At 36.1% G+C, this 69,034-nt stretch overlaps 1 protein-coding gene across 1 annotated transcript; it reads left to right on the top strand.

Moving 5' to 3' along the window:
• Nucleotides 1-22,733: 22,733 nt before the first annotated feature.
• Nucleotides 22,734-25,743, top strand: LOC131144493 (calmodulin-binding receptor kinase CaMRLK). Its single transcript, XM_058093176.1, has 2 exons — nt 22,734-24,584; nt 24,788-25,743. Exons 1-2 carry the CDS (start codon nt 23,210-23,212, stop codon nt 25,417-25,419), a joined length of 2,007 nt encoding a protein of 668 aa, XP_057949159.1. The 5' UTR covers nt 22,734-23,209; the 3' UTR covers nt 25,420-25,743.
• The last annotated feature ends 43,291 nt before the right edge of the window (nt 25,744-69,034 follow it).

The raw sequence follows: 69,034 nt of genomic DNA, 5'->3' as shown, positions 1-69,034 counted from the left end.
TGTCCTCGTCGATGAAATTTAAAATGTTCAAAAATCCATCTCGGTATATTCTTGTCGACGAGGAGTGGCTTCGTTGACGAGACCAACTTATGTGCTCGTCGACGAACTCCCAGTGTTCATCGACGAGACCCTGTGTAAAAAATTTTTGTTTTTATATTCAAAATGCAACATAGTCAAAGAAGTCTGCTGCCTCCTTCTGTTGCTATTTCCATTTCCCTCCCTCTTTATTATTTAAATACCATTATTCTTCGGATCGTTACAGGTAAAGCCAGGAACAACAATCTCAGAAGAAGTAAAGGAACCTATGACAGTGTTTGCAACCATTGAAGAACTAGATTTTCCCTCAGGTGTTCCATGAGATTGAGACTTGTTGTCGGGATAATTGTGCAGCCTATAACAGTGGTCTTTCCAATGACCATCATGGCCACAGTGGTCACATTTTGGACAACCACACCCTCGCCTTTTGCTATCAGAAGGATGAGAAAAATTACAAGGAACTACACCATGCATGGTAGTAGATTCTATTGGAATACTAGAGATATAATGACGGTGTTGCCTCTCTTCTAGATGCAAAATTGAATAGACCTTGGTAACAAGAGGTAAATGATCCATGACCAAATTTAGCTACGAATTGAAGCATATGAGTCATGTAACCCCCATCAAAAACTGAAGAACATGCTCAGTGTCTTACATTCGAGTTAATTCTTTTAAGACACCATAAGTGCACTGTGGTGTGGAGGCAAGCATGGCGAGTTCATCCCAATGACCTTTAAGTATTGTAAAATACACAGAGATGGTCATGGAGCCTTGGTTGATAGTAGCAATGTCACGCTTCAACTTGAAAATTCTAGGATTGTTGCTTTGAGAGAAACGATCCTCAATATCCAACCATACATCATGGGGGCATTCATGATAGATCGGGCTATGAACAATAGATTTATCAATGGAATTGAGGATCCATGATAAGATCATATCACTGCAACATTCCCACAATTGAGTTTTTGCTAAGGAGAACGTTGGTTTGGGGAGGGTACCATTAACGAAACCAAACTTTGTTTTGGAATTCAAGGCCATTTTCATGGCCCTCTTATAGGTAGCATAATTGTTACCATTGAGAAGGGTGGAGACTAGGATGGCATCTCGGTGATCAACATAATAGAGAAAATATGGAGAAAACACATTCAGAATTGATGAGGATGTTGGATTGGAGGAGGAGACCTCTAGAGTTGTGATGTTGGACATGAATACAGAAAAAAAAAAAAAAAAATTCAAACGATGTTTGTAAAAAAGTGTATGCAAAGAACCTACTCTAGTACCATGTCAAAGTTGAAGAAGGATTATTTTCTATATCAAATATTCAATGTTATAGTTTGTATATAATACATGAGAAAGGGAACAAGATCCCAAGAATAATTCCACGATTAATGCCTAAATATCTACTAACCAAGAATAATGTCTAAATATCTGCTGCAATAACTGTACAATAATCTATAGATGGAAGGTGATGATATTTCTCTAATAAATAATAACACTTCATTAGTTATAATTCATAAAAAACAAAGCCGATAAAAGCTATAGCTAGGAAGTTCTTTGCTTATTTGACTTTAATTACAATTTATGTGAAATATCAAAGCTAAATAAATTTTTTGACTCACCAAATATAATTAAGAAAAAGACTAAAAATGAGTCAAAATAAGCACAAAATGTCCATAAAATCAAGCCAAAAGTAAAAATAAGAAAACCCATGAGCTCATGAGTATTAGCACTCAAAAATATTCCTAGGTTCTCCCATCATTTATCATACAATATGATTCTATTACTTACATTGAATATTATATATTCCTAGTCATTATATTTGGTCATTGTTTTGAATAGACTTGCTGGCTAACTCATTACTATTTTCAATTTTTATTTTTAATTTTTACAATTTGGTTTTGTAGCAAACTTGCATAATTAGCTCATCAAATTGGGGAGATATATATATATATATATATATATATATATATATATTTCATATTATAGTATTTTTATGTGTTGATTAATTGAGATAATGCCCATTTTGTGATTTTCCATAAAGGTAGTTTTCATATCATGAAATCAAGGGTGTACTCGAGTCGAGTCGAGTTGACATAGTTAAGTGCTCGAACTAAAAGTTCATAAAACTTAAACTCAACTCGATAAAGCTCGACTAGATTATAAATTAACATTAAATATGTATATAAATACATACATAATGTACATATAATATTAACATATATAAAATATATATTAAAAAGTAAGGTATACTCCCAAGAGGGGGGTGAATTGGGATTTAAAATTTTCTTTCAAACTCTTTTTATAAATTCTTTCTCAACTAATTTTTGAATTTAGCAAACACACATGTATGGTCTGATTTTCAATTTCAAATTCAGTCAAGACACAATTTAAACCAAAAGCCAATAGAACAATTCAATCAATCAAGATAATGTTTCACAATGTGAATTGCTATAACTATTTCAGCAAGTTTCCACGATTCAATCTTTTGATATTGAGTTGTAGCTAATGAATGGCCTGTTTAATAAACATACTCCCTTAGAAGGTTTTCGCAAGATTCAATCAACGTACTTCCCTTTTGAGGTTTCCACAATTCCCAATTACAAAGTTATTTTAGCAATTTAAATAAACATCCACGCAGTTCATATGTGCTAAAATTTAAAGAGAACAGGGAAGAGAGTGATACCGAGATTTTTACGAGATTTGGCTATACCCGCCTACCTCCTCGCCTTAGGTACACTACCCAAGGATTGCACTATACCACTCCTTTAACAAGTGGAGCAAACTGTTTATACTCCTTCAAATAGGATAAAGCCCTCCTCTCCAAGCGATACCCCACGCTCAGTACAACGATTCAACAACTTGAAACGTCAAAAAAATAATAACAAAAATAAGAACAAATTCTTGTGTACAAAGACACTCACAATAGAGCTTATTAGTACAAGTTAGAGCACAATATACTTCAAACTAAATATCAATAAAGAATGAATTTGAAGCTCAAGAAATTTATTATCGGGTTCTTCTTTTGATTGAAAGAAATTTAGTAAGAGTACAAGAATCGAGTGGTGGTATCAGCATAAAATCAGTATTAATTTAGTAAGGATGTGTGAGCAAGAGAGCTTTTGAAGAGTATGAGAATTAGAGACTTTGAATACTTGATTGTAAGTGGTTGTTGTAAAAATCATTAGGTTTAGGGGATATGTATAGAGTTTAAAAAGTGATTTTCATATTCCCCAAGTGACTTGGAGTGTTTCCCAAGTTTTCATAACGTTCAAATTTGAAAAACTTATTTTTGGAAACTTCCTGTTGCTTTTTAAATATTAATTTCTCGAAAGGGTTAGTCGACTGAACTTTAGGGTCAGTCGCCTGAACTTTTAAAAATTCAGCACAATTTCAAAGTCAAAATGGGGTCAATTTCCTAAACTTATAGAGTCACTTGATTGAACCTATTCTGTTTCCCAAAATTATTCAGCATAAAAAGGTCAGTTACCTGACCAATCAAGGTCAGTCATCTGAACAGTTAATACTCATATGCTTGTTTTCTTTTGTTTACAAAAACTTTTGTTAACTTTTATACTTTCCATATTACTTTGAGACTTTGAAAAAAAAATTTCAGGGTTTTTAAACTTTGGTCTCTAAGTCAATAATTAAATCCTAAGAGCTTCAGTACATCCATATTGAAATTTAATTTTGAAGTACTTACATGAGACTTTCTTAAACTTAAAATATTCTAAGCACTCTAAGTCTTCATGCTTCTTGTCTTTCCTTGAGTCCATATTGACTTCAAGCTTCAATATACTTTGAGCTTCATCAAATTTATCTATCTTTGAATTCAAGCTTCAATATCCTTAAAGCTTTCACTTTATATTCCTTAAGTATAAGCTCTTGCTTTCAATAAGTCTTGTGAGCACTTTGATTTTGAATTCATATGCTTGATTTCCTAAAACATCATCACTTAAACAAAAACATGTTAAGTTTCATTTATTTTTTATCATCAAAATAAGATTCATATGCCTTGTTAGGCCAACAATCTCCCCCCTTTTTTATGTTGACAAATAAGAAGCAAAAATGAGTGAACTTTGACAAGGCTCCCCCTTACAATAAGCATACTCTTAACAATATTTGGAAAGTAAATTAATTCTTCATATGATGGCATATCAAATATAATCAAATTCAGTTTCAGATTTCATGCAAGTTCATTTTTCAAAAAGTATCAACAAGATATATTTCATTTGTCGAATTAAAAGTTAATTTTCAAGCATCAATTTCAAGTATCAAAACCAAGTGTCAATTTCAAGTAGTAACAAGATATATTTCATTCGTCCAATTAAAAGTTAATTTTCAAGTATCAATTTCAAGTATCAAAACCAAGTATCAATTTCAAGAATCAAAACTCTTAGTGTTCTCAGCTTTATATTAGTTGTGTCTCAGTTTTGTTGTTGTCTCGGTTTTGCTCAAGAGTTCTCCCCCTTTTGACATCAATCAAAAAGAGATAATGCACACTAAGACAAAGTATAGAATTGAGCACACAATAATACCATTTATCATGGCATAAACAAGTTCAAAACAAAACATAAATATAACATACTGTAGAGAGATAAGCAATAAAATCATCAAGCATGAAAAACAAAATACACAAAGTAGTACACAGAGTAGTTTTAAGTACAAAGTCAAAATGTTTAAATGAAAATAGATCTAAGCATCTCCAACATCATCATCATCAGACTCAGTATCTTCTCCTTCGTGTTCATCTCCTTCCTCACTTTCATTAGACGTCGCTTCCATAGGAGCTTTTCCACGTGAGGAGGAAGTACTAGTCATATGTTGCTCAATCTAGCCAAGTCACTGGTCTATAGAGGCATAGTTTTCTTGAAGATTGTTGTAATTAGCACGCATTTCAGTTCTAAAGTCCATGAGCTACTAGTTATATGTAGTAAACCATAATAGTGCATCTAGCAGAGGTGCTGGTTGTTGTTCCTGAGGTGGAGCTAGTGCAGGAGCTTGCATTGGACGTCTACCACCTCTATGAAACCAACCTTGCTCATATTTTTCATACGCCATTTGTTTCAGTGTTCTGGAGGTGAAAAGATCATAACGAGCACATTTGATAAACAAATCAGTGGATGAGGTTATATCAAGGCGAGCAAAGAGGAGGTTCAGTATTCCACCATAAGGTAGGGTTACTCAGCGAGTTTCCAATCTCGAGAGCATCCACTTAAGTACTAAGCTTGATAGGTCAAGCTTCTTTCCTTTCAACAAACACCACATGACAAAGCAATCCAAGTAGGAAATGTGGTCATGAGAACCAGCTTGAGGCAATATGTTATATGTGATTATCTTCTGGAGAATCTGTGTCTGGAGGTTCAATTGCTTGTATAGTGGTGGATTGCCAAAATAAATATGAGCTTCAATCATAATCAAAGGTAAGAATTCCTTAAGAGTGAATCCTTGCTCCATAATCCAATTTTGCCCAAAATTAGGACACTCGAAATCTCCTTGTTGGACATGGAGAATAGGGGGCAAGGTTTGTGGAGTTAGGTGAACGGATTTTCCCCTAATCTCAAAAGTGATCACAAAATTGTTTTAGGCTAAATTTGAGTAGAAAATTTTCACCAAATTTAGATAAAGTCCTTTGGCTTGATATGTGAAAAAATTATGCCATCTTAGTTTCCTAAAGATTGATAGGATGTTAGGAAAGTTAGATTCCAAGAACGTAGTATCCAAAATTTTACCAAATATCGAATTTGTAGAACGAAGGTGAACCTTATAGTAACGAGCCATCTTTCAATGTTTTTGTCTTCCTTCCCTGAAGAAGATCCTCGATTTGTCGTTTTCTTTGTTCTTGGCATTTTGATTTTAGGATAAACGATGAAAACCCTAAAATTTTGAGATGGGAAGATGAAATCCTTGATTTAATTGGTGATTTTTGGATGTAAAAATGTTTGAGATCAAAGAAAGGTGAGTTTGGGTGAGTTAAGAGACAGGTTTAGTTGACCGAGGAACTGAAAAGTTAGGGTTAACGCACTGCCAGTGTTTAAAAAACCCATCAGTTCAGTCAACTAAAGTTGAGTTCAATCACCGGAACATTTAGCGTATTTTAATTATCCTCAGACAGTAGCATGCCAGTCAACTGAGGTCAGAAGTTCAGTGGCTTGAACTTACCTATTTTTCAATTTTTTTGACAACTCATCCAAATTTTCTTTTCTAAGCAACTTCTATGTAATAAACCAAGTTCTCTTGTAATTGATACAAATCTATCTTCCGATAGAGGTTTGGAAAAAATATCCGCCCATTGGTCACTTGTATTCACAAATTCAAGTATAATATCCTCTTTTTGCACATGATCTCTCAGGAAATGATGTCTAATGTCAATATGCTTGATCCTTGAGTGTGATATAGGATTTTTAGAAATATTTATAGCATTTGTATTATCACACTTTATAGGTATAACTAAGTACTCTAAATTAAATTCTTTCAATTGTTGCTTCATATAGAGTGTTGGAGCACAATAGCTACCTACTGCTACATATTCAACTTCAGCAATAGATAAGGCTATGGAATTTTGTTTCTTGGTGAACCAAGACAAAAGTGATCGTCCTAGAAAATGACAAGTTCCACTTGTGCTTTTTCTATCAATTTTACATCTCGCAAAATCTGCATTTGAATAACTAATCATCTCAAATCCAGTGTCCTTAAGATACCATAGTCCTAAGTCAATAATGCCTATCAAATATCTTAAGATTCTTTTTACCCTAATCTGATGAGATTCCTTAGGAGCTGATTGAAATCGGGCACACATGCATACACTAAACATTATATCTGGTCTACTTGTTGTCAAGTATAGTAGACTACCTATCATACCTCGATAGTATTTCATGTCAATTGGTTTTCCTTTTTCATCCTTATCAAGACTTATGGAAGTACTCATTGGTGTTCCTATGGGCTTTCTACCTTCCATGTCAAATTTCTTAAGCATGTCCCTTACATATTTTGATTGATTTATAAATGTACCATTTTTAACTTGCTTGATTTGTAATCCTAGAAAGTAATTTAACTCTCCCATCATACTCATTTCAAATTCGTTTTGCATACATTTTGCGAATTCCCTACATAAATCATCGTTTGTAGCACCAAATATGATATCATCAACATAAATTTGTATAAGAAGCATATCTTTATTCTTAGATTTTATGAATAAGGTGTTGTCCGCCTTTCCTCTTGAAAAACTATTTTCTAGTCGGAATCTACTTAACCTCTCATACCAAACTCTAGGAGCTTGTTTTAACCCATATAATGCTTTTGTTAATCTAAATACATAATCAGGGTTATTTATATCCTCAAAACCAGGAGGTTGAGCCACATAGACTTCTTCATTTATGAAGCCACTTAAAAATGTACTCTTCACATCCATTTGATAAAGTTTAAATTCTTTATGAGATACATAGGCTAATAACATTCTTATGACTTCCATTCTTCCTATAGGAGCAAAAGTCTCATCGTAGTCTATTCCTTCTTCTTGATTATATCCTTGAGCTACGAGTCTTGCCTTATTTCTTACTACTATACCATTTTCATCCTTTTTATTCCTAAATACCCATCTAGTTCCAATTATTGAATGATCATCGGGTCTAGGAACTAATTTCCATACTCTATTTTTTTAAATTGATTTAATTCTTCTTGCATTACTATTATCCATGAATCATCACTTAACGCTTCTTTAATGTTCTTAGGTTCTTATTGGAATAGAAATGCATAATGATTACAGAGGTTTTTCAATGAGGATCTAGTTGATACTCCTCGTGATGGTTCTCCTATGATTTAATCTTTTGGATGATTTCTTACAAATTTCCATTCTTTAGGTAACTCAAAATTTTCAGTAGAATCATTATTTAGAGTTACTTCATTTTTCTTTTCTTTCACTTCTATGATTTCTAAGTCTTCTAGATTTTGTGTAACATCAGTTTTAACTTCTTCAATATCAATTGCTTGTGTATATGGATTTATTTCATCAAAGGTTACATGAATTGACTCTATAATTGTGAGTGTTCTTTTATTATAGATTATAAATGCTTTGTTATTCAACGCATACCCTAAAAAGATTCCTTCATTTGATTTCATATCAAATTTCCCTAAGTTATCTTTATCATTTAGTACAAAGCACTTGCATCCAAATACATGAAAGTAAGCTATATTAGGCCTTCGTCCTTTCCATAGTTCATAGGGGGTTTTATTTAAGGTTGATCTTATGGAAACTCTATGCATTACATAACAAGCGGTATTAACCGATTTGTGTTCATTTAACATAGTTCTAGCCATTTCTTGAAGGGATCTATTCTTTATTTCAACAACTCTATTTTGTTGTGGAGTTTTAGGTGTTGAAAAATTGTGTTTTATTCCATGTTCTTTGCAAAATTTATCGACATCTTTATTATTGAATTCTCTTCCTTGATCACTCCTAATATTTAAAACATTATATCCTTTTTCATTTTGAAGTCTTTTACACAAGTTTATCAATATACTGCAAGTTTCATCTTTGGAGGCTAAGAATAGTACCCCAAGTAAACCTGGAGTAGTCATCAACGATGACGAAAGCATATTGCTTTCCTCCTAAAATATGTGTTCTAGTAGGGCCAAATAAATCTAAGTGGATAATCTCTAAGGGTCTGCTAGTGGAAATATGTTTCTTCTTCTTGAAGCTGGACTTAGCTTGCTTTCCTAGTTGACAAGCATCACATATTTTATCCTTTACAAACTTAGTGCTTGGTAGTCCTCCAACTAAGTTCTTTTTAACTAATTTTGATAGTAAGTCCATACTAGCGTGTCCTAGTCTTCTATACCATAGCCAACTTGCTTCATTCATGGCTACTAAGCATGTGATATCTTGAGATTTTAGATCTTCAAAATTTATTCAATACACGTTATCAATACTTTTAGCGGTGAATAGAACATTATGTTTTTCTATATTTTCAACAATGTATTTGTCTTGTTTGAAAATTATGTCAAATCCTTTATCACTTAATTGACTTATACTTAAGAGATTATGTTTCAATCCATCTACGAACAAAACATCATCAATGGTCAAAGAAGGTTCTCCACCTATTTTTCCAATTCTAATGATTTTACCTTTAGCATTATCACCGAACGTGACGTATCCACCATCTTTTTGCTTTAGTGTGGTAAATTTGGATTTATCTCTGATCATGTTCCTTGAACACACACTGTCCAAGTATTATTTGTCTTTTGGTGGAGTTGTCCTAAAGCAAACCTACAAGAAGGGTTCAATGTGTTATTTTTAGGTACCCAAACCTTTTTAGGTCTTTTTATTTCAGATTTATTTTCTTTGACTTTCCATACTTTCTTGACTTTAATATTTTTTCTTTTAAATGGGCATTCAAATTTTACATATCCCTTTTTCTTACACAAGAAGCATGTAGTGTGTTCTTGGATTTGTGTGGAAGATGTGCTTGCATAATACTTTGATTCCTTTACAAAGTATCCCACTTAAAGATTTTTTTTCCTTTTGTTCTCAATTCCATTATATCCGATTCCTTCTTTGTATTATGACATTCTTTGGGCTCCAATCAACTTTTTAAAGTTCTCTTTTCCTTTTTGTAAAATTGTAGATGATTTTATCGTTATCCTCAATTTTACTTTTAAGGTCTTTTATTTCTAACTCTTTCTTGCTTTCACCATTTACTTGAAGTTTTACCAACTCTTGAGACATCTTGTTGATTTTCTTCATGAGTTCATCAATGTATGATTCCTTTTATTTTTCAACGGATTTTGAAGTTTCTAGTTGATTTTTGAGAGTTTCATTTTGTTCTTTTAAAGTTATATTTCTTTTTGTCACTTTTATAAACCTATTATGTAATGCAAATAATTCAGCTTGAATTTCTTTATATGATGGCATACTTTCACATGAATCACTACATGATTCGTCACTTGATTCTTTAGATGAGTTAAAATTGTAATTTACCTTAGCATTTTTTCCCATGAAGCAGATGTTCGCTACTTCTTGTTCACTTGATTCGTTCTCCGATTCACTTGAGCTTGTGTTATTCCATGTAGTAGCTTTCATAGTCTTCTTCTTCTTCTTTTTATCTTTCTTGAGATGTGGACAATCAGGTTTAATATGCCCAACCTTTTTGCAATTATAACAAGTAGGAGGTTCATTCTTAGTTTCTTTCTTGCTTGTTTCTCCTTTTTCAGATTTTGAGCTTTTGAATTTCTAGCAAATTTATTATTTCGCTTAAAGAACTTTCCAAGTCTACTAGTTAGTAATACTATTTTATCATCGTCTAATTCATTTTCATCTTCTTCTTCATTAGAGCTTTCTTTTGCAGCTTTAAGGGCTATTAATTTCTTTTGTTTGTTATTTTCAGTATTCCTTTCATTCATAGTCATCTCATAAGTGAGAAGAGATCCAATTAATTCGTCTAAGGAAGTGTTTTCAAGTTTCTTCCTTTTGTCATAGTAGTGGCCTTAGGTTCCCATATTGGAGGAATTCCTCTAAGAATTTTTCGAATCATCTCATAGGTTAAGTAGTTTTTCCCTAAAGCATTGAGGGAGTTTATTATATGGGTGAACCTAGGGTACATATTAGTAATTGTTTCATCTGAGTTCATCCTAAAAATCTCATACTCGCTTGTGAGCATGTCAATTCTACTATCTCTAACATCAATTGTTCCTTCATAAGTTGCCTCAAATTTTTCCCATATTTGACTGATTTACATGCCATGACCCTATTGAATTCATTTACATCAGGAGCACAATATAATGCATTCATAGCACTTGAATTTACTTGCAACATCTTATGGTCATTATCGGTCATCTTTTTTTCCTCTTTAGGTATTTCTTTACCATCTATAATTTTAGTGAGGATAAGGTTACCTTGTGTGACAACTTTCCATGCTTTTCAATCCATAGTTTGTAACTAAATTCTCATTTTTGTTTCCAAAAGGTGTAGTTAATACCATAAAAGATAGGAGGTCTAATTGAGGATTGACCCTTGGCAAAGGGAGATACGCCTAAGTGTGCCATAGAGATCTTTATATAGCTTTTAATTTAAGATTTGCTATAACCCCACTCTGATACCAATTGAAAAGTAAGGTGTAGTCCCAAAAGGGGGTGAATTGGGATTTAAAAATTTCTCTTAAACTCTTTTTATAAATTATTTCTCAACTAATTTTTGAATTCAGCAAACACACATGTTTGGTTTGATTTTCAATTTCAAATTCAGCCGAGACACAATTTAAACCAAAAACCAATGGAACGATTCAATCAATCAAGATAATGCTTCACAATGTGAATTGCTATAACTATTTCAGCAAGTTTCCAAGATTCAATCTTTTGATGTCGAGCTGTAGTTAATGAATGACCTGTTTAATAAACGTACTTCCTTAGAAGGTTTCCGCAAGATTCAATCAGCATACTCCCCTTTTGAGGTTTCCCCAATTCACAATTACAAAGTTATTTCCAACAATTTAAATAAACATCCACGCAGATATGTGCTGAAATTTAAAGAGAATAGGGAAAAGAATGACACCGAGATTTTTACGAGGTTTGGCTATACGCGCCTACTTCCTCGCCTTAGGTACACCACCAAAGGATTGCATTATACCACTCCTTTAACTGGGTGGAGCAAACCATTTACACTCCTTCAAATAGGATAGAGCCCCTGTCTCCAAGCGATACCCTACGTTCAGTACAACAATTTAACAACCTGAACTGTGAAAAAAACAATAACAAAAACAAGAACAAATTCTTGTGTACAAATACACTCTCACAATATAGTACAAGTTAGAGTACTAATATACTTCAAACTAAATATCAATAAAGAATGAGTTTGAAGCTCAAGAAATTTATCACAGAGTTCTTCTTTTGATTGAAGGAAACTCAGTAAAAGCATAAGAACGGAGTCGTGGTATTAGCAGAAAATTAGTATTACTTCAACAAGGATGTGTGAGCAAGAGAGCTTTTGAAGAGTATGAGAAATAGAGACTTTGAATACTTGATTGTAAGTAGTTGTTGTAAAAATCATTAGGTTTAGGAGATATATATAGAGAGAGAGTTTAAAAAGTGATTTTTGTGTTCCCCAGGTGACTTGGAGTGTTTCCTAAGTTTTCATAACATTTAGATTTGAAAAACTTATTTTTGGAAACTTCCTGTTGCTTTTTAAATTTGAATTTCCCAAAGGGCAGGACGATTGAACTTTAGGGTCAATTGCCTGAACTTTTAAAATTCAGCACAATTTCAAAGTCAGAATGGGGTCAGTCACCTGAACTTATACGGTCAATCAACTGAACCTGTTCTATTTCCCAAATTTATTTAGTATAAAAAAGTCAATCTTCGAACCAGTTAAGGTCAGTCACCTGAACAGTTAAAATTCAAATGCTTGTTTTCTTTTGTTTCCAAAAACTCTTGTTAACTTTTGTGCTTTCCATATTACTTTGAAGCTTTGAAAAATATTTTTTCGGGGTTTCCAAACTTTGGTCTCTAAGTCAATAATTAAATCCTAAGAGCTTCAACGCATCCATAATGAAATTTAATTCTGAAGTGCTTACATGAAACTTTCTTAAACTTAAAATATTCTAAGCACTCTAAGTCTTCATGCTTATAACTTAGAGACCAAAGTTTGGAAACCTCGAAAAAATATTTTTAACCGAGATCCACACAAAATCATATTTGTTATTTGTATTAATTCAAAAATACCAATTGTAACTTATAGATTCTAAATATAACGTGAATGAATTATTTGGTACAAGTCTTCATTTTTATTTAATTTAATCACCGCTATCTAAATTCCCAAATCTAAACTAAAATTTTCATGGATCGAAATGTAAGTTTAAAAAAAAAAAAGACAATCTAAAATAGGTTGAGTCTAGGTGTCCAAAATATAAAATATGCATCTTATTAAATACTACAAGTTGTGCAACACAGGGTCAAATTAATTTTTGTGTCTTAAATTAATCATTCTACACTGTATTTTTAGTGAAATTAAATAAAATGACTATGCGAATATAAAGAATAATTAAATAAAAATATACATAGAATTTTTAAAAATAAAAAATAACGAAAGTCATTAAAAATCATTTCGTCTATTTTTCTACACCACAAAAAACAAAGTTATTAGTGTCAATTTTAAACCGTTAATAATAATACAAAACCGTCACTAATAACTTATTAGTGACGGTTTCGTGAGCATTAGGACGGTTCTATATTTGTTGCCAAATTTGCGGTTGTTAATACTTATTAGTGACGAATTTCCTAAACTGTCACTAATAATTAGTATTAGTGACGGTTTCATTCCGTCACTAAAATCCTAAGACCGTCACTATAATTTCTACATTTTCACGGCTCAAAATTGTCACTAAAACCGAATTATTAGTGACGGTTATTAAAACCGCCATTAATGCTCTTAGGTCCATATATTTAGTGACGGTTTAAGAACCGTCACTAATAATAGACTATTGGTGACACTTTCTAAATCGTCACTAATAGTTGTGCAATCAGTTATAGTTTTGAAACCGTCACTAATACTTTGTCATGGTGTTATTAGTGATGATTTACAAATCGTCACTAATACTTTAAAATAAATAAATTTTTTAATTTCATTCATTAATTCCTGTAAAAACCTATAATTGCATTTTGGCATACATAAAATTAAACAAGAATTACTAAAATATTAATAAATTATTCAAAATTAAAATACAAATTGTTCAAAATTCAAGTACAAATTCAAATTAACAATAACATCAAAACCAAGCCTTAAGTCCCACTATGTGGGGGTCGCCTAAAATTCAAATTAAAATATAAAAATTAATTCTGTTCAAATAACAAAAAATACAAGAAAAGTCCAAAGCCGCATCTGAGTGTAGTGTCTGGCATCTACTCTAGTGATCCTAAAACAAAAAAAAAAAAAATGCATGTAAATAGTAATGACGTAGTACAAAGCAACGATTAGGTCCTAGGAAAATAGGATGACTTTGACACGATCCAAAAGTTGGGACTATGACAACTACTAGTGTTGCAAACATTTGCACACTCTAATCTTGTGCACAAACTCATCAAACATTAAACTCTTTCCTAAATATAATGGAGAAGATTAAAACCATCCTACATACTTGTGGTTCATATTCGAAACACCAAGATTAAAAACCACCCAACATATTGTGGTTGAGATTCAAAACAACTTGGTGTTTCGAATATGAACCACAAGTATGTATGATGGTTTTAATCTTCTCCATTGTATTTAGGAAAGAGTTTAATGTTGGATGAGTTTGTGCGCAAGGTTGGAGTGTGCAAATATTTGCAACACTAGTAGTTGTTGTAGTCTTAACTTTTGGACCATGTCAAAGTCATCCTATTTCCCTAGCTAGGACCCTACTGCTAGTTTGTATTGCGTCATTACCATTTACATGCATTATAATGAGAGGAGCCACCCACATCATCTCAATGTGTTCCACGCATCAGTTGTTCCATCTCTGCTCTCTAGGCTTACATATCAACCATCTGTTGTTTTAACATCCGGTTCTCAGTTTTTACCGTCTCGACGTGCTCCACGCACCAGTGGTTCTTAGGATCATCTAAGGAAGGAAGGCTAAGCCAAAACTTAGAATTAATTAGCCAATTTGATCATACCCTTAAAACTAGAAAATGACATGAATCGGCATTTACTTGACTGACTTGGTAAATATCAACTTGAACCAACCTGAATCGAGGTTAGTTACGAGTTTTTAGTTCTCTATCTCAAAAAAAAAAAAAATCAAAAGCCGTAATGCAATTGCTATATGTAAGTATGCTTCACATGAAATAAATATTCTAGAGTTGGAGAAAAAAAAAGTGAGATTTATCAAAATGTCTAAGTAATTTGTGATTTTCAACCATATATTAGCACTTGTATGGGTAGGATGAGTGGAGAATTACATAATACATAGGTATTAAAATTAATATTTTATTCATTCTGAACTTTTAACTCTATGTTTGAAAGAGATCTTGACAAAATCTTTTCAAATTCAAATTCAAAATTCAAAATTCATACTCTCAACTGCAGTATAGATAATTTCATTCTTATTTAATTACATTGCTCCCTCAATTGACTCATTTCGCAAACTATAGAATTCCTTACAAAAAAAAAAATACTCCTCAAGTATTGAAGGTGGAATTGAATTCTGAAACTTATTTTCCCGTAAGTAATAAGATGAATTCATTCTTGAATATGTACTTTTAACGCCACAACTACGTTAGTATAGTAGTTGTGACATTCAAAATTGATGAGAATCAACAAGCAGCATTGAAGGATTCATTGCATGTTTCAGTTGAGCCTATCACTCGAGCGAGATCCAAGAAGATCAAAGAAGCACTTCATGGGTTTATTCAAGATATTTAGGCTTATTCAAAAACGGGGCACTCCAAGTTTGGCCTCAAAAAAGATGAAAGTTTAATAAAACTTAATCCAAAGTTTTGATGGAGTTGATCTTGCTTAATGGCTGTAATCTCCTTAATAATTGTGTGCTAATTCAAATATGGGATTTGACTTAATGGTGTAATATTGCAAGACAACTTAGCTTACATGGGTTTTTAGTAAGTTGTGAGAGTCATTAATGTGTCTAGTAAGTTGGTGTATTTATTATGTGTGTCTCCCATGCTTTTGTGGGAATTGCTCAGTACTTAATGTCCTTGTCCCCCATGCTTATGTGGGAATTGCTAAGTGTTTAATGTCTTTGTCCCCCGTGTTAGCTATATATATCTCACCATTGTAAGAGGACAATATAATGGAATAAAAATGTGAGGCTTTGTTTCTTCTTGGTTCTTTTGAGAACTTATGAACTTATCAAGGAATCCTTCCTTGTGGTGTTCAAATTTTATACCTTTGGTTCGTGATTTAATTATAGTCATTGGGTCAAGGTTTTATACCTTTGTTCATGATGCAATTATAATCATTGGGTCAAGGTTTGTTACTTTATGCCTTTGGTTCATGATTAAGTTATAATCATTGGGTCGGGGTTTGTTACTTTATACTTTCGGTTCATGTTTCATTTATAAACGTTGGGTCAGAGTTTCCTATCAAAATCTGAATTTTAGCTTTCTTAGATAAGCATTTCATCATTGTTTGCCGCGTCTCAACGCGTGTCGTTTGAGGTTCGCATCATTTGGTGTCAAAGCTTAGGCTCTAAAATCACGTTTACTATCCTTTTATCTTTTGTTTCTTGTTATCATTCTATCTTGTTCCATTCGTGTTCATTATTCATTGTTCTTGTTTTATGACGTTATCAAGTTGAAAAAAAAAAAAGACGTCAGAAAAGAAAAAAAAAAAAAGGAGACAGTCAAAAAGAAAAGAAAGAGAAAAAAAGAAAAAGAAAGGTGATATTAAAGCAACAGATCATTTGGTACTTATTAAAGTTTTTTTTTTTTTTTTCGCTTAAATTGTGACTTTTGTAGTTTCATTTCTCTCAAAAAATCTAGTTTTTTGTCCTACTCCTTTGATTTGTTGTTTCTATAATATTTTCTTACCGTTGGCATTGGTTTAATATTACATGGATTCGAGGTCGAATCCTTTTGAAGAGAAGGGGAATGATGAGAATCAACAAACACCATTGAAGGATCCAATGCATGTTTCAATTGGGCCTATCACTAGAGCGAGATCCAAGAAGATCAAAGAAGCACTTCATGGGCTTATTTAAGATATTTGGGCTTATTCAAAAATGGGGCACTCCAAGTTTGGCCTTAAGAAAGATGAAGGTTTAATAAAACTTAATCCAAGGTTTTGTTGGAGTTGATCTTGCTTAATGGTTGTGATCTCCTTAATAATTGTGTGCTAATTCAAATATGGAATTTGACTTAATGGTGTAATATTGCAAGATAACTTAGCTTGCATGGGTTTTTAGTAAGTTGTGAGAGTCATTAATGTGTCTAATAAGTTGGTGTATTTATTATCTGTCTCCCATGCTTTTGTGGGAATTGGTAAGTGTTTAATGTCCTTGTCCCCCATGTTAGCTACATATATCTCACCATTGTAAGAGGACAACATAATGGAATAAAAATGTGAGGCTTTGTTTCTTCTTGGTTCTTTTGAGAACTTGTGAACTTATCAAGGAATCCTTCCTCGTAGCGTTCAAATTTTATACCGTTGGTTCGTGATTTAATTATAATCATTGGGTCGAGGTTTTATACGTTTGGTTCATGATGCAATTATAATCATTGGGTCAAGGTTTGTTACTTTATACCTTTGGTTCATGATTAATTTATAATCATTGGGTCGGGGTTTGTTACTTTATACTTTCAGTTCATGTTTTATTTATAAACGTTGTGTCAGAGTTTCCTATCAAAATCTGAATTTAGCTTTCTTGGGCAAGCATTCCAACATTGCTTGCTGAGTCTCAACGCGTGTCATTTGAGGTTCGCATAAAAAATTCCTCTCATCAACTAAGTTTAAAAGTCATGAAGAAAATAAGCAAAATGAAGAATGACTAGAGCTCGAATGAAGATCAAACTTCAAGACATGAAGACTTAGTTAATCTTTCATGAGTAATATAATATAAGTCTCTTGTAAGTACTTCTCAAACTTATGTTTCTTTATGAAGCTCTTAGGATTAATGATTGGACTTAGAGATCTGTTTCAAATCTTGAAAAATATTTTTACAAAATCCAAATGCTATTTCAAAAAGCTAACGCTAAATGTCTTAGGGCAACCCAATAGTTGAAATTAATGATGTAATCTCAAGAGAGGGTGAATTAGGTATTTAAAAATTCTTTAGCAAAATCTGGATTTATATTAAACCTTTTAATGTAAACCAATCCTAACCTTACTTAAAAAATACAAACAACTAATCAGCGATCATACTCTACCAATTTGCAATCCTAGATATATATAAGAAACTAAAAAGCACAATTCAATTTGTACTTCAGCAATTTTGTAATCAGTTAGTTCAATATCAAAATATGAACTTCAGCAACAACCAAATATTCTCAAAGATTCAGTAATCTAAATAAGATATGTGAGATGATTATACTTTGAATCAATATAAACAATCACAAAGGGTACTTGGCTCGAGCCTATCTAACCATTAAGTATTTAAAAAATCTTTAGAAAAATCTAGATTTATTTTAAACCTTTTAATGTAAACCAATCTCAACCTCACATCAAAAATACAAACAACTAATCAACGATCATACCATACCAATTTGCAATCCTAGATATATATATATAAGAAACTGAAAAACACAATTTTAATTTGTACTTCAGCAATTTTGCAATCAGTTAGTTCAACATCAGAATCTGAACTTCAGCAACAACCCAATATCCTCAAAGATTTAGTAATCTAAACTTACTCGAGCCTATCTAACCATTAAGTATTTAAAAATTCTTTGTCAAAATCTAGATTTATATTAAACCTTTTAATGTAAACCAATCTCAACCTCACACTAAAAATACAAACAACTAACCAGCGATCGTACTATACCAAATTGCAATCTTGAATATATATATATATATAAGAAACTGAAAAACACAATTCAATTTGTACTTCAGCAATTTTGTAATCAGTTAGTTCAATGTCAGAATTTGTACTTCAGCAACAACGAAATATCCTCAAAGATTCAGTAATCTAAATAAGATATGGGAGATGATTATACTTTGAATCAATATAAACAAATTCAATGGGTACCTGGCTCGAGCATATCTAACCATTAAGTATTTAAAAATTCTTTTGCAAAATCTGGATTTATATTAAACCTTTTAATGTAAATCAATCTCAACCTCACACCAAAAATACAAACAACTAATCAGCGATCGTACTATACCAATTTGCCATCCTAGATATATATATAAGAAAGTGAAAAACACAATTCAATTTGTACTTCAGCAATTTTGTAATAAGTTAGTTCAATATTAGAATCTAAACTTCAGCAACAACCAAATATCCTCAAAGATTCAGTAATCTAAATAAGATATGTAAGATGATTATACTTTGAATCAATATAAACAATCACAACGACTTTCACCTTAGTTAACCACAATCAGATTTAGGTTTTAGAAATTCTTTGAATTTTTAGCCAATAATATGGAACATACAACCCTTCAAAGAAACCAATTTATTAACTTAAGACAAGCACAATCAGTACTCAGTATTCAGCAAATTTCCCAACACAATCAGAACATGCAGTTTATCAAGTAAATATTAATAAGATGAGAATAAAAAATACATTTGTGATGAGAAAACTGCATCGTAGGTTTACAAAAGATATCATGGACTAGGTTTACATATCTCTAAATTACAACATTCTCATTTTATTTCAATAATTTTTTTAAAAAAAAAATAAACCATTTTATTAATTATCAGTGACAGTTTTGTTGTGTCAGTCAGGCTGGTGAGTGCAAAACAATAATTATTTCTATTTTGTTTTGCTTCCTGGACAATATCAGCAACTGTTTTTATCTGTCCACTACTGTTACGAAGCCAGCCCCCGACTTACCAACCCTTTGAACTAGATATGGGTATTGCTGGTTCAACAGGGTCACGTTTTTTGTCTGACTCATTAACTAGGTTAGTTTACTGGCTACCTGTCAACATGCAAATGCATATTAATTATTAGTGACGATTTTGTTGTGTCAATCAGACTAGCTACACGAACTGCCACAACATTATTTCTATCATGTTTTGCTTCCTAAACAATATTAGCAACTATTTTTATCTGTCCACTACTATTACGAAGCTAGTCCCTGACTGACCGACCCTTTGAGCAAGATATGGGTATTACTGGTTCAACAAGGCAATATGTTTGGTCCTACTCATCAATTAGGTCAGTTTCCCAGCTGCCCGTCCACATGAAAATGCATAGTAATTATTAGTGACGATTTTGTCGTGTCAGTCAAGCGAGCTACGCGGGCGGGCACAATATTATTATTATCATATTTTGCTTCCTACACAATATTAGCAACTATTTTTAATTATCCACTACTATTACGAAGCCAGTCCCCGACTGACCAACCCTTTGAGCTAGATATGTGTATTGTTGGTTCAATAGGGTGATGTGTTTGGTCCAACCCATCAGCTAGGTCAGTTTCATGACCGCCCGTCAACATGCAAATGCATATTAATTATTAGTGACAGTTTTGTTGTATCAGTCAGATTGGCTACGCGAGCGGCCACACCATTATTTCTATCCTATTTTGCTTCCTAAAAATTATCAACAACAGTTTTTATCTGTCCACTACTATTACAAAGCCAGTCCCTGACTGACCGACCCTTTAAGCTAGATGTGGGTATTGCTGGTTCAATAATGCGACGTGTTTGGTTCGACTCATCAGCTAGGTCAGTTTCCTTATCGCCCGTCAATATACAACTACATATTAATTATTAGTGATGGTTGAGGTACCGTCGTGCATCCCATTCTTTTTTACCCAGTGGAAGAAAGACTTAAAAGGATTAAATGTTACTACCCATATCAATAAGGTGTACCTTTCTTTTTGTGAGCCTTCTCATAAGAACTCTATGGTTAAGCGTGTTTGACTTAAAGTAATCTTGGGATAGGTGACCTTCTAGGAAGTTTTCTCAGGAAGTGTGTGAGTGAGGACAAAGCACATTAAAAAGGATACATGTTGATCTATGGGGCCAGTCATTTGTCCGATAAGGCCCGCCCCTTGTTGTCTGGTCCAAGTGAGGGAGGAGAGACACAGTGCTCCTTAGCAGACCCAAGTCGAGGCGTTACAAAATGGTATCAAAGCAGTTACCCAGCCGGAAGTGTGATGAGATTCACATCACCTGGGTTTGGAAATGTGGGTGCGCAACGAAGACGTTACGTTCTGTAAATAGGGGAGAATGTGATACCCTGTGGAACAAATGCTTAAAAGGATTAGATGTTACTACCCATATCAATAAGGTGTACTTTTCTTTTCGAAAGTCTTTCCATAAGAACTTTATGGTTAAGCGTGCTTAGCTTGGAGTAATCTTGGGATGTGTGACCTTCTGGGAAGTTTTCTCAGGAAGTGTGTGAGTGAAAACAAAACATACTGAAAAGGACATGTATCAATCTGTGAGGTCAATCTTTTGTCCGATAAGGCCCGCCCTCCTATTGTCTGGTCCAGGTGGAGGAGGAGAGACACAGTACCCCCTGGTAGACTCAGGTTGGGGGCGTTACATTAACATCTTCAGAAGATCTCTCAAAGTTCACTATGTACAGATACAAAACTAATACAACACTATTAGTGACGGTTAAAAAAACTCGTCGTCAATAATAGACTATTAGTGACGGTTCGGAAAAACCATCGCTAATAGTAGGCTATTAGTAAGGGTTCTCATAAACCGTTACTAATATTGCTGATATTTTTCTGTCAACAAATGCAAAGTGATGGTTTCGTAAAATGTTACTAATACAAGACTATTAATGATAATTTTCATAAACCATCGCTAATAATAGGCTATTAGTAACAGTTCTTGTAAATCGTCACTAATATTTTGGACTTTTTCCTAGTCAACAAATGCATTATTAATGATGGTTTCCTAAACCGTTACTAATACAAGACTATTAATGACATTTTTTTATAAATCATCGCTAATAATATACTATTCGTAACGGTTCTTATAAATCGTCACTATTATTGTTGACTTTTCTCGATCAAGAAATGCATTATAAATAACAATTTATAAAACTGTTACTAATATAACATTATTAGTGACAGGTATATAACCATTACTAATAAGGTCATTTAAAGGCGCCTCAAAATCGTTACAAATACCCCAAGAAACGTCGCTAATATTTTCCTGAGATAATTTTAGTACGAAAAGTGGTTTTCCGTGACAAAATGGTTTTTAGTGACGGTTTATAGTGTTGTGTTAGTGATGGCTATCACTAATACTCTATTTTAGTGACAAATTTCAAACCCTCACTAATGCTAAAAACCAAGTTTTCTTGTAGTGCTAAGATTGTTCTTAAGACACTAAAAAGAGTTTAAAATCTAACAAGTAAAATAAATATTCTTAATTTGTAACATTAATTTGTACTTCTATTATTTTAATCATAGTTTTTAATTATTAGTTGATTAAAGGCAAAAGTAAACTTGAGTTCAATTAGATTTTTATTTGTTTTACTATTTTTTTCCCAATATTCTTTGTTTTTTCCATGATATTTTATTGTCTAAATGATTGCATGTAATGTAGCTCGTAAAATTAAGCGCTATAGTTCCCATATTCAATAATAGAAGGTAATGTCAAAACTATTTTTATTAGTTCACTTGATTAATGTAGAATAAAAAAGTTCATAAAATGATTAAAACTATAGTCAATTTAGAATAATTAAATTAAAAAATAACAAGAATATCAAATATATATTTGTTTTGAAATAGTCAATTTTTTTAAAAAAATATATTTTTTACGGAAAAGACTTTTAAAAGCCTAAAGGAGAAAACTTGCATCCTATATCGCCATTAATATTAAAGAAGTGAGTTAATCACCAAAAAGAAATTAGTATCCAATATTGATCATTTACATCTTTTATTTTTTTTAATTTAAACAGTATTCAGAAAAAAGATTTTAAACATTATATAAAAGATATACATTTTCATATTTGATTATTGGAAAAATAATATACATTTTCATATTTGATTATTGAAAAAATAAAAATAAAATGATAAATATTTAAAATATAAGTTTAATTTTTTATGCAATATTAAGTTATAATTTTATTTAATCGTAGAATTATGCAAAAAAAATTCATTAATATATGATTAAAAAAAAAAAAAGGACAGCAAACATACTTTCCTTTTTTTTTTTTTTTTTCACTTCTCTCTCTTTCGTTTGAAAAAGTAAAAGAAACTCTTCCCCGAAACGGAGAGGTTAAGGAGAAAAACAATCATCGCAATCACCGCATCAGCCACCGCAGATTTTAAAGACTGATCAGATAGTCAAAGTCACTCCATCAGTTGACTAATACAATCAGCATTTAGCCCAATCACAATTCACAATCCCATCTACCACTCTCCTTCCCAACTTAACTTAACCCTCCTTAAGCCGCTAACCGTTCCATCCCTCCCCCGCCCGACGCTGCTAAGAACTTCCCGCTTTCGTCTTTTCTAGGACCCTATCTCTCTTTCTCTCTCTCTAGAACATGGCATGGCATGGAGGTGTAGAAGCAGTAGCTGAATTGCGACCATGAAAAGTTTGAACGGTTGACGGAAGCTATGGACTTCTCCCGCAGTTGCAGACTCCTGCTTCTCTTCTTCCTGCTCGCTTTCGCTGGATATCGATCCTGCAATTCCCAAATCTGCAACTCTGGGGATCGCTATCTCGTCTCCAAGGCCTTCAGGTCCGTCGCTGGTTTCGAACCCTCCAGCTGGTTTAAACCCCTTAATTCCAGCTGCCTATACCCTCCCATCACTGAAATAAAGCTCTCTTCCCGGAATCTCGCCGGCACACTTTCATGGCCGTTCTTCAGGAACTTGTCTCACTTGCAGAGACTCGACATCTCCGGAAATTATCTGGTAGGGTCGGTTCCGGGCTGGTTGTGGTCGTCGATTCAGACCCTGGTCGAAGTCAATCTGTCCCAGAATCAGTTCGGAGGGAGCGTCGGGTTCGACCCGTCGTACTCTTCGTCTCCGTCACCGATTCGGGCCCTGAATCTCTCCCGCAACAGGTTCACCAATCAGGTTCGGCTGTCGGGGTTTCGGAATCTCAAAGTGCTTGATCTTTCGCACAACGATCTGAGGATTTTGCCTTCTGGGTTCACCGACCTCCCCCACCTCGAGTACTTGGACGTCTCGAGCTGCAACATTTTTGGGAAATCAAAATCCGTTTCGACTCTCCGCACGCTGAAGTACTTGGACGTTTCGGATAATGCCATGAACGGTACTTTCCCCGCCGATTTTCCGCCGGTCCTTACCCTCGAGTTCTTGAACATCTCGCTCAACAACTTCACCGGAGTCCTCAGCCCCGAGAATTCCAAGAAATTTGGAAAAGCTGCGTTTATTCGTGCTGGGAATTTCTCAGAATATTCGGAAACGCCACTTCACAAGCCCCAATCCGTGATCGTGAAAAGCCTCAAATCAGATGGGAAAAGACCTCTGGTCGTTGGATTGTCCTCCGCGTCCGGAATATTAATATTCCTGGTCACGGCCTCGGCCGTTTGTGTTTGTTACTTTCGCCGGAAGAAAAAGATACGGTCAATGAATAAATGGGCCATATCCAGACCGATTCAACCGCCGTTCAGGATCGAGAAATCAGGGCCGTTCCAATTCGAAACCGAGTCCGGCACGTCATGGGTGGCCGACGTCAAAGAATCCTCCTCTGCCCCCGCGGTGATGTTCGAAAAGCCGTTGATGAAGCTCACGTTCACGGACCTAATCGCCGCCACTTCGCAGTTCGGCAAAGAGTCCCAACTTGCCGAGGGCAGGTGTGGCCCTCTCTACCGGGCCGTCCTTCCAGGCGACCTCCATGTCGCAATCAAAGTTCTAGAAACTGCCAGAGAAGTCGCCCGGAATGACGCCGTCGCCATGTTTGAAGAACTCTCCGGGCTCAAGCACCCCAACCTCTTACCCATCTCCGGCTACTGCATTGCAGGTACCGTACAATAACCGCAATAAATCTACGTTTTTCCCAATTTAATGCTTCACGAGTGCGGACACTTTTGGCTGACAAGACTTAACGCAGGCCATGGCCATGATTGTGCGTAGGGAATCGCGACCTCACGGGACATTATTTTGAACATTCATTTTCTGCATGCATTGTTTTGTTTATTCGTCTATTTATTTCTACGTTTGCAGGGAGGGAGAAGCTGGTTTTGTACGAGTTCATGTCGAACGGCGACTTGCACCGGTGGCTCCACGAGCTGCCGGCGGGGGAGCCCAACGTGGAGGATTGGAGCTCAGATTTGTGGGAGTATCACAACGAAGGAGATACTGTGCCCAGGTTGCGCTCGCCGGGAAAGATGATGTGGCGCATGCGCCACCGCATCGCGGTGGGGATAGCTCGCGGGCTGGCGTACCTCCACCACGCGGGTTCGAAGCCCATCGTGCACGGCCACCTCGTGGCCTCCAACGTCCTGCTGGCCGATGACTTCGAGCCCCGGATCGCGGACTTCGGATTCCGGAGAGACGGCGATGCGGGGTCGACGGAAGACGACGTGTACTGCTTCGGCGTGGTGTTGATGGAACTTCTGACAGGGAAGCCGGGGTCGGAAGAGACGGTGTCGTGGGCGAGGAGATTGGTGAAGGAGGGGTTGGGGGCGGACGCGCTGGACCCGCGGCTGAGACTCGATGATGACTCGGTGAGTGAGGCAGTGGAGAGCCTCCGAGTGGGGTACTTGTGCACGGCGGAGTGGCCTGGGAAAAGACCCACCCTGCGACAGGTGTTGGGCTTGCTGAAGGACATACATCCCACGGCGGACTTCAGTTGACCCACGGCCCTTGCTCACACGCGGCGGTCTTTGGTCTAATGTGACGTCGTTCTGTTCACTGTTTTTATTCGTTTTTTTTTTTCTTTTAAATTATTGAAATGAGTAGACAAAGCTTTAAAGTAGAAAAAAAGAAAAAAGAAAAAAAAAAGAAGAAGAAAAAGAAAAAGAAAAAGAAAAAGAGAAGTGGACAAAATGAGGTGGAGGGATGAGTTGGGAGAGGAGGCTTCTTTTAACTTTGGGCAGAGAATCCCACTGATGGCCTTGTTTGTCTCTTTGGAAGGAGGTGGTAATATTAAGTTACTTCTAGTTATTTCTATTTTATTATGTAAATGTGTAGGATTTGTTTGGATGGAAAATTTTTTATCCTCTAAAGAAAGAAAAATTGAAGAACCTATCATTTAATTTATTTTTCTTTATACTAAATCATATTAAAAAGCAAGGATTTGTTCGTATATAATTGAAAAAAAAAAAAAAAATTTAAAAAGGTTGAATGTAAATTGGAAATGAAACTGAAATTTTATTTATTGGTTTTACCTAATATTTTAATATTAAAATATATATGAGTGAAATATTTTATTTTTATATATTAATGTTTTTTAAAATTCCCAATGGGATTGTAAAGATTTTCTTTAATTATTTTGATACGTATATATTTAATTTTTTCACATTTCAAACGAAATTATAATGAGCGATCTACATATTTACATGTTAAAATAGGAATGACTGACTTGAGATCACCGTCCATCTTGATTGAATTTCTTATTCTAAGCCATTTACATTTTATTGTTCTTTTATTTCCTTTATTCTCTCTCTCTTTTTTTTTTTTTTTAAAGTATTGCTGGGGGAGATATCCAATTATTATAATAAAAATGAAAGAATGGCCTACAAGAATTACGGTTAAATTGGTGAAGCAAATGAGGATGGATTGGGGGGGCGGGCGCTGGTCTTTTTCAATTTGGGACCAGGGCGGTTTGTAATCTTTCGGCTGCCTTTACTAGTCAAATTGAAAGCCAACACGTCCACAACTTTCTTCCCATTCTACGTCTCTCTCTCTCTCTCTCTCTCTCTCTCTCTCTCTCACGCACGCACCTTAGAATTTTGCCATGTGCAGGAGAGTAAGAACAAAGAAAAAATTAAGAATTGAATTTGTGGAAGTTGGGTGATTGTAGCACTAGATTCTCCCATGCTTACACAATCTTTAGGAGGAAGCTGGAAGTTGCCAATGGAATTCTGGGTGGTATCCTTGGATTTGGGGGGTCAGTAATCATTTTTTAAAAATAGTTTTGTGGGTTCTATTGAGGATATCTCTGTTATTAGTTCCTCAAATTAAAGATCATGTAAAAGTGAATCCTCTTCTCTTACAGAGCATGTCTTTAAAGATGAAGCACTAAACCCCATGCACTCTTTCAAAGCAACTCTTCCAAAAATTTTGGACCTTCCTAAACTTTGATTGGCCTATGTGAAACTACAGCGGTGGTACCAATTTTGCTCAATTTACTTAAAAATAAATAAACGTGCATGGTTGGACCCCTAAATTCTCTCAAATCATACAAGTCTACCGCATAACCTATCCATGCCTCTCCTGCAACTCTCTCATCTAGTAATACCCTTGATAGATTAAATGAGAAACACGTAGCATACTCGCTGACTTTACCAAGAAGTTCCTTGTAAGTCCTACATATAACCTATCATGCTCACAAAACTCCTTGAATACCAGCGTACTCAATTCCATTGTTTGACCTGAGAAACTTTTTCCGGATTTGGTATTTCACCTCAGTTACAAGTTAAACGTAACAAACATTTCCAACTTGTGCCACATAAAATACCCCCAGACCTTTCGTAATAAACTCACGAAATACTGATGTCCAACCCGTGACGCTACCCTCACCGATCCCTTAACATCCAAAACAATGTACTTACGAATACCCTCTGTTTGGTGTGTGGTTGTTTTACACAAAACAGTATTATCTGACTTAGAACTTTTAGCTGCAGCTCCACCTACAATTATGTTACCCAGCAGTGCATAGAGATTCCCTGCTAACCTATGTCTCTTCATCACCATCCATATGCCTTTACACACCTTCATTGTCCCACTTTCAGACTTGTAACTATATCCGTTACAATCCATAATGCCCAATGATATCACATAATTCTTTTATAGATCAGGTACATTCCTTACACCACATAACTTCCTTACCACGCCATCATATATCTTAATTATGATATTCCCCATTCTGAAAGCTTTGTAGATAGTATCATTTCCTATCAGAACAGAACTAGAATTCACCAATCTATAAGTGGTGAACCAGTATGTGTTGGGCATCATGTGAAAAGAATGTCCTAAATCTATGATCAAAGAATCTGTGAGGTGTTCTGAACCCAATGAAATAGAAAGTATATTGTTAGCTTTACCGTGAACCCAAGAGGGGGGTGAATTTGTATTTTCAAAAATTAATGCCCTAGGTTAATCCCCTAACAACAATATTATACAACCTTATGGTCAATCTAATGCAGATAAATTAAATCAATTTAAATATGCAGGGGAAATTAAATTACACAATAAAATTAACCAAGCATGCACTAGAAAGTGGTAAATAAGAGATGACACCCAGAAATATTATCGAGATTTGGCAAACTACCTACGTCCCCACCTTGGCTAACAAGTACAAGGATTATCACTATAAAGGTCACTTAACGAGTGGAGCGGCACCTAAACAATCAGGTCAATTAGCACAGCGCTGACCTCAACCTTTACAGATAATTCTTACCGGGCTGGATTACCACCCCCTTAGGTCATGCCTGAAATATAACAGTATTTTCACAATATGACAAGGTACAGTGATTATGCTTCTCAGTAAAGCAGATGTGTACCAAACGTAATCAATCACAAGAACATCAATAGTATATAATATGTAACCCCCAAGGTGTGGTTCAGGTGGTAGTACGGGTTGCGGGAATGCCTCTCATAAGGTCAGGTGTTCAAACCCTCCCGGGTTCATTTCCGCCCTCGGATTCCTGAAATTTACCTCCATTTGGAGTTGTGAAGTCGGCTTCAAAGGGTGCAGGATTAGTCACGTGGACCGTAAAAACAGACACATGGAAATCTGGTGCATAATCCAAAAAAAAATAGCATATAATATGTAAGTTTAGTGATGTGAATATCTGTCCAAACAACACTCAACAAGATATTATCACCAGAATGTTCAAGAGTGTTCTAAACAAGCTATATCTTTGAAATAAATTATATTAAATCTCAATAACAAATCAAGGTTTCAAAGATGCAAATCAAATACTCAAACTAACTCAAAGGATTTACTTCAATGAAATATGCACAAAAGTAGTTTGAAAATATTTTGACTTGTAGGAAATATTTTTGCACAATAAAAACAAAGTTATATGACACTTGCAATAATAATGCAAATATCCTAAAGCTTGTTAGTTTATCCCAACACAAGATTTATAATAGTGAAATCTATGGGATAAACTTAACTAAAACTCCCCAAGAATAACTCAAACAATCAAACAAGAATAGTGAGAGTATTAATAATATCTAGTCATCACAAGCACACTCAATAAGCTCTCATAATATCAGGATGTATCAAGGGAATGAATTTTGATAGTATTTGGGCAATATGAGCTTTTGGAAGTATAGAGGATTTTTCACTTAATGATTTTTGCTAATCACACTTAATCCACACAAATTAACTCATATTTATAGACCAAGGTAAAAATATAACCGTTTAGGATCTATAGGGTATTATTAGAAAAGGTTTAAACTGGTTTAAAAAAATTAACCCAACTTTAGGCTTTTAACCTTAGTAAAAATTTAAGTAACCTAAGAAGATTCAGGTGGTTAAACTTAAGTTCGGTCGCCTGAATAGACTCAGCTAAAAAAATTATTTTAAACTGTTCGGGTGCCCGAGTTCAAGCTTGGTTGGCTGAACAAAAGTCAGAATGTTTTTGTCCATAGTTCAGGTGCCCGGTGCTTAGTTCGGTTAACCGAACTAACAAGTTAGGTCGCCCAAGGCTTGATTTGAACTATGAGGTTCGGCAGCCTAAGTTGGTGAGAAGTCCCTTTTTAAGGGTTCGGTCGCCCGAGAACGATGCATTCATTCTTGGTTCGGTAGCCCAAACCTCAAGTCAAACTACTAACTTTCCAGCAGTTCGAGCGCCCAAGGAGTTTTGAACTCTTGGGGTTCGGTCACCCGACCTCACTCATTTTATGCTAATTATATTCAATTTAATTCCTATTTACACACCTGATTATGAATTATATTTGTGTATGAGTGTTGGGTCCTAAGGTCTTATTAGCGTCTTACTGAGCTTACAGTAGGTAATTATTACAGACCTTATATCCTACTTACTATTATAAACCCATATCACATAAAATGAATTTACAACATGAAACTAATCTTTAGGATCTTCATGCTTTCATGTGCCATTACTTGATCTGCTTGAATGAACCTGCAAATACACTTGAAAGCCATTAAATACTTGAGTATTTGTCATTATCAAAACCGGGTGTGACCTATAAGGTCAACATTCTCTCCCTTTTTGATGATGACAAATACATTGTGCAAAAAATGGGTATAGCTTTAGAAGGCTCTCCCCAACAATATGCATAATGTAAAACTTTTAAATAATTTCCATTTAAGTTCAATTCAACCCAATTTTCAAGTCAACTCAATTTTTGCCTCTTATCCATCTCCCCCTTTTAGCACCAGAAAAAAGGGTTATGAATTAATAGCCTTAGGCAATGAGTATAAATCATTAGTATACAAGATAAGTTAGGGAATTTTTAAAAAAAATTCGGTAGTATGCCATTTGAAAATAGGACATTTCCCAAAAAAAAAATCCTGTATAAAAATGGCCTGCTTTGAGTTTTTAAGATCTAATAGTTTATCCACAACTACTCAACTCAAATAGTTCTAGTATGATCAATACATAAAACATAAATACAATCATCATCATGCAGTAGATAAAACATAACCAATCCCATAAAGTCCAAGCTAATGAAAGATACCAATCAATTGTTATATTAATTGTTAGACCTTGAAATTATTAGAAAGCTCCCCCTATGTTTATGCAAACTATAAAATATCTAGGAAGTATTTCTACTATGCATAAGACCTAGTTCATGTCTAATTTGTATGAACCTATCTTTAGGAAGTGGTATAGTGAAAATGTCAGCCCATTGGTCATTTGTGCATACAAACTCAAGTGTCACATCCCCTTTCTACACATGATCACGAAGGAAATGATGTCTAATCTCAATGTGTTTAGTTCGTAAATGTGAGATAGGATTCTTTGAAATGTTGATTGCACTAGTATTACAACATTTAATCGGTATCGTATCGTAGTGCAACCCAAAATCCATAAGTTGTTGTTTCATATAAAGAATTTGAGCACAACAACTTCCAGTCGCGATATATTATGCTTCGGATGTAGATAGTGCAACTGAGTTTTGTTTCTTGGATAACTAAGAAATGAGAGATTGTCCTAAATAGTGAAATGAGAGATTGTCCTAAATAGTGACTAGTGCTGCTAGTACTCTTCCTATCAACTTTACTACTGGCAAAGTCAGCATCAGTATACCTCACAATCTCAAAGGTAGTATGCTAAGGATACCATAAGCCTAACTCTATGGTTCCAACTAGATACCTAAGGATTTGTCTAACTGCTAATAGATGAGATTCCTTAGGAGCGGCCTGAAACCTAGCACACATGCACACACTAAACATAATATCAGGCCGACTAGCAATGAGATATAGAAGACTTCCAATCATGCCACGATACAATTTCACATCAACAGGGATTCCTTGCTCATTTTTATCAAGTTTGATGGAAGAACTCATAGGGGTACCAAGAATTTTACTATCTTCCATATTAAATTTCTTTAGCAAGTCCCTGACATATTTAAATTAGCATATGAAAGTTCCATATTTACCTTGTTTAATTTGCAACCCTAAAAAGAAACTAAGTTCACCCATCATGCTCATTTCAAATTCGCTTTGCATGCATATGGCAAACTCATTACACAACTCATCATTAGTGGCTCCAAAAATAATATCATCAACATAAATTTGAAAGATAAACATATTGTCATTTTTGGATTTGTTGAAAAGTGTAGTGTTAATCTTGCCACAGGTAAACTCAATTTCTAGTAGAAACCCACTAAGTCTCTCATACCAAGCTCTAGGAGCTTACTTCATTCCATACAAGGCTTTGGAGAACCGGTATGCATGATCTAGATATTTATGATTTTCAAAATCGGGTGATTGCTCTACATACACTTCTTCATTAATATAGTCATTAAGAAAAGCGCTTTTAACATCCACTTGAAATAATTTAAAATTTTTAAAAGCGGCATAAGAAAGTAGCATATGAATGGCTTCCATCCTAGCAACGGGAGCATAGGTTTCATCAAAATCAATTCCCTCTTCCTGATTATAACCTTAGACAACTAGTCTATCCTTATTCCTAGTTAGTACCTCATTCTCATCTTTCTCATTTCTACATACCCATTTGATTCTAATAATTGTATGATCACTTGGCCTAGGAACTAGGGTCCACACTTTACTTCTTTTAAATTGATTAAGTTCTTCTTGTATGGACATCCCCCAAGACTTATCCTCTATTGCTTCTTTAATAGTTTTAGGTTCTTCTTGGGACAAGAAAGTAGAATGACTCACTAGGTTCTTCAAGGAAGATCTTGTGGCTGCACCACCGGATGGTTCACCTATGATTTGATCTATAGGATGGTTTCTAATGAATTTCCATTCTCTAGGCAACTCCTGAACTTCATTTTCATTGTCATTATCTTCAGATGATTTATCATTTATTTCTGAATTTTCACTTGCATTGCTTTCAATAGATAACTTGTCTTAGCATTTTCTAATGTTAATATCATCTTCATCATCTTTCTTAGAAAATGGATTAGATTTATCAAATACAACATGAATAGACTCAATAACAGTTAAAGTTCTTTTATTGAAAACTTTATATGCTTTACTATTAAGAGCATATCTTAGGAAAATACTTTCATCAGATTTAGAATCAAATTTCCATAGATGTTCATTATCCCTAAGCATAAAGCATTTACAACCAAAAACATGAAAATAGGAGATATTAGGTCTATGGTTGTTCCACAATTCATAAGGGGTTTTATTAAGTGAAGGCGACATAACATGCAGCATTTATGGCGTCAGCCTAAAAATATTTATGTAGCTTATGTTCATTCAGCATAGTTCTACCCATTTCTTGTAATGACTTATTCTTTCTTTCTACCACGCCATTTTGTTGAAGGGTCCTAGGTGCAGAAAAGTTATGTGATATGCCCTCTAGGTTATAATAATTTTCTATCCCTTCATTTTTAAATTCAGTGCCTCTATCATTTCTTATGTGAGTTAACTTATAGCCTTTTTCATTTGAATTCTTCTGCAAAGCTTAGTAAACTGTTCACATGATTCATTTTTATGTGAGAGAAATAGCACCCATGTGAACCTAGAATATCATCAACAATTACAAAGGCATGTGATTTTCCACCTAAACTTTGCACTGAATTAGGACCAAATAAATCTAAGTGAAGCATTTCAAGTGGTCTAGTGGTAGATATGAATTTCTTTTTCTTAAAACTTGATTTTGTTTGCTTACCCATTTGACATGCATAACAGATTTTATCTTTCACAAATGGTGTTTTAGGCAAGCCTTTTACTAAATCTTTTCTTACTGGTTTTGGCAATAAGTCCATTCTAGCATGTCCTAAGCCCCTATGTCATAACCAACTAACTTCATTTATTACATAAAAACAAGTTACTTGTTGTGAAGCTAAATTGTCAAAAGTAGTAGTATATACATTTTCATGGCGATCTGCAATAAAAAGAACTTTATGATTTGATTTACTTTCAACTATGCATTTATCATTATCAAATGACACCTTGTATCCTTTACCATACAATTGACTAATGCTCAACAAATTATGTTTCAAGCCATCAACTAATAGAACTTTATCAATAATTAGAGAAGGATTCTTACCGACCTTACCTATGCTAATGATGCGTCCCTTTGCATTGCTTCCAAATGTCAAGCACCCTCCATCCTTGGGAGTGATTGAAGCAAATTTTTCCTTCTCACCGGTCATGTGTTGTGAGCACCCGCTATCCAGGTACCACTTGTTCTTAGAGGATGACGATCTTAAACACACCTGCAAGATAGGCTAAATAACTGACGTTGGTTCTCAAATTTTGTTGGGTCCACAGGGGTTAGTGACTGGATCACCCTTTTGTAACAACCTGAAAATCTTAATATAAAGTGAAATATAATAAATAGAAAAGTCAACCTGAACCCGTGGGTAATGGGGAAACCTGTCATTCACAACGGAAACCTACGCAGCAGTAAACATAAATCACATTTTCAAAACCATAGACTACATAATACCAGAGTTTACTACATCACCAAAGTACTGTATTTATATACAACCTCCAAAACATCAAAATAACCCTAGGATCATACAACAAAAATCTCTTGATCCTAGATCAATGCTTACCCTTCTAGTAGGGAAGCTCAATTCACTCAACGGCGGCCTTGACCCGCCGGTCTCTCTAGGTTTCCTGAAAATCATTTAATGTTCGGGGGTGAGACACTTCTCAGTAAGGAAAAATAAACTAAATACAGCTGTGTGACAACATGAACATTTAAGGCAATTATATATATACAGTACATTTCATATTTTTGTAAACGTTCATCATATCGTACTGGATAATCACATACTTTCATATTTGCTAATAAATCATATCATACATAAAACATCTGTTATAACTGATAATACTGAAAACATACTTAGGATGAATAGTTAACTCATATCATGTATTACCCCCTATGACGGGTTGTACAGCCCAAAGGCGGGACTCGACAATGGCTGGACGACCACTACCGAATTAAAAATGTTTGTAAGCACGATGGGCCCGCCACACCCTGGTCCGAACTACCAGGTGGACGTCCACACTGGACTGAAAGCCACATCGACTATCCATCTCCTACCCCCTCGTGGGGTGGTTAGCACTAATCTGATCATAGATATATGATCTATAAGCTATGGTACCGAGCTCCTAAACTGAACTAAACTAACATCCGGGTTTTGATAACATATAATACATGATAATATAGCATCTTTCATAATTTCATAAATACGGCATCGTGCCGAACATCAATTTATACATACGACCTCGCGCCGAAAATCATTTCATAAATACGGCCTTGCACCGAACATTTCATAAATATGGCCTCGCACCGAACATTTCATTAATACGGCTTCGCGCCGAATATTTCATATATACGGCCTCGCTCCGAACATTTCATATATAGATATGGCCTTGCGCCAAAATCATTTCATGTATATCATTCTGAAAATAAATAAATTATCATGTATTTTCAACATCATTTGTACTGTAACATTTAATATTCCTGAAAACATGCTTCATTCGTAACAAAGTCACATCGTAATACATTTCATGTAAAGTAATATTCATGCCATACATTTATTGTATGAAGCCATACATTGTATTCTAAAAATCATAATTCCTGGCACCTCATGTATATATATACATTTCAACATAATAGCAGTATTTTCCCAAATGTGCATTTCCTTTGTAATATACAGATATAATACATGTTTTCCTAAAAATAAATTTACTCATACATAATAATAATTTGCATGAAAAATAACTACTTTAGTTTATTCCTTGACCTAGCTACTGAGAAAAGCCCCTATAAATTCTGGACTTACACACATAGGATTTCCTAATCAATACCCTGAAAATGAAAACTCTTAGTACTAAATTTCAGTATTTTCATGCGAATATCATTTCCTATAACTACAGTAGGACCAAATTCGGTATAAAAAGCCTTACATCAACTCAGGGATGATTTTCAACGTAGTTCCACCGACGATACGCTTCTGCAGATTTAGAAAGGACTTCCCCTGGAGCGTCGTGGTGGCTTCAAATCATCGATCCGGTGAAAATTCGGCCCAAAATTGAAGGGAGAAGAGGAGGGAGCCGAAGGGAGGGAGAGAGGGTGAGATTTTTTTCTAAATTTTGACGTTTAAATCCGGATTTTTGATATTTATAGGATTAGATTCGTCGATGAAACACATCACCTTGTCGACGAGTCTTGTACAAAGTTCGTCGACGAACCTGCACCTTCGTCGAAAAATTTTAGACTTCCCCAAAACCCTCTCTTGGTATCTTCTCGTCAACAAATCTTGTCTTCGTCGACGAGGCCCTGATAATTTCCCTCGGTTATTCCTTCCAAAGTGTAATGTTGTTGACGAACGTGAAGCGTTCGTCGATGAAGTCGACTTCCTCCTTCTATTACTTTCCATTTCCCTTCCTCTTTATTATTTAAATCCCATTATTATTCGGGTTGTCACATTCTCCCCTCCTTATAAAATTTCTTCCTCGAAATTTTCTATTCATATAATTCATCATCCCTTATTAGGCAAAATGGTCTACTTATTTTATTACTTACCCTCACTTATGGCGGAGGAATACCGTGGTTACATCTCAAGTCTTGGGAGATTATATATACCAAAATAAAATTTCCCCCAAAACTAAAATACGTTTTACTACTAGAATATTATATGTACCTGCAAAAGAAGCATTACATATTTACTCACATTTCTTAATCATATATGGACTTCTTGGAATATTTTCGGGTATTTCTGTCTGATCTGTTCCTCGAGTTCCCAAGAAGTCTCTTCTACTGTGTGATTCCTCCATAGAACTTTTACTAGAGGAATCTTCTTATTACGTAGTTCCGGTTCCTTTCTGTCCAGAATCTGCATTGGTATCTCCTCATAAACTAGCGAATCACTGAGCTCTTACTCACCAGGGCTTCGTTGACGAGTACATAAGGAATTTCGTCGACGAGCACATAAGGAAATTCGTTGACGAATACAGGGTCTCGTCGACGAGAAAATACTGAGAGGGGGTATGGAGCAGCCTGAATTTCGTCGACAAATACAAGGACTCGTCGATGAATTTAATGAAAGACTCGTTGACGAGGTGACGTGTCTTGTCGACGAATTTGGCAGTATAAATATTTGAAAACTGGGATTTTTATCCATTTTCCAGCGCCCCTCTCTTTCTCCTCTCTCTCTCTCTATGAATCCTCTCCCTTCTCTCTTCGATTCCGGCCCCACCAGTCGCCGGATCGACGATCCGAAGCTACCATGATGCCCCTGACGGAGTTCTCTACAAGTTTTCCGGAGTGGATCGTCGGGAAAGCAAAGTTGAATTTCATCCCAAATTCAGGGTAAGGTCTTTTATCCAGATTTTGACCTTATAACAGTTATAGGAAATGATGTAGGCAAAAAAATACTAATATTTTGTTCTGAGATATTGTGTTTTCAGGATGTTGAATTAGGAATCCTGCGGGTATAAAGCCAACATTATATAGGGGCTTTTCAAAGTTAAGGTAAGGGAAATATGCTATGCTATGAGTTTTCATAATGCAATTAGAGATTTCATCGACACATGTTTATATCAGTTTATTATATAGTATTTACAGATTATGAGTTTAAATACTGGTGTGGCCTAAATAGACTTTTATGTGACAATGCAAATTATATAGCTTTTATAATATATATATATATATATATATGTATGTATGTATGTATCATACTATACTAAATGCATGAAAGTAAACATCATATACAGTTTACTTAGTTTTTCCCAATATATGAAATTATACATAGTATATAGGTGTAGATATAGATATATTCACAAAGACTATACAGAGAGATTTACATGCATATACAATATTCTTATGAACAATTTCATGAAATAGACAGATACATATATATGTATACACGCATACAATTTTATTCAGATCAGTATTTATATTACAGCTTTATATAGAACAGTACACACAGAGTTTTTAGCATGCCATGTTCCTATTACTATAACATACAGAGTATACAGACAGAGTATATAGACAGAATATACAGACAAAGATACAAAGGTAGCATCAAGATGCTACGGATGCAGCATACAGTTTTACAGTATATATATACAGTACATAAAGATAGCATTATGGTAATTTTGGAACATGGCGAAAACAATAACAGAATATATATATATATATATATATATATATATATATATGTATATAGTATCAGATCCCTATGGAAAGATTACAGACAGATACTATACAGATATAGAATATAGAGCACGGTACCATTGCTATATACAGATAGAGTGCAACCACATATCTCAGATAGTGTGTGGGTACCGTCTAACTGTGCTCGGAGAGGATGTAGCTCCCTAGTACGTTGGGTAGAGGGGGCCAGTTAGACGAGGTAGCAGCCAGTCCCGCACCTAGGAGAGGATGTAGTTTGGCCGGACTGAGGTAGTGTAGAGTATATTGACTTATCTGGAGGGCCAACTAGATAGAGTCTCGCCTGTGGGCCGCACAACCCTGTCATGAGGGGTCAAATCATGACGTACAGAGTCGCAGGGAATAAGTACAGTTAAATATATGTATACAGTTTACAGTATACGATGAGTATAGTATGATATTATCAGTATGAAAGTAGAAAATACAAATGATACAGTATATTTTAAATTGAGAAAGATAGACATGCTTGAAAGATGTATTTTTTACAGATTGCTGCACTACAATTCAGTGGCTATTTTTAAAAGTATTCTTAACTTAGCTGTCACACACTAATAATAACATATTTCCACTTACTGAGCGTCGACTCACCCCATTACTTTACCACTTTTCAGGTGAGCCAGTTAGGCGAGCAGATCAGGCTCGCGGATAGAAAGTAGTCAGATCACCCTAGTTATAGGGTGATTTTTGTTAGAACTGTATATTTTTGAGTAGACGAAGCTAGAAGGGTATTTTTGTGTGACCATGGTTTGTATATATATAGAATTCTGGTATTGCATAGTAAATATGTAAATGTTTGCATGATTTATGTTCCGCTACTTAGGTATGGATGTAAATGCACAGATATATTTTTATAAAAAAAAAATATATGAATTTTGAGGTCGTTACAATAGCTGATAATATGAGAAGGATCTGGGATGTATTTCCTCAACATGGATATGTGGAATATGTCAAGCATCCTGGATAGTTTAGGTGGCAAAGCTAGCCTGTAGGCCACCGGCCCCACTTTCTCTAAAATCTCAAACGGACCGATAAACCTAGGGCTAAGTTTACCCTTCCTACCAAACCTTATAACTCCTTTTAATGGAGCTATCTTCAAAAGCACATGATCACCAATATCAAGTTCTAAATTCCTGCGACGATTATCGGCATAACTCTTCTGTTGACTCTGAATTGTTCTGATTCTTTCCCTGATGAGTCCAACTTTATTGTACACCTACTGTACCATCTCTGGCCCCACAACTCGCCGCTCACCCATCTCATCCGAATACAAAGGAGATCGACATCTCCTATCGTACAAAGCCTCAAACGGTGTCATGCCAATACTGGACTGATAACTGTTATTATACGCGAACTCTACCAGCGGCATGAACTGAGTCCAACTACCCCCAAAATCTAAAACATATGCTCGGAGCATATCTTCTAGTATCTGTATCGTCCTCTTAGTCTACCTGTCTGACTAAGGATAGAATGTCATGCTAAAAGATAGCTGAGACCCTAAAGCTTCCTGTAAGCTTCTCCAGAACCGTGACGTGAAACGCGAATCTCGATCTGACACTATAGATACTGGCACCCCATGAGAACAAACTATCTGTTGGACGTAAATCTCTGCCAATCGACTGAGGGGATAACTGATCTTGATAGGGAGAAAATGGGCGGTCTTTGTCACGCCCTGAACCCTGAAATGGGACCCACCCAGGGGTGAAAATGTAACCTAACCTGTCCCTATATCATACAAATAATTCACAGATACAGTACAAAGGATGAGGTTCTGACCCCATGGGGTTCCTAAACACCCTAAACACATCCAACACAATCATATACGTAGTGGAAAAGGTCATTCTATATATATGTATAGTACCATTCCAGAGTCTATACATATATATAGAATGACCTTTTTCCGCCGCGTATATGATTGTGTTGGATGTGTTTAGGGTGCCTGGGAACCCCAAGGGGTCGGACCCTCATCCTTTGTACTGTATCTATGGATTATTTGTATGATACAAGGACAAATTAGGTTACATTTTCACCCCAGAGTCCTGTTTTAGGGTTCGGGGCATGACAGCTTGGTATCAAAGCTAACCACATCATTAGGTCTTGTGGACTTGGTTAGACTTAGTTGTGAGTACATACCAGAGTATAGGATGTTGGATATAGGTAGTGTTGGTTGAGGGTTGTTTGGTTGCTAGACCAAGAATTGTCGATGATATTCCATGTTTTTCTTGGGATGACGATTCCAGTAAAAGCAGGGCAGATCATTGACTTTCGTGTAGGTGTAATAGGACAGACCTGGACCTGGCAGGGAGTAGATAAACGATTAGTGTAGATCATTGTGTTAACTGTATGTGTAGTAGAGATACTGATAGATTCCTATTGTGTTGCAGAATGGAGCCCAAGGATAATGACTTAGGAAAAGGCTCTGAGGAGACTGCGAGTGATGAGTCCCCTTCCGTGCCTCGGGGTTTGATAAGGCAGGTGTTACAGGAGATCAGGCGGAGTGTGAGGAGATGCGAGCGCTCTCCTATTGCTGTGGGGTGCACCATTGAGAGGTTCACACGCATGCATCCTCCGATGTTCTCTGGAGGAACTGATATAACGATAGTAGAGGATTGGGTGGAAAATACTGAGAGGATTTTGGAGGTCTTGCACTGCACGGATAGGCAGCGAGTCCTTTATGCCACCTTCGAGCTATTTAGGGAGGCAGGTCGATGGTGGACTACAGTGAATCTGCTGGAGAAACAGAAAGGTGGTCTTGAGGAGATGATGTGGAGCCGTTTCAAGGAGGTGTTCTTTGACAGATACTTCCCAGCTTCAATATGTGATGCAAAGGCGGATGAGTTTTTTGCTCTGACTCAGGGGAGTTTGACGGTGCAAGGGTATACGGCTCAGTACATAGAGCTATCCCGCTTTGCACTATGCTTGATCTCAAGCGAGTATGAGAAGACTCAGAGGTTTGAAAAGGGCCTGAGGAAGTATATCCACAGACTGGTGGGTATGCTTCACATCCGTGAGTTCTTGGCGTTGGTGGATAAAGCCACGGTGATTGAGACCGGTATCCAAGAGGATGAGGTGGATCAGGAATCGTAGAAGAGGATAGTACCATCCAGTTCTCAAACAAGATCTCATCAGGGATCGTGGAAGAAGAGGAGCAAGGGCTCGGGTTACTGTTAGAATACTGAGCGCCATGATTCTCAGATGAGCCAGAATTGTGGACGTTGTACCAGATGCCACAAATGGCACGAGGGCAAGTGCCGGTTATTTGGAGGTAATTGCTACAACTGTGGCCAGTTAGGTCACATGTTTCATGATTGTCATGCACTGAGGCGAGACGTGCCTGCATCTAGTGTGAACCGAGGGAGTAATCAAATGCCTCGGGGAACCGTTCAAAAGAATACAACTCCGACCAGGGTATATTCTCTTACTCCAGTGGACGCTGAGCATACAGGGATCATGATGACAGGTACCTTATTGTTACTTTCAAATAAATCTTCTACTTTGTTTCATTCAAGTGCAACCCATTCTTTTGTATCTGTGAATTTTGTGGGATGGTGTGGGTTTGAGACCCAAGTCATAAACGAAGTGTTATCTGTTACTACGCCATCTGGGAGTGTATAATTCTGTATGAAGATGTTGGAAGACTTCCCAGTGGTGATTTGGGGGAAGCTATTACCGGTATATGACATGTCGGGGTTTGATATCATTCTGGGGATGGATTGGTTGTTCTCCAGTTATGTTGTGATTGACTGTCGTGGGAAGGTGGTAGTTTTCAGACCTCCTGGGGAGCAGGAGTACGAATTTGTGGGATGGTGTGTGCGTCTAGCGCCACAGATTCTGTCGGTACTACAGGCGAGGAGGCTACTCTTGGACAGATGTCAGGGGTACCTAGCTTGTGTGCAGGAATCGTCATGGAATAAGTTGAAACTCGAGGACATTCGAGTAGTCAGCGAGTTTCTGGATGTGTTTCCAGATGATTTACCCAGTTTACCTTCAGATCGTAAGGTGGAGTTTGCGATAGAGTTGCTACCTGGTAAGGCACCGATCTCTGAAGCTCCATACTGGATGGCTCTAGCAGAACTTCGGGAGTTGAAAGAGCAGTTATAGGAATTACTGGACAGGGGATTCATTCGACCTAGTGTTTTGCCCTGGGGAGCTCCAGTACTATTTGTGAAGAAGAAGGACGGGTCGATGCGGATGTGCATTGATTACCGTGAGATTAACAAGGTAACTGTGAAGAATCACTATCCTTTACCGCGTATAGATGATCTTTTTGACCAGTTGCAAGGAACATGGGTCTTTTCAAAGATTGATTTGCAGACAAGATATCATCAGGTGAGGGTTAAATCGGAGGATGTAGCGAATACATCTTTCCAAACCAGATATGGCCACTACGAGTTGTTAGTCATGCCTTTTGGGTTGACGAATGCTCCGGCGGTGTTCATGGATTTGATGAACGGGGTTTTCTATGAGTACCTAGATTGGTTCATAGTGGTATTCATTGACGACATTATGATATACTCGAGGAGTACGGAAGAGCATGTGGAATATTTGGGGTTAGTTTTACAGATTCTGCAGGAGAAGAAGTTGTATGCTAAACTGAAGAAGTGTGAATTCTGGTTGAGTCAGATTACGTTCTTAGGCCATGTGGTTACTGGGGATGGTATATCAGTTGATCCTACCAAGATTGAAGCTGTGGTCGATTGGGTAAGGCTGAAGAATGTGTAGGAGGTTCAAAGTTTTCTAGGATTGGCGAGTTACTATCGTAGGTTCGTAAAGGGTTTCTCTAAATTGTTTGGACCTCTGACATGATTGACTAGGAAAGGAGTACAGTTTGACTGGACTAGTGATTGCAAGTAGTGTTTTTAGGAATTAAAGCACATGCTGGTTACTACTCCAGTGTTGACCATTCCTTCGGGAGATGGCGGGTTTGTGATTTATAGCAAAATGTCTTTGAAAGGTCTGGGATATGTGCTTATGTAGAAAGGTAAGGTAGTGGTGTATGCTTCTCGGAAATTGAAATAGTACGAGAAGAATTACCCTACACATGATCTGGAATTGGCTGCTGTGGTGTATGCACTGAAGATCTAGCGACACTATCTGTATGCGGTGCAGTGTGAGATCTTCACTGACCATAAAAGTCTCAGATATTTCTTCACACATAAGGATTTGAACATGAGGCAAAGGGGGTGGCTAGAGTTGATTAAGGACTACGATTGCACGATCAGTTATCACCCGGGGAAGGCTAATGTGGTAGCTAATGCGTTTAGTCGGAAGTCAGGGCCTACGGCTGTATCTACAGTTGTAACTCAGTGTCACATTAGACGAGATTTGGAGAGCTTAGGTATAGAGTTGGTGGTTGGTGATCATCATGCTTATCTTGCTAGTTTGGTGGTCCAACCGACCTTATTTGAGCGTATAAAATCCGCGTAGGCTAGTGATGCAGAGTTGGCAAAGGTTATGGAAAAAGTATAGCAGGGACTGGCTACAGAATTTAACATCTTTGAGGGAAGTGTGCTGAGGTATGTGACCAGGTTGTGTGTTTCGAATGATGATGATATCAGAAAGACGATTCTAGAGGAGACGCATCGTTCTTTGTATATGGTACATCCTGGTAGTATAAAGATGTATCGGGACTTAAGCGAGACCTTCTGGTGGTCAGGTATGAAAAGGCAGATTGCTCAGTTCGTGGAGCAGTGTCTGACGTGTCAGTAGGTGAAAGCTGAACATCATAGGCCGGCGGGGCCGTTGCGGCCTTTGCCTATTCCGATGTGGAAATGGGAGCATATTTCCATGGATTTTGTGATCAGATTGTCACCAGCACTTCATGGGCAGAATGATATTTGGGTGATTGTGGATAGATTGACGAAATCTGCTCATTTGATACCGATGAAGGTTAGTTATCCTTTGAGTAGGCTAGCTGATATGTACATGCATGAGATTGTGAGAATGCATGGAGTACTAGTGTCCATTGTGTCAGATCAAGATCTGAGGTTTACTTCTCGATTCTAGACAAGTTTGCAGGAAGCATTGGGGACGAAGTTCACTTTCAGTATAGCGTTCCACCCCCAAACTGATGGATAGTCGGAGAGGACGATCCAAATTTTGGAAGATATGTTGCGAGTTTGTGTGTTAGACTTCGGTGGTAGCTGGATACAGTTTATGCCACTTGTAGAGTTCGCTTATAATAACATCTTCCAGTCTAGTATCGGGATGACACCGTTCGAGGCTTTTTATGGTCGAAGATGCCAATCTTCTTTATGTTGAGATGAGGTTGGTGAACGTCAGGTGTTAGGACCTGAACTCATGCAGCAGGTGTCTGAGAAGGTAGGTTTGATCCGGGAGAGGATTAGATCAGCTCAGAGTCGGAAGAAGAGTTATGCAGATGTTCACCGCCGTGAGTTAGAGTTCGAAGTGGGAGGTAATGTATTTCTGCGTATTGCTTCGATGAAAAGGGTGATGCGATTTTGGAGGAAGGGCAAGCTGAGCCCGAGGTATATTGGACCATTTGAGGTACTTGAGCGAGTGGGTCCAGTAGCCTACAGGATTGCATTACCTCCAGCACTTTCGAGGGTCCAGGATGTGTTTCACGTATCCAAGTTGAGGAGGTACGTGTTGGATCCTTCACATGTTATTAGTTATGATGAGTTGGAAATTAGGGATACTTTAGCGTATGAGGAGATACATGTTCAGGTTCTGGACCGTAAAGTTCAGAAGCTTCGTACCAAAGAGATACCATTAGTGAAGGTATTGTAGCGAAACCACAAGGTTGAGGAAGCTTCTTGGGAACTGGAAACAGAAATATGCCCTAAGTATCCATAGTTGTTTTGAGCACTTGTACATGAGCCTTCTATGGGTTAGGATAGGTGGTTAGTCGTTGGGAGTGTGTGTATTGTGAACTCTTGAGACAGTTGTATATGTAACCACGGTATTCCTCCGCCATAAGTGAGGGTTTGTATGTGTATGTGTACGATGGAACTATGCTGTAGTGGTTGCCAGTTTTTCTCTAGATTGGTATATATGTATTCGATTGTAAAAATGAGTTCGTGTATGAGAGAGTACAAATTTCGAGGATAAAATTTTTATAAGGAGGGGAGGTTGTAAGAACCCGACTCTTGATAATGGTTGTTAAATATTTAAAGAGAAGGGCATTTTGGTAAAAGAGCAGGCTTCGTCGACGAAGCCATATTTCGTCGATGAAGTCTTTGTCCTTCTCGTCGATGAAATTCAAGGGCTCGACGACGAGGAAATGCCGAGATTTCTGGAGAAATTGAAATATTAGCCTCGCCGACGAGGCCACCGTCTCTTTGACGAAGCCAACTGCGGACTCGTCGACAGGGACGCCAATTCGTCGACGAATCCACCCGGGTCAAAGGCTTTTTAAAAGGATATTTTGATTTGCTTAGTAGTGAAGTAATGGTTTTTCTCTCTCTCTCTCTCTCTCTCTCTCTCTCTCTCTAGGAACTCGGGATTCACTCTCTCTCTCTCTAGATTTCTTCGCCGATCGTTACTAGAATCGGGAATCTAAGGTTACCACAAGGATCGTGGAAGGATTCTCAACAAATTCTATGGATCGGAATCCCGTTTCAGAGATTTTTGGGTTTCGGCGTAAAATCGAGGTAAGGCTCAGTTTTCAATTCTGATCTGGTAGTTTTATAGGAAACAGTCTTACGAGTATATTCTGTACTATGATTTGTAGGTTTCGGAACTCGGTTTGCTATTTAAAGGCCTTGGAATTTTTAAAGAGAAGGGCATTTTGTTAAAAGAGTAGGCCTCGTCGACGAAGCCAGATTTCGTCGACGAGGAAATACCGAGAGTTCTGGAGAAATTGAAATATCAGCCTCATCGACGAGGCCACCGTCTTATTGACGAAGCCAACTGCTGACTCGTCGATGAGGATGCCAATTCGTCGACGAAACCATCCGGGTCAAAGGCTCTTTAAAAGGATATTTTGAGTTGCTTAGTAGTGAAGTAATGGTTTTCTCTCTCTCTCTCTCTCTAGGAACTCGGGATTCACTCTCTCTCTCTTTAGATTTCTTTGCCGATCGTTGCTAGAATCTGGAATCTAAGGTTACCACGAGGATTATGGAAGGATTCTCTACAAGTTCTACGGATCAGAATCCCGTTTCGGAGATTTTTGGGTTTCGGCGTAAAATTGAGGTAAGGCTCGGTTTTATATTCTGATCCGATAGTTTTGTAGGAAACAGTATTGTGAGTATATTCTGTACTATGATTTGTAGATTTGTGAACTCGGTTCGCTGTTTAAGGGCCTTAAAGTTTAGGATTTGCTATTTGGGGAAAAGGTAAGGGGAATTGTGTTTATATTGGTTATTTTTTAAATCGGACTCGGTGGAACTGTGGTTCACGGTCCTGTGTGTGTTTTGGCTACTCATTTGGGGGAATCTAACAGGGAAAACTATGGGTTTTTCATGTTTACAGTTTTGGAAAAAAGGAAGCGATGGGCTGCATCCCTGGTTTTGTTGAAAACCAAATGTATATGTTGATTTATACAGTGTTATAGGGATGGTCGTGCCTTGACTTGTATAAACTGTATGTGTTTGGAAAACCGTGATTTTAAATTACCAAATGGGTGTGGTTTGTTTGGTTATATGAGCATGCATGTGTTGTATCTTGGTGAAATAGGAACGGGGTTCTAAATTGTTCCAGGTTTGAAAATTCAGCTTTTGCCGAAGAGTGCGCAATACCACTAAATTGGCCGACTTACGAGCGGAAGGGTGTGCGAACATCAGATCTACACCAGTTCAACGCTGATGCTATGCCAGGTTACCGGGGTCACTGGCATTTGCCGAAGGTGTGAAATATCACCAGATTGTCGATTTTTACCGAAGGGTGTGAAATACCACCAGACAGTCCAACTTCGAGCCGAAGGGTGTGACGACTCTAGATTGTATTGCTTGTTTTGTGAAGATACTAGAACTAGTTTTGATTGTTTTGACTATTGAACTATGCATGTTAGTATGTCATGATAACACTCATATGCCATACATCGATATAACTTGTGTTCTTCTATACTAAGAGGTGTCTCACCCCTACTGTACGTACATTTTTACAGGTCCTTCAAATAACCGGAACTAGCGTCTTGGTGTAGGGAGCGTAGTGGCCGATGTACTACGGTTAGCGCTTGGGTAAGTGCTAGGACTGTATTTTGGTGCGTTGCCATTTTGAGATGCTTTTGGGCACCCGTTTGGTTAGCGTTTGGGTAAGTGCTGGGACTATATTTTGGTGGGTTGCCATTTTGAGATGTTTTTGGGCACCCGTTTGTACGTTTTTGATAGAGTCGTGTTCTGCTCTTGTATAGACTCTGGTATGGTACTATACATATATATAGAATGACCTTTTCCGCTGCTTATATAATTGTGTTGGATGTGTTTAGGGTGCCTGGGAATCTCACGGGGTCGGACCCTCATCCTTTATACTGTATCTGTGGATTATTTGTATGATACAGGGACAGGTTAAGCTATATTTTCACCTTGGGTGCCGTTTCAGGGTTCGGGGTGTGACGGTCTTAGTCATCCGATCTATTATCACCCAAATCACATTCTGTCCATGCGATGTCGACGGCAGCCTTGAAACGAAGTCCATGGATATATTATCCCACTTCCACTCTGGGATAAATAGCGGCTGCAACTGACCCACTGGCCTCTGGTGCTCAGCTTTTACTTGCTGGCACGTCAAGCACTGGGCTACATACTCGGAAATCTCTCTCTTCATACCACTCCACCAATAAAACTCTCGCTGATCTTTGTACATTTTCGTACTGCCGGGATGAACCGTATACATGGTTCTGTGAGCCTTCTTTAAAATAGTCCTCATAATGTCAGCATCAGCAGCAACACACAGTCTGGAACGAAACCACAAAGCTCCGTCATCTAAAATGCAAAATTCCTCTCCATGACTACTCTGTACTCTGTCCATTACCTCTACCAATTCTAGATCTTCTTTTTAGGCGACTTTAATTCTTTCCTGCAGAATAGGTTGTACCACTAGGCTGGCGATATATACTGGAGTATCACTTTCTATCAATTCAATGCCGAGTCTCTTTAGATCCATCATGACTGGCGCTGGATCTCTATAGCTGCCAATGCTGATTCCCCAGAAATCCTGCTCAGTGCATTAGCTACCACGTTTGCTTTCCCTGGGTGGTAATTGATAGTACAGTCAAAATCCTTAATCAACTCTAACCACCTTCTCTGCCTCATATTCAATTTCTTCTGGGTGAAGAAATACTTTAAGCTCTTATGGTCAGAGAAAATCTCCAATTGCTCGCCGTACAGGTAATGCCTCCAAATTTTCAATGCGTGTACCACTACAGCCAATTCAAGATCATGGATAGGGTAGTTCTTTTCATATTCTTTCAACTGTCTGAACGCATACGCCACCACCCTGCCATGCTTGCATCAATACACAGCCAAGTCCTTTTAAGGATGCATCACTATAGATAGTATAGCCCTCACCCCCTGACAGGATGACTAATGTTGGCGTTGTGACTAGCCTCTGCTTCAATTCCTGAAAACTTTGCTCACGGCTGTTGTCCCATTTAAATCTGGCATTCTTTTTAGTCAGTCGTGTCAGAGGCCCTTATAAAGATGAGAATCCCTCGACAAATCGATGGTAATATCCATCTAACCCCAAGAAACTCCTGATCTCCTGGACGTTCCACGATCTAGCCCAATTCACTACCGTCTCAATCTTACTAGGATCTACAGAAATTCCGTCTCCTGAGATAACATGCCCCAAAAACACAACTTTTTCAAGCCATAAGTCACATTTACTAAATTTTGCATACAACTTCTTCTCCTTGAGCATCTGCAAAACCTACCTCAAATGTATCATGTGCTCCTCATAGCTTCTCGAATAGACCAGTACATCATTAATAAAAATAACCACAAACTGATCTAAATATAGATGAAAGATCCTATTCATCAAGTCCATAAATATCGTAGGAGCATTCGTCAGACCAAATGGCATAACCAAGAATTCGTAATGCCCATATCTGGTCCTAAAGGCCGTCTTCGATACATCTTCTTCTCTCACCTTTACCTGATGGTAGCCTGACCTAAGATCGATCTTAAAGTATACCCGTGTACCCTGGAGCTAGTCAAACAAATCATCGATATGTGGTAGAGGGTACTTGTTCTTGATTGTCACTTTATTAATCTCTCTATAATCTATACACATCCTCATAAACTCGTCCTTCTTCTTTACAAACAGCACTGGAGCTCCCCATGGAGATGCTCTAGGTCGTATGAAGCCCTTATCAAGAAAATCTTGCAAATGATCTTTCAGTTCTGCCAACTCTATTGGCGCCATTGGATACGGTGCTTTAGAGATCGGCGTTGTACCTGGAAGTAGATCAATAGGGAAATTTACCTCATGATCAGGCGAAAAACCTGATAATTCATCTGGGAACACATCTGTAAATTCTTTCACCACAGGCATATTGATAAGCTTCAATTCATTTTCTGACATTTCCTTCACAAAAGTCACAAATCCTTGACAGCCACTCTGGAGCAATCTCCTCGCCTGAACAGTTGAGACCATCTGAGGTAAAGATTGCACTTGTGACCCTATAAATCTGAATTCTGGTTTCCCCGGAGGTCTGAATATCACTTCCCTTACACGACAGTCTATAATAGCAGAATTAGATGCTAGCCAATCCATCCTAAAGATGATATCAAACCTGTGCATATCCAGCACCACCAAATCAGCAGATAGAATCTTCCCCTGAACATCAACTGGACAACCACAGAGTATCCTACTACATCTCACCGCTGACTCGGTTGGTGTAGCCACTAATAACTCAACATCTAGTGATTTTGTTTCAACCCCACACAATTTAACACACTCCAAGGACACAAACGAATGTGTGGCACCAAAATCAAAAAGTGCAATAACTTTAAATGAAAACATATTAACCGTACCTGTTACCACGTCGCCGGCCACCTCAGCATCGCCCGACATCAAAGCGAAAACCCTGGTTAGGGCCATATTCCTCTACTGGCCTCCACATGGAGCCTAGTAACCTCCTCAAGCAGGTTTAGAAGTAGGAGCAGCACTAATCTATGTCGGACACTCCCTCATCATATGTCCTGGCTCCCCACACCTATAGCAAATACCTCGCCCGGCACGACACTCCCTCAGGTGTCTCTTCCCGCAAGATGGGCAAGATGGAGATGGCTGCACACCCTGGAAACCGCGATTCCCGGTCTCTTGTCTCCGACCTCTATAATAGCCACCTCTCTTCCATGAAGCACGACCGACTCCTTGTTGGGAACTGGAAGGTGTGGATCTCTTCTTCTGCCTCTACTCCTCAGCCTCCAACTGCTTCCCAATCTCTGTTATAGTGGCTCTATCAACCAGCTCAGCAAAATCCTGCAACTTCAATATTGATACTTGCTTATATATTTCTCTCTTTAGGCTTTTCTCAAACTACCGTACCTTCTTTGCTTCATCTGGTATAATGTACGGGGCGAAGCGAGATAATTTTGATAAACCTTGCCGCGTACTGTTGTACGGTCTGTTGTACCTACTTCAGATTAAGGAACTCCTCAATTTTAACTTCCCTAGATGAGGCTAGAAAATACCTGTCGAAAAATGTCTCCTTAAACGGCTCCCATGTCATCTCCACAGGTACTGTCCTCTGCTGCTCCAAAAGTCTCACTGCCGACCACCATCGCTTAGCCTCTCCAATCAATTTATAAGTAGTAAACAGCACCCTTTGCTCCTCAGAAGACTGTAGCACTACAAATATTTTCTCCATCTCATGCACCCAATTTTCAGCAACTGCAAGATCTATTCCCCCTGAGAAAGCCGAAGGATTCATCTTAATGAACTTCTCTATCGAGCTATCGTGACTTACTGATAAACCACCGTGTTTCCTCGAATTCCTGGCAATTTCTGCCATAACCTACTGTGCCACGTTGCGTAAGACTGCATATGAATCACTACCTGTAGCGCCTGAGGGTCCAGCACCCTCACTCCCACTAGCGTGGGCACTACTGCCACCAGGGTCCATCTTGAAAAGCAAATAACTTAACTCAAAACCCACTTCTCTATACATATCATCCAACTCATATAATATATTCTCCTAATTAATTCATCTCTCCTGATTTTAATTCAAGGTTCAATCCTGCAACCTAGATACCCAACCTGATGATAATTTACCATGCATTTCCTGAAATCGTCACCCCAGGAAAATCACACAAACCACCACGGAAGTCTTACATCTAGACTACACAACCTGACCTCAAATTCCCTTATCCTATACTCCTGTATTATTACTGCTGCATTCTAGAGTCTACAGAACCTAGTATCCTAGGCTCTGATACCAAATTGTAATGACTTGAAAATCTTATTATAAAATGAAACATAATAAGTAGAAAAGTCAACCAGAACTCGTGGGTAACGGGGACACCTGTCATTCACAGTAAAAACCTACGCAGCAGTAAACATAAATCACATTTTCAAAACCATAGACTACATAATACCAAAGTTTACTACATCACCAAAATACTATATTTATATACAACCTCCAAAATGTCAAAATAACCCTAGGATCATACAACAAAAATCTCCTGATCCTAGATCAACGCTTACCCTTCTAGTAGGGAAGCTCAATTCACTTAACGGAGGCCTTGACCTGCTGGTCTCTCTGGGTTTCCTGAAAATCATTTATTGTTTGGGGGTGAGACACTTCTTAGTAAGGGAAAATAAACTAAATACAGTTGTGTGGCAACATAAACATTTAAGACAATTATATATATATATATAGTACATTTCATATTTCTGTAAACGTTCATCATATCGTACTGGATAATCACAAACTTTCATATTTGCTAATAAATCATATCATACATAAAACATCTGTCATAACTGATAATACTGAAAACATACTCAGGATGAATAGTTAGCCGATGTCATGTTATACCCCCCATGATGGGTTGTACAGCCTGAAGGCAGGACCTGACAATGGCTGGTCGACCACTGCTGAGTCAAAAATGCCTGTAAGTACAATGGGCCCGCCACACCCTGGTCCGGACTACCAAGTGGACATCCACACTCTACTGAAAGCCACATCGACTATCCATCTCCCACCCCCTCGTGGGGTGGTTAGCACTAATCTGATCATAGATATCTAATCTGTAAGCTACGGTACCGAGCTCCTGAACTGAACTAAAATAACATTCGGGTTCTGATAACATATAATATATGATAATATAGCATCTTTCATAATTTCATAAATATGGCCTTGTTCCAAACATCATTTTATACATACGGCCTCGCGTCAAAAATCATTTCATAAATACGGCCTCGCGCCGAACATTTCATATATACATCCTCACGCTGAACATTTCATATATATATATATATATATATATATATATATATATATACGGTCTCGCGCCGAAATCATTTCATGTATATCATTCTAAAAATAAATCAATTATCATGTATTTTCAACATCATTTGTACTGTAACGTTTCATATTTCTGAAAACATGCTTCATTCGTAATAAAGTCACATCGTAATACATTTCACGTAAAGTAATATTCATGCCACACATTTACTGTATGGAGCCATACATTGTATTTTAAAAATCATAATTTCTGGCACCTCCTGCATATATATACATTTCAACATAATAACAGTATTTTCCCAGACTTGCATTTCCTTTGTAATATACATATATAATACATGTTTTCATGAAAATAAATTTATTTATATATAATAATAATTTGCATGAAAAATAACTACTTTAGTTTATTCCCTCACCTGGCTACTGAGAAAAGCCCCTATAAATTCTGGACTCACACCCGTAGGATTTCCTTATCAATACCCTAAAAATGAAAACTCCCAGTACTAAACTTCAGTATTTTCATGCGAATATCATTTTCTATAACTACAGTAGGACCAAATTCGGCATAAAAAGCCTTACCTCAACTTAGGGATGATTTTCAACGGTGTTCCACCAACGATTCGCTCCAACAGATTTGGAGAGAACTTCCCTAGGAGCGTCGTGGGGGCTTCAGATCATCGATGTGGTGAAAATTTGGCCCGAAATCAAAGGGAGAATAGGAGGGAGCCAAAGGGAGAGAGAGAGAGGGTGAGATTTTTTCTAAATTTTGACGTTTAAATCTAGGTTTTTGATATTTATAGGACTGGATTCGTTGACGAGACACGTCACCTCGTCAATGAGTCCTGCACAAAGTTCATCGACGAACCTGCACATTCGTCGACGAATTTCAAACTTCCCCAAAACCCTCTCCCGGTATCTTCTCGTCGACGAATCTTGTCTTCGTCGACGAGGTCCTCTTATACCCTCATCGACGAATCCCCTGTGTTCGTCAACGAGACCCTGATAATTTTCCTCTGTTATTCTTTTCAAAGTGCAATGTCGTCGACTTCCTCCTTCTGTTACTGTTTCAATTTCCCTTCCTCTTTATTATTTAAATCCCATTATTATTCAGGTTGTCACACCTTAACTATCCATACTTTTCTAATTTTTACACGTCTATTTATAAGTGGGCAACCAATCTAGCCTGGTAAGGATTTTCTGTAAAGGTTGAGGTCAGCTCTGATACCAATTGTTAGCTTTACCGTGAACCCAAGAGGGGGGTGAATTGGTATTTTCAAAAATTAATGCCCTAGGTTAATCCCCTAATAGCAATATTATACAACCTTACGGTCAATCTAATGCAGATAAATTTTTTCAATTTAAATATATAGGGGAAATTAAATTGCATAATAAAATTAACCAAACTTGCACTAGAAAGTGGTAAATAAGAGATGACACCCAGAAATGTTATCGAGGTTCGGCAAGCTACCTACGTCCTCGCCCTAACTAATAAGTACAATGATTACCACTATAAGGCTCACTTAACGGGTGGAGTGATACTTAAACAATCAGGGCAATTAACACAGGGCTGATCTTAACCTTTACAGATAATCCTTACCGGGCTGGATTACCGCCCCCATAGGGGCCACGCCTGGAATACAACAATATTTTCACAATATGACAAGGTACAGTGATTATGCTTCTCAGTAAAGCAGAAGTGTACAAAACGTAATCAATTACAAGCACATCAACAGTATAGAATATGTAAGCTCAGTGATCTGAATACATATGCAAACAACACTCAACAAGATATTATCTCCAGAATGTTCAAGAGTGTTCTGAACAAGTTATATCTTTGAAACAAGTTATATTAAATTTCAATAACAAATCAAGGTTTCAAAGATGCAAATCAAATACTCAAACTAACTCAAAGGATTTACTTCAATGAAATATGCACAAGAGTAGTTTGAAAATATTTTAACTTGTAGGAAATATTTTTGTACAACAAAAACAAAACTATATGACACTTGTTATAACAATGCAAATATCTTTAAGCTTGTTAGTTTATCCCAACACGAGATTTATAATAGTGAAATCTATGGGGTAAACTTAACTAAAACTCCTCAAGAATAACTCAAACAATCAAACAAGAATAGTGGGAGTATTATTAATATCTAATAATCACAAGTACACTTAATAAGCTCTCACAATATCAGGATGTATCAAGGGAATGAATTTTGATAGTATTTGGGCAATATGAACTTTTGGAAGTAGAGATGATTTTTCACTTAATAATTTTTCTAATTACCCTAAATCCACACGAATGAACTCATATTTATAGACCAAAGGTAAAAATATAACTGTTTAGGACCTATAGGGTATTATTAATTAGTTTAGAAAAATTAACCCGACTTTTGGCTTTTAACCTTCGTAAAAATTTAAGTAACCCGAGAAGATTCGGGTGGTTGAACTTAAGTTCGGTCGCCCAAACAGACTCAACTAAAAAAATTATTTTAAACTGTTCGGGTGCCCGAGTTCAAGCTCGGTTGGCTGAACAAAAGTCAGAATGTTTCTGTCCGCGGTTCGGGTGCCAGATGCTAATTTTGGTTAACCAAACTGACAAGTTCAAAGAATTGGTCTAGTATTTTTACATATTCTTTTGAGGATATACGTATTTTCATCAATTTTAAAGACATAATAATAATAATAATATATATATATATATATATATTTAAAAATGTTGAGATGGCCAACTGGCCTCAGCAAATGCAAATAAAAAAGGGAAAGAAATTTGACTTTAAGGTAAATCTAGTAAAATCTCTTGAATTTTCTGAAAATGACACATCCATTATGTTTTCAAGAACTGCCAAAGAATCCCCTCTAGTTTGATTTTATTGACGAAATGAACCTTCCATTAGTTGACCGTCATGTATATATGAAAAAAAAAATAGTTTTAACCATAATAAAATGATCTTTTTAAAATGACACATATTTAATAAAATCGCATTGAAAAAATTGGTCAACATAATGTCTTGAAAACTAACTTGAAGATCTAATTGATTCTCAAATTAACTAATCTATATGGTCTAACTGCTTTAGATCAACCAATTAACATCAAAATAACAAAAAAAAAAAAAATCTATTATTATTTTTAATTTTTTTAAAATATATATGAAAAATAAAATTACTAATAAATCATAAAAATACCAAGAAGTTATAATACTATAAAATGTTTTTTTAATGTAATTTCATAAAAAAAAATTAATGACTCAATATAGTATAAGACAAATAAAACATTGTTTAATATTTTTAAATTCAAGTAACTTATCAAACATTAACAGAAAAAGACCAACTAAAGTTTCTAAAATTCATTCTATACAAATTAAAATTATAAAACGGGATGTTAGTTCTTCCTTGGGCAAAATATGAAAGCTAAATGGATAAATATAACTCAAATTTACATTAATTGGTTGACAATTGTTTGAGACAATTCACCTCCCTTTTATTTTATTTTATTTTATTCAAGTTGTTATTCTATTAAATTTAGTATTCAACTAAACTCAAAAAGTAAGTCATAATTCAACCAACAATCTGATCGAATCAATTTTTGGATTATTTATTTATTTATTAATAATTTTTAATTTCTTAAAATAATAATTTAATTATGTTGTTATGCATAGATTAACTGATTAACCTGACTTAGTCATTAGATATTCAATTCACTTATAATTTTAATTTTTAAAATATATTGTAATTAATTGATCAATTTTTCCAACTTAAGTTATTAAATTGATGTCATTTTCTTAATTTATCTTGTCAAAATTATATAGAAGGGTAAAATTGTCATTTTGTTAAGGATAAAATTTAAATTTTTTACTAAACTTAATGGTTGATTAACTGTCAACTAATAGAAAATTTATTTTATTAATAAAATTAAAATTTACAGGATTTTGTAGTAGTTTTAAAAATAGAGGGGTAGAATGTCATTTTTTTTTTAAAGTGAGGGGGTGGTTCCTAATTTTACCCTCGACTTTAAATAGTTACTGTGGGAAAGGGAGAGAAACATTTATTACGTATAATTTTCTTATAAAGAAGGAAAAATTTAAAAGAAAGAAAAAATAATAAATTTAAAAAAAGGGGGATGGGCATTTGACTTCTCTTCTCTTGCGAGGCTGCGATCATCTTGCGCGCCACCACCCGTCGTTCGCGAGCGCCCTGCAGCCGCCACCGCCGTCGCCTGCCGCGGCCACAGACGTCGTCCCTCCTGCACAGGTACATATTTTCTTTCCTTCTTCTTCTTCTTCTTCTTCTTCTTCTAGTAATCTTCCAATTTTAGATTTCAACAAATTGACCTCAAAAATGATTTTCCACTATAAATCAGTTTTTCAACCCCAAAATCAATTTTCAGCTGCAAACCACACTTTTGATCCCAAAATTGTCTTTCAGACTTATTTCCCGTCTCACATTCAAAATGATTTATAAATTGGATGTCAATCTCGCATTATTACTTTAATTCCCAAATTAAGTCTTACTTTCATTTGGCTTTCAATTTGATTTCATAATGTAGATTACAGAGAGGATAAACATGCATAATCTAAGAATGAGATGAGATCAACTCTTGTTATTGTCCACGATTGAGCAATCTCCTTTTCCTCCGAATTTCCATTTTTTAAGTTCTTAGCGTGAAGATCATCTCCTAAACTCTGAGCTCGTATTTACGGAGCTAAGAGCAAGCTGCGTCGCTGCCCTCAGCCTTCCCGCCTTGGGATAAAATCTCTTGATGGTAGTGCCAAGCGTCCTAATGGGGCACTTTGTGCATGTGTTGTAAGGTTGAGTTAGTGAAAAATTGGTCGGAGAGAGTTTGAATTATGCGTGTGAAATCTAAATGTATGGGTTGTTTGCATGAGATTTTGCACGTTGAATTGGATGTGAATGAAATTTAGCAACTGGATGAAGAGTGATAGAATGTGGTGGAATGAAAATGAACGTGATGGGTGAAAATATGCTGAAATGTTGCTTGTGGTGTGTTAAATTTGGATGTCAAAGTTGCATCCTGTGAAGTTCCTGTTTTAATTTTATATCTCAAATATGAATTTGTGCAGCAATTGGGTTTGATGGAGTTCGATGTTGGAGGGTTTGACATTTGATTTTGAGGCGATTAGGGACTTATTGAGCTTAAAATAGAAATCAAGCTTAATCGATCCTCAATTTTGGGACCGATATCCGCTTAGACTTTAGTTTATGGGGTGGAAATGGGCTTGGTTTTAGGTGGTGGATATTTTTGGTTTGTGTTATACATTGGGTTTTTGTGTTGTGAAATATGGGATTGATACTTGACGTGTTCATGGGTGTTTTGTGCAGGCAAAGGTGTGTCAAGAGGATGGACAACTTGGGGATGAACTTGAGGACTAGTTTGGTTGTTGTACATTTTATGCTTTTTCGTTTTTGTGGCTTGTAACGTTGTGGGCGGCTTTGGTTGTGTTGAGATGTGAAGTTCGTATTTGGAAGATGGAGATGTAGCATATGCACACAACAAAAGACACCAATCACTCTTTTTGATTTTTGATTTTCAACGGGGCGCGAGGATGAGGCATGAGAGAATTTAAACTCGGGAGAGGAGCACAACTCCTAAAATGCTTGAAACTAAGCTCGGCGAAATGGGAGGATGATAGATTAGAGAATCTGAACTTAAAGTGAGAAATATCATCCCTAAAATTCTTGAAAATGAGCATAGGCGTTTAGCAACTAAATCACTATGAAGAGTCTGCATCTCTATCTTCTCGGTTGCTTTCATTTGTATATATGTATTTGAACGCATTAGTTTGCTTTAGTTTAATCAATAAGCTCCATATTTTAATAACACAAAATTCAGCCTCTCTTAGATTGATTTTGGAATACCATAAAATAATGTTTCTTGTAAACTACAAAACCCTTGACAAAGAGGGGAATTGCGAATGCACTACTAAAAGTCTTGGATAAAGGCAAAAAATTATCTCGCTAAAATTAAGTTAATCTCTTTTGGTAAATATGTTATTCCTCACTACACATTAAAATTATGTTTTCTTAAGACAATTTCTCAAAATGTAAATAGACTTATGTTTTTAAACTTGTCCCTAAAAACTAATGTTGTATATATTTTTTAATCATAATTTCAACATAAGTAAACCAGAGAAAAAAATTCCGAAGCGAGAAATTATTGAGGCTTTTCTAAAAACATCACAGATGAAAGGGAGAGCCCTTTTATTTAAAATAAAAATGCATATCTTGTGGTAAAAGTATGATTAAAATAATAAAAATGCAAAATGGATACAAAACATTAAAAGATATGCAGTATAATAAGAATAAATTGTCATAATTATTTTACTTATTATGATATTTTAAAATTTATATCAAAAGAGCAATATTATTGTATATGAAAATTGAAAACGTAGTAAAAATAATTCATAAATGTGTGTTTTTTTTTTTTCAAAATTTTAGAAATCTTACATATATATTTATTTTAATTATTTTTATAATTTACGTGGTTATTTTATTTTGATGGTAATTAAAAATTATGCATAAAAATTTATTTTAGATATTAAAATATTTGGTGATAGGCTTGCGAAAATAACCGAAATCATAAATTTTAATTTTAATTTTTTTTTTCAAAATAATTGAAACTAATAACAGAAAATAAATATTAAGAATGAAAATAAATGCGTTCTGATAATTAGTTTCTTCATTATGAAAAGAATAAGAAATAAGAAACAAAAATATACCAAAACATATCCTTAAAAATTCTTACCATTAACCAAAGGGGGAAAAAAAGAATAGGCAGATTGCAACACAATAGTTTGGGAACTTTTAAAAGTTATAAATTGAAGCTTTTTTAAAAGCTAAAAACAAACTTTTTTTTCTTTTCAACAAATTATTCAATTTTATTATCGTCCTTAATTTTTTAAAAATTAATATTACAAAATTGTCAATGCATTAATTGTATTTCCTAAAAATATATATCTATTTGACTTATTTTAAATATTTTGAGACACTTTACAACTTTTTTAACAAACACTCAAAGTTAATTTTTTTCCTTTCTAATGGTTACTTTTTTTTTTTTTTTTTTTTTATAGGAGACCAAACATTTTTAAAACAATATAAAAGTTCTCATTTTCTTTCATTTTCTTTTAAAAAGTCACAAAGAAAATTCGGTTTCATTTTCTTTTAATCTAGTAGGTGTATCTAGAGGTGAGCATAATTCGGTTTTAACCAAATTAATCGACCAAATTTGGTCGGTTCGATTTGGTTAACTTTTAATTCGGATCAGTTTGATTTTAAAATTTGGTAAATTTGGTTATTCGGTTATGGAGAAAGTGAATTTCGGTTAACAGATTTAACTTAATTATGTAACTAATTATCAATTAAATATAAATTATATAATTTAGGATTCCAACAATTCCCTAAATCCATAAAATTCCCAAATTATATAATTAATTAATAATTGAATATAAATTATTAAGTTGAATTTGTAAAGCATACAAATTATACAATCATACTTTTTTCACAATTAATTATAATTTGATTCTCTTAAATTGAGTTAACTGAATTAACCAAAAATTTGATTCGATCGGGTACGGTTCGATTAAAAAGTGTAATTCGGTCGATTCGGTTAAAATTGAGAGTTAATCAAAAAAATTCGATAAATTAGTCGAATTGACCGAAACGATCGATTGCACATCCTAGATAAATTATCTACTATTGTTATGTAAATTTGTGGTAACATGGACTTGTGCCATTAAAATTTTTTTTTCTAAGAAAAAAATCATAACTCATGGTGAAGTGAAATGTTGAATTCTGTGTGTGTGTAAATAAAAGAGGAAGAAAAAGGTTCCCATCACCGAATGCTTTATTTGAAGTCTCCAAGATGGATAGCGTAGTTCGCCGAAAGGAATCCCGCTGCATAAAATAATTCAAAAGGCACTTTGTCTTGACTTGTGTCAATTCTCATAATCTCTCCTCTCTCTTCTCTCCTCTCTCCTCTTCTTATGATTACGTGTTTAGAGTGCATATCTAAAATTTCTGAATAGACTCCCAAAACAAAAAAACCAACATAATAGTATTGCTCATAAGATTCAATTGTCACATTTTGCTTATAATTTAATTAGTTCATGTTGTAAAGTATTCAAATGGGTTAATTTTTTTTGGAAGAAAAATCATCAAATTTAACTTGAAAACTCTCATCTTTTTAATCTATTCAATGATTACATCATGAATGATTTATTAAAAAGTTAATTTTTCTAAAAAAATATTTTGATTTGTTTCAAAGAAAAATCATAAAATAAAAGTGTGGATTTTGGAAGGATAACGAAAAACTTGTCTTGGCATTTCATTTAAAAAGTGGGTGAACATCTAAAAATCGCAACATGGATGTAACGGCAAATTTTGGACGTGGAGTTGTTAAAGGACTAAGGATCTCATGCATGATACATTTTAAAATTTATTTACATATTTTATATATAAGATTTTAAGTTCTTATAAATATTTCAAAAACTATTATATTATTCATTTAGACATAGCAATAGAGCACTAATCATTTTATTTTATTTTTTAAAAAAGCTAACCTTTGCCACATTCATGTTTAAAAAAAAAAAAAAAAATACACCTTAAATGCAATTGTCCTCGATTGGTTTTCTTGTTTTGGGATCTTCCCTAATCAACTTATTTTGAAATGTTGTTGAAAATCTCTCTTGAAATAAATGCCTATACAATCGTTTGTCTAACAATCTAGGGTTCATTAATTAGCCCCCAAATCTTATTTATTTAGACTTAGGCACCATGTTAAGTGGGTCCAATCCCTCAAAACCCTATCGTTCTAAGTCCATTATGTGTGTATGTGCGCGTGTGTACTATTTCTTTTCTTTTTTTTTTGTAAATTGAGTGTTGATTATAGCTCACATTTGGATCAAAGTAGATCTACTTATGACTCTATATGTGAAACTTTTCTTTCTATTTAAACATGAATTGGTGTAGCACAATGTATGACTTTCATAGAGGCTATATATATATAGGCTTGTTCCTTAAGTTAAAACCTTAAGACATTTTTTACTGACAATATGGAGGAAGTTGGCTCCAAGAAACTAGGCATGTTGCCGAATCCTGTTAATCTTTGTTTTATAGACCTAGGCATATGCTATCAAAAAAACCTCCTAGATAACTTGGATTTTATTCAAGGGTAGCCTCATTTCTTTTGTTTGAAAGTTTATATATAAGGTGACATTTATGGTGAGCTAGCATGTGTATTATCACCTCTAGCTAGCATATGCTTGACATGTTTATTCTCAAGTTTTCAAAAACATCAATAGTAACCCAGTTCAACTTTGATCTCAGAGGCTCTAGTAACTCAAAATAAATATAAATTGTTTGGGTCCACTGATATCGCAACATCCCAGAGAAGGATCTGAAATGGCGAGGGATAATAATAATAATAATAAAGGTTAGATGGAGTTGCCACTAATCCTGTTATTTTTCTAGGTACGATTAGTTTACCTCATTACTACTTGCTAATTGGTCTCTACACTAATCCTAAACCAAAGAACCAACAGTCTTAGTATGCCTTTGCCAGAGTTACGATTGGGAGTTCAGTTATGTAAGGAAAGGTACTAGTACGTACCCCCTACACACCCGTTCTACCAACTGTACCTAATTAATTATGAATTATCTCTAAACCGAATATAATGATATTTAATTAAATCCTTAAAAAATAAAAAAAAATATTAAAATTTTTAAAAATATATATAAAATAAAGTGCGATTTAGGAATGTCTATGAAGACCTCTAAAAGAGGGGATCTTATTAAATAAACCATCCTCAAAACTAATATAGGTGAGATCTAAAACACTCATTTACCTTTTGTTTAATCATTGAGACACACATACATAAAATAGAATATATATATATATATATATATATATATATATAGATATAGATATATATGAAATAATTAACAAAATTCATCAAAATCAAATAAGAAATCTTTAAAACATTCCCAAAATTTTTCTAGAATTTTTCTAAATTTGTTTTAGCATTTTCTTTCGATTTTTTATGATTTTAAAGAATTTTCCCCTCATTTTATTTATTTTTGGTATTGTTGAATTTTTAAGTTCAATCACTGATTTTGATAATGAAAAACCATATGTTACTAATGTATGTGCGTAAGTACTTGAATCGGTTAATCATTCAAAACACGCACAAGTAAGTGAAGTGGAAGCTAAAAAGGACTCAAAGCATATAATCCTGACTGATTCCATGAAGAGTCTAAAGCAAATGCATTTTATTTCATTATTTGATCTGTAATATTGTGGTCTATAATAACTACATCACATGCATGATAGACTTATATGCTCAAGACCATAGATTGACCATAAGGCTCACTTTCGGTCGATCGACGCCAGGTTTTTAGGTTAAATTAAAATGCCTAGACCTTTGAGAGACCCTAGGTCCCTGTACATTTATTATTTGTGGCTCTTATACTTCTGTTTTGATAAGTAAAGGGCCTATGCTCGTCGTCGAGGGAACAACAGAGGTTCATCGACGAAGGCTCTGAAGCTCGTCGACGAATAATTACTGAGAGCGGGAAAATTTCAAACTTCTAGCATCGTTGAAGAGAGCCCTACATTCGTCGACGAAGGTTCTTCTTGGTCTTGTCGGCGAAGCTCCTTTGTTCATCAACGAGAGGCACCTGGGTTGCGGCATTTTTTCTGAATTTTGAATTTTTGAACGTTGGGTGGTTGGGAAAACGGAGGGAAACCTCCGAGGAACCTCTATATATGTCATTTGAGCATATTTTGAGAGTGAGGGTGATCATTAGAGAAGTGTATTGTATACATTTTGATTTCCTTAGTGAAATTTGTGTGTCATTGCTTCCGTGGATGTAGGCTTCGCCAAACCATGTAAATCTTTGTATTGATATTGTTCTGGTTGTATGTTATTTACATTCACTTATTGTTGCTTATTCCACTGTGCATCTTTATTATACGATCCATATCACAACAAATTGGTATCAGAGCGATTGTTGTTATGGCATCGGGATCGTTTTCTTCAAGATTTGACATTGTCAAATTCGATGGAACCAGAAATTTTGGTTTATGGTAGAGGAGAGTGAAAGATATTCTTGTGTAATAAGGAATGACTAAGGCTCTGCTTGATACTCAATCGGAAGGAATGGATGAGGCAACATAGTTAGATTTGAAAGCAAAGGCAGCGTCAACAATACGCTTTTGTTTGGCCGACGAAGTTCTCTATCAAGTGATCGAGGAGGATTCTCCAGAGGCTATTTGACGAAAGTTAGAAAGTCAATACATGCCTAAATCCCTCAATAACAAACTTTTTCTTAAGCAGCGTTTATATTGGCTTAAGATAGTAGAAGGATCTAGTCTAGATTAACACATCAATGCGTTTAATCAAATCATAAGTGATCTTATGAGAGTTGATGTAGAGTTTGATGAGGATGATAAGTCTTTGATATTGTTAAATTCCTTGCCCTCAACTTATACCTATGAAAAATCTTCTGACCACTCTTATGTGGGGAAAAGAAACATAACAAGTGCTTTGTTAAATTTTCATCAAAGGTTGAAAATATGTGATGAAGGAGGAGGACTTGTGGTAAAGAGTTGTAATGAACGAGGCAAAGGAAATTTTAAAAATGGGTCTAATCAAAAATCCTGGAATCAATCCAAGAAGAAGAAGGAAATCCAGTATTATAAATGCGGTAAAAAGGGGCATATGAAACCGGAGTGTACGGATTAGAAGAAGGGAAATGTTAATAAGCATGAGGGGATTTCTAAATCTGTGAATGTTGTTCAAGAAGAGGGTTCAGTGGATGGTGATGTTCTATCAGTTTCAGCGGAGTTGGAAAATCTAACGGACTCTTAGATACTTAACTCGACATGTTCTTATCATATGACTCTAAATAAGGAGTGGTTTAACACTTACAGTTAGTAAATTCTGGAACAGTTCTTATGGGTAATGATGCTTCTTGCAAGATCGTTGGCATAGGAAATGTAAAGATAAAAATGTTTGATGGTGCTGTAAGAACATTGTGTAATGTAAGACATATACCTAAATTGAGAAAAAGTTTAATTTTTTTTTGGTACTTTAGATTGTAATGGCTACAATTATAAGTCCAAAGGTGGAGTCTTGACAGTATGGAAAGGTAATCTGACTGTGATGAAAGGGTAGAAATTGGATGGGAATATTTACACATTGCTGGGAACTACCGTTGTAGAGGGAGTTGCAACTGTGGATGCTGAATCGGATGAGACTGTCTTGTGGCATATGCGCCTTGGACATATGGGAGAACATGGCATGAAAGAACTACACAAGAGAAAATTTTTGAAAGGTTTAAAATCATGTCAGTTGGAATTCTGCAGATTTTGTGTTCTTGGAAAACAGAACAGGGAAAAATTCAGTTTAGCTACTCACAAGACGAAACGAATTCTTGACTATGTACATTCAAATGTTTGGGGCCTAGTTAAAGTTGCATCAAAGGGTGGACATGTGTACTATGTGAGTTTCATTGATGATTACTCACGGAAAGTTTGGGTTTACTTCATGCGTCACAAATCTAGTACATTTGCCAAGTTTAAGATTTGGAAGGCTGAAGTGGAAAACCTGACAGAGAGGAGAATCAAATACTTAAGGTTGGATAATGGGATCGAGTACCCTGATTCTCGGTTTATAGAGTTTTTTAGGGAGCAGGGCATCAAGAGACATTTTACAGTTCACTGGAAACTTCATCCAATTGGTGTGACAGAATGGATGGACCGAACTCTTGCTGATAGGGATCGGTGTCTCAGATTTAATGCAGAGCTATCAAAGAACTTTTGGGCCGAAGCAGTTAGTATGACTTGTTTTTTGGTTAACCAATCACCAAGGGCATCACTAGCTGGTAAAGTGGCAGAATTGGTTTTGACGGGAAACGCAGTAGACGACTCCAAATTGAAGGTATTTGGGTGTACGGCCATGTCCACGTGTCTGGTGAGGAGAGGTCTAAGCTTGAATCGAAGTCTTATCGTTACATCTTCTTGGGATATCCAAAGGGTGTGAAGGGGTATAAGCTGTGGGACCTAGTGGCAAACAAGGTGGTGATTAGTAGAGACGTAGTCTTTGATGAAAAGGCTATAGTGAAGTGTACTCAAGAGTTTGATAAACAGAAACAGAAGTCATAAAGTTGGGGCAGTGATGAACATGTCATGCAGGTAGAGTTGGAAGCTCAAGGCAACAGAAATGATCATGGTCCCGTGGTTGTAGGGAGCTTTAACTTAGAAAGCCAGCAAGTTGGCGATATTCCGTTAAGAAGATCCGGATGCACTATTCGGCCTTTTCCAAGGTATGGTTTTGATGAGTTAGTATCTTATGCTTTCCTTACTTGTTGCAACGATCTAACTTCTTTTCAAGAGGCAGTGCATAGCTAGGAGAAAGATAGGTGGATGGGAGCAATGATTGAAGAAATGGAATCATTGCATAAGAACAAAACTTTTGATTTTGTGGAGCTTCCGGATGGGAAGAGACCAATTGGGTGCAAATGGGTGTACGTGAAGAAGGAGGCAATATCAAAAAAGGAAGGTGAGAAGTTCAAGGTACGGTTGGTGGAAAAAGGATACTCACAAAAGAAGGGGATAGATTATGATGAGATATTTTCTCCAGTGGTCTGACATACTTCTATTAGATTTGTGTTGGGGTTCGTCACTCATTTCGATCTTCATTTAGAAAAAATGGAAGTGAAGACATCATTTCTTCACAGTGACTTGGAGGAACAAATCTGCATGGTATAGCTAGAGGGATTCATTGAACCAGGGAAAGAAAATTTGGTTTGCTGATTGAAGAAATCTTTTTATGGCTGAAACAGTCTCTAAGGAAATGGTATAAACGGTTTGATTCGTACATGATGAAGATTGACTACAAACTATGTAAGTATGATTGTTGCGTATATGTGAATAAACTTGATGATAGCTCACAAATTTTCTTGTTATTGTATGTCGATGATATGTTGATAGTTGCAAGAGATTTAACTGTGGTGAATCAGTTAAAGGATCTGTTGCATAAGGAATTTGAGATTAACAATCTTGGTTTAGCCAAGAAATTACTTGGGATGGAGATTCGCCAAGATAGGACTACAGGGAGATTATAGCTATCTCAGGGTAGTTATGTGTAGAAGGTGTTGGAGAGGTTTAGCATGGCTGATGCAAGATCGGTGTGTACACCTCTAGCAAATCATTTCAAGTTGTCTACTGCAGATTGCCCAAGTTCAGATGAGGAAATCTGGGACATGTCAAAGGTCTCCTATGCTAGTGTTGTGGGGAGTTTAATGTATGTCATGGTATGTACAAGGCCATATTTGGCGCATGCGGTAAGCATGGTGAGCAAGTTCCTCTCTAATCCAGGAAGGCAGCATTGGGAAGCTGTAAAATGGATACTCAGATACTTGTAGGGTACATCGGGATATGGCATCATGTTCGGTAAGAAACAAGGTTGACCTTCAGTTATGGGGTTTGTTGATGCAGATTATGCTAGAGATATGGATGACAGAAGGTCTACAATGGGATATGTGTTTACCCTTGTAGGAAGACCGGTGTGTTGGAGATCCATGGTACAGTCTTTGGTGGCATTGTCCACGACTGATTTGGAATATATGGTAGTTGACGAAGCTGCAAAGGAAGTCTTATAGCTTATTGGTTTAGTCAAAGAGCTGGGATTATAGCAAGATGGTGTGGTGCTGCATTGTGATAGTCAGAGTGTCATTTACTTGGTGAAGAATCAGGTATACCATGCAAGAACCAAGCACATTGATGTAAGGTTCCATAGGATTCGGGAATTGATTGCTTCGGGTGAACTTGTGTTGGAGAGAGTTCACACATATGATAATGCTGCAGATATTCTGACCAAATCAATTACTTCAAAGAAGTTCAAACATTTCTTGGACTTACTCCATGTATCCAAGTGATAGAAGGGAGACATACCCAATCAAGCATTTTAAGTTCAAAGTGAAATAGTTCATGTTTTTGAGATTCTCCCAAGGGGCGTATAATCGCCAAGGTAGAGATTGTTATTTGTGGTTTTTATACTTTTGTTTTGATAAGCAAAGAAGGAAGGAGGAAAAACATGAAGGGGGCAGCATAGCAGGACTCGTTGACAAAGGACCTATGCTCGTCGACGAGGGAACAGCAAAGGTTTGTCGATGAAGGCTCTAAAGCTCGTCAATGAATAATTACTGAGAGCAGGAAAATTTCAGACTTCTGGCATCATCGATGAGAGCCCTGCATTCTTTGACAAAGGTTCTTCTCGGTATCGTTGACAAAACTTTTGTGTTTGTCGATGAGAGGCGCTTGGGCTGCGACATTTTTTCTGAATTTTGAATTTTTGAATATTAGGTGGTTAGGAAAACGGGGCAAAACCTCTGAGGAACCTCTATATATATCATATGGGCATATTTTGAGAGTGAGGGTAATCATTAGAGAAGTGTATTATGTACATTTTGATTTTCTTAGTGAAATTTGTGTGTCATTACTTCCATGGATGTAGGCTTTGCCAAACCACGTAAATCTTTGTGTTGATCTTGTTCTAGATGTGTGTGTTATTTACATTCACTTGTTGTTGTTTATTCCACTGTGCATCTTCATTATACGATCCATATCACAACAACATTCACTTAGAAAAATCACCTCTATAATACAAATCATAATTATGCAATCAAGGGAAAATCATACTTAAAACAATACCTAATATTAAAATTAAAAGGGATTTGGGTAACTAAACCAGGCATGTTAAAAATGCCTCGATTTACCGAATGGTTGAAAAGTTAAAAGGTTTTCTTGGGTTAGGCGACCGAACCAAATTGAAGTGAGTGTCCTCGGTCAACTAAACATATAATACTGACTTTTCCACCTTCTGCAGGTGCCCGAACTTCACGTTCAAATTAACCTTGGGCGACCGAATCCTCATGTTTGGTAGACCGAACTTAGAACTAGGCGATCGAACTTCGAGTAGTTTGGAAATCGCCTTGGTTCAGCCACCTAAAGTTCTCACCGGGCACCCGAACTTCAAAATTGCACTTTTCTTTATGTGTCTATTCGGGCGACCGAACCCAAGGGTTAGGTGCCCAAAACATCTCGGGTTGGCAAATTTTTACCATAGTAAATTAGGGTTAATTTTCATTAAACTCAATTAAATAATTTTCAAAATAACCTTGATGTCCCCAACGGTTATATTTTTGCCCAACTCTATATATATCCCTTCATTTGTTATAATTAGAAGTGATTAGCATATAAATTAGTAAAATTTTTCTTTAAAAATTTATTGTGCTAAATTTTTCATACTCCCATTTTTTACAAAGCATATTGCAAAATCTCCTTTTCATACTCATTTAAATTACATATCTTTGAGAGAGATTATTTTTGTGGGTATTCATTTATTCTCTTTGCAAGCGAACAACTCTCCCATACTTGCATTTGTTGATTATTGATTTTGGAGAGTAGCTTAAAGTTTTTCCCATGGTATTTTACTTATAAATATTAGATTGGGAAAAACTCTTCATTGGCTTAAGAACTTGCATCCTTATAGCATGTTTTATAAGCTTGCTTTGTTTTTTGATAAAATCATTTTTAGCAAGCTTAAATCCTAATATCCTTTGTACTTGATATTTGAAAAATATTTATTGGGATGTTTGCTTCGGGTTATGGAGATGCTTTGAATATTCATATTGCAAATACATTATCTTGAAATCAAAGGTCTCACTCTCACATGCACATATTGACATACATATTGTTGAGAGTTAACACATTGGTTAACGAAATCTCATTTGAGCAATAATTCCTTATCATCTGTGAGTGCATTAGTTGTATTCCAGGCGTGACTTGAGGGGGCGTTGATCTAACCCGTAAGGATCGGTAGGACCTTCTCCACCCGTAAGGAGAGTTTGTAAAGATTGAGGTCAGCCCTGGTGTAATTTTTCCTGATTGTAAATGGTGCTGCTCCACCCGTTAAGTGAGCAATAGTGATAATTCTCAGGCTTGTGAGCTGAGGTGGGGACGTAGGCATAGTTGGCCGAGCTCCGATAACA

Source organism: Malania oleifera, chromosome 12 (genome assembly GCF_029873635.1).
Source record: "Malania oleifera isolate guangnan ecotype guangnan chromosome 12, ASM2987363v1, whole genome shotgun sequence".
Classification (NCBI taxonomy): Eukaryota; Viridiplantae; Streptophyta; class Magnoliopsida; order Santalales; family Ximeniaceae; genus Malania; species Malania oleifera.
Note: the sequence above shows the minus strand (reverse complement) of the source record. Positions and strands in the feature narration are given on the sequence as shown.

Coding starts and splice junctions, on each gene's coding strand:
- LOC131144493 (XM_058093176.1), top strand. CDS start 23,210: ATGGACTTCTCCCGCAGTTGCAGACTCCTGCTTCTCTTCTTCCTGCTC. Junction 24,585..24,787: donor CTCCGGCTACTGCATTGCAG/GTACCGTACAAT, acceptor CTACGTTTGCAG/GGAGGGAGAAGCTGGTTTTG.